General features: G+C 43.4%; 1 protein-coding gene across 1 annotated transcript; it reads right to left on the minus strand.

Annotated features, from left to right (window-relative positions):
* Positions 1–12890: 12890 nt before the first annotated feature.
* Positions 12891–58620, minus strand: LOC137376707 (chitin synthase chs-2-like). The gene is made up of 12 exons (XM_068045682.1): positions 57641–58620; positions 55805–55894; positions 47773–47946; positions 44121–44301; positions 36972–37073; positions 35879–36020; positions 33125–33325; positions 32276–32560; positions 30089–30268; positions 16142–16493; positions 14154–14197; positions 12891–12931 (listed from the first exon to the last, which is right to left on the minus strand). The coding sequence occupies exons 1-12, from the start codon at positions 58618–58620 to the stop codon at positions 12891–12893; spliced, it is 2772 nt and encodes a 923-aa protein (XP_067901783.1).
* Between the last annotated feature and the right edge of the window lie 13469 nt (positions 58621–72089).

Raw genomic sequence — 72089 nt, forward strand, 5'->3', positions numbered from 1 at the left:
AGCAGAGCAGGCTTGAGGGGTTGAGTGACCTACTCCTGCTCCTAATTTGTATGTTTGTATGTTTGCATGTTAATAGGGAACATTTTATCATCATGACAGGATTCTGTGCTTTTGTTCAGATGAGGAAATCTATAAACTGGAGAGAACAAGAAGCGTTTGGTGCTTTAAAATTCTGCACAGAAAGTTTGATATATTGGAGTTCTATGTTTGAATCCGAAATGTGTGTACATCAGGAATGCTGGTCTGCCGAGCCGACTGCATCTTATAATGTGAAAAGTGCACAGAAAAATCATTCCAAACAATTGTAGTTTAACTGCAAATAAGTAACAGGTCACATTTGATAGATGATGCATTCAATAACTAACTTCATTGTGTCATAAATTAACATTTTTGTTTGCATTAAATCTTTTGCATCTACGAGATTATTGTAAACAGAGACTGGAACAACTGATCATTTTATGCAAAGGTATGGAGATACATGAATTCATGATCAGTTGTAAAGTATCATAATTTCACACTAATAATTCCTTATGTTTGGCAAGAGGCATATTCACAGTGTATGTGTCTGTGTGCCCATGTATTTGAATAAAAAATTGTCTTTATCTTCTTTCGCACATATACATTTTAGCTGTATCAGTTGATAGCTATTGCACAAACAGAGAAGTATCATAATCCCTTTATATATCCACTGATAATGATTAGCTCTTGGCTATAGGCAAATTCTGTTCACGTTTAAGATTTGGATAAAGCTGATTGGCATAACAGAAAAATATGTTCTAATGCAAGGGTCGACTCCTGCCCCCACCACACATATCCAGCATGGAATCAGTAGGCCGGGTGTTAACAAAGAGAAACAGCACAGAAGGAATGAAGACTTACTGCTGCAACTCTGCATGCCTCCTTGAAAAAGGGTTTCCTTGGTAGCCAATATACGTATCAAAATTGTAAATGTTTTATAAATAATATAGTTACAGTTTTGCAACACATACCACATTTGGAAAATTTTCCCCCGCTTCTCCAATTTAGTGAGTGACATAAGCAGAATATGAGGCTGATCAAAACCTCCCTGAGTTATTTGGTCTGCCTAATTTGTGGAGTTTATCTTATTAAAATTATTTGCCACCTATTAAGACAAGCTGAGATGTAGGGAGCATTAATCAGATCTGACAATATAGGTTCAACAATATTTCAGAAAGGTTTATTCACTTGAAATATATGTTTATAATAATTATATAGCCCAATAATTGGGTGGCTTCTGAAACGAGGTTTAAGCACACATTGCTCATGCCAAATGAGACTGGTGGCAGAACAACACAAAATTGACCTCATTTACTTAGGTCATCTGCAAAGCCAGCCGATCGCCATTCTTCCCCGAACCAGTGAGTTGTGGACACCAGCCGCAGCCTCAGAGACAGTTTGATTGTCCCAGGAAAAATGAGGAACAGCTGGATTAAATGCCAACCTAAGTGGTGAGCAGACTCCAGAATGAGGGGAGAGGCATGGTGAGTGGGGCAGGAATGGAATGTGCTTGCAACACTACCAGCGACTTAGATGCCCATTTACACTTGTGAAATGGGTGCAATGCAAATTAATTTCTAGTCCCATTTGCATTAGGTGACTGTTGGGCTAATGTTGATATATTGAAAAATAACTATCTCATTCAATACATTTCTGATTTGCAATATGAGCAACACATCTTAGCTGTAAAATCCCTGAGTAGTTGTCAGTTGTGTTTCAAACAGATAGTAATAATAGCACTAATGCGAAGCTAGCGAGATGCAATTTGATTCTTCTAGAGCTATGGTGATTTTCCTTCTGTACAATGTCAAACTTCATGACCTTCATACTAAAAAGGGAGAAAATTAAATAATATTCAATTTCCATTCTGGATTTTGTGCCTGAAAACCAAAATTGCTTTCACTTACATTAGAAATAAAAGTCAAATTACACTGAGGCAAAATTTGCTGCAGGGGTGAATCTAACTGTGACTGCTTTGGTTAAACTTGCAAATGGCCATTTAATTTTTACGATATCTTGTGCTGCAAGTTGCTGGAAGTGTGAGACTATAATTTTCAGCGAGGGAAACTGAGCATTTGGGACCCAAGTGAACAGTGAATACGAGGGGGGTGGGGAGCGGTGTTGGAATAGAACGATGGAATGAAAGAGATAGAAAAAAAAGCAACAGAAAAGTTAAAATAAATTTAAAATTTGCATTTTTAATTTGTCCAATAAAAATGAAAATCTGAAGGAATGAGACTCCATCTTCGTAATAGTTAATTTTCAGTGCCAGAAACTTGACAATAATTAATAACTAGAATATCATTAAAGAATCTTTGACAGCTAAATAAATTTGCATGGACTGAAAATGGCTGTAAAACAGGCTCCTTGCATCACTTCAGACCAGCTCTAACTTTCATTGTTTCCATGGTGCAAGTACAGGAACTTCATATCTCTCAATGTATTTTAGTGGTGAGGCAGAGAGAGGCAGGCAAAAAGGCACATCTCAGACAGCAACTTTTGATTTCCATGTTTAACTGCACAACTGCCCTCACTTGAAGTTGTTGTGGCATTTTCATATAAATAACAGTGAGTGCTATTCACCTCACCATTAATTTGGCAAAAAATTATGGAATAATAATTCTTCCTACATCAGTGAACTTGCTGAATAGAATCTCCTGTTACATGTAGTGACTAATCATTTACTTATAGCCACTGCTTCATCCTCAGTCCTACAATGCTTTAAATATTAAAACCTTTTTCAATTCTTTAGGTATAATGGGAGATTTTCCTTTGTCCTGCACCTGGGTTTTCCATCTATTAAAAGTAATGATCAAGGAATCAGACCAAAAATGATGTAAATAAAATGCATGTCGTGGCCAGCCACAGCATGTGTTAACCAAATCCACTGATCTTCCCATAATTATTTATGAATGAATACATATTCCATGTGCTATTCATGGTGAATTTGAGGATATAAAACTTTATAACAGCCCAGATTTTGCTGGAACAGGGCATCTCGGGGCTACCCTGTTCATTAGGCATTTTCCCTCATTCTTTAGCTTGAAAAATTCATGTGCAGTAAATTGCTAAATGTACGAGCTGAGAATAGAGCATCTGGAACCTTGGTGAAGGATGGGACCAATAGTCTATCTCCTTAACCAATGGCACTTTAAAGATTAAGCGGGCTGATGGCGGGGTGGGGGTGGGGGGCAGAAAATTGAGTGGGAAGCCCCCGCAGCCAAGTTTACGCAGGACGGCAGCGAGAAATAACCCGCCCGCCCCAGGCCAATCAAGGCCATTAAGTGATCAATTAACTGGCACTTGAGGGCCTCCGCCCACTGCCACAGGTATTTTACAATTGGCTGGCAGGCGGCTGAGGCCTCAAAAAGCCCGATTGATGAAACCAGGTGGCCTTCTTGTGGGCTGGGGGGTGGGGTATCTCCTGATCGGGCAGCCTGTGCCCCACAGAGTGCAGCCTCGAAGCCCCAACCACCCCCAATGCACATCACTCCACCCACACCCCCCTAGCCTCACCGGAACCCAACTAATTGTCCCCGCAAGGCTGCTGTATAAAATAAGGATGCATGGCGTTAGGGGTAAAGTATTAGCATGGATAGAGGATTGGTTGACTGACAGGAAGCAGAGAGTGGGGATAAATGAGTGCTATTCTGGTTGGCAATCAGTCACTAGTGGTGTGCCTCAGGGATCGGTGTTGGGTCCGCAATTATTTACAATTTATATAGATGATTTGGAGTTGGGGACCACTTGTAGGGTGTCAAAGTTTGCAGATGACACTAAAATGAGTGGCAGAGCAAAGTGTGCAGATGACTGTGAAACTTTGCAGAGGAACATAGATACATTGAGTGAGTGGGCAAAGGACTGGCAGATGGAATACAATGTTAATAAATGTGAAGTCATTCATTTCGGTAGGAGTAACAGTAAAAAGGATTATTACTTGAATGGTAAAAAGTTGCAGCATGCTGCTATGCAGAGGGACCTGGGTGTCCTTGTGCATGAATCGCAGAAGGTTGGTCTGCAGGTACAACAAGTAATTAGGAAGGCAAATGGAATTTTGTCCTTCATTGTTAAAGGGATTGAGTTTAAAAGCAGAGAGGTTATGTTGCAGCTGTATAAGGTACTTGGTGAGGCCGCACCTGGAGTACTGTGTGCAGTCTTGGTCTCCTTACTTGAGAAAGGATATACTGGCACTGGAGAGGGTGCAGAGGAGGTTCACTAGGTTGATTCCGGAGTTGAGGGGGTTGGCTTATGAGGAGAGACTGAGTAGATTGGGATTATATTCACTGGAATTCAGAAGAATGAGGGGGGATCTTATAGAAACATATAAAATCATGAAGGGAATAGATAAGATACAAGTGGAGAGTATGTTTCCACTGGCAGGTGAAGCTAGGACAAGAGGGCATAGCCTCAAGATTAGAGGGAGCAGATTTAGGACTGAATTAAGAAGGAACTTCTTCACCCAGAGGGTTGTTAATCTATGGAATTCCTTGCCCAGTGAAGTAGTTGACGCTTCTTCAGTAAACGTTTTTAAAGCTAAGGTAGATATCTTTTTGAATAATAAAGGAATTAAGGTTTACAGTGAGAACGCGGGTAAGTGGATCTGAGTCCACGAAAAGATCAGCCATGATCTTATTGAATGGTGGAGCAGGCTCGAGGGGCCAAACGGCCTACTCCTGCTCCTATTTCTTATGATCTTAAAACCTACCTTTTTTCCTGGGCCATCCTTCATCTTCTTCCGATGGCTGGGTGCAGTCTCAGCAGTAGCCCCTGCTCCCGGTAGCTGGGACTAAGAACTGCCGGCCCACTGATTGGCCAGCAGCTCCATTGGGCAGGACTTCCTGTCTCAAGAAGTTGGAAGTCCTGCCCAAGACCAATTAAGGGCATGGGCAGTGTAAAATCTGGTCTGGCTCCCCAGGCATGGTGGAGGTGGGCTCGCCACCGACTTTTCGGCTGGTGGACAGGAGCCCCCCTTCGCCCAATGAAAAATTCCGGCCAGAGGCACGATGGAAATATGGTGAACTAAAGTCAAATCAGGTGCAGAAAGAGAAATAAAAAGAATGAAAGAAAGATTGGATTAAGAATGAAAGATTAAATAGAAAATAAAAGTAAGGAAAATAAATAAATTTAAAATTTTATGTATTAAAAATCACTAAGAACAATTTACCATTTTAGAAATTAAACTCTGCAATTTAATTGTGCAAATGTAGCAATTTCTTGAAACTCATGGGAATATTGAGGGCGAGTTGCTGTATTTTTAAGGCTGATGGTAGGATATTTCTTTCTTGCCACAAGTTGATGGACAATTTTCACATCGACAAACACACATGCAGTAAACTTGCCACAATTTTGGCTGCTATTTCTAGGAAAACATTTGGGTGTTATGCCATGTGATGCATGATATACCTACTGATTCCTCTAGAAGCTTTCTTTGCTTTTAGTATGTACATACCCTGCATCTTCAATTCTGATTTGTAGCTATTTTACTTTAATTTTATTTTACTTTAAGAAATAATATACACTGGCTAAAGTATGACATGAGGGCAGTGTGACAGGAAGTGGAAATAGGCATTAGACGCAAGACCATTAATATATTATAGATATTTTCATGTTTTTCAATGACATGCATTGTGAAATTTGTCAGACTTACCATTTGGTGATACTTTCCAACACTCTGTTGAGGTTTTATTTCTGTTTCTTTGTACGCTACAAAATGGATGAGTGTGTTAGCCCTGAAAAAAGTAAAGAACATTGTTACCACTTTCATAATATTGTATTAATTGTTTTTAAAATAAAATATTCTTTTATTAATACCTGTGGTACAACATGGCGAGGAACTGAACTCCCAACAGCCCAGCAAACGATACCAGGAACATAAAACCGAGTGGCTCGATGGTTAGACTTTCATTTTTCGTAAAAGTACCATTTGGGAGGATTTTTGGGATATTGATGTGTATCTCAGGACCAATTGCTTGTAGGGAAAATGTTGAAACAATCCACAGAGTATTAATAATGAAGAACAAAAAAGTGGCCTGAAAAGAATGGAAGCGTTTATTCATAATATGTCTTTATAAGGTGCAAAACACCAATGTTCCCATTCAGTTCAACATGAGCGAATACACATTTCCTGGCATATAGTTTTTTGGAGCTCTCTCCATGCAAGAACAAAAGTTAACATAATTAATCAGTGCAGGTGCTCAATGGGTGCTCCAGATTTACTTTAATCACTGAGAAAACAGGAACTGTATGCATTGATTGTGCTAATCTGCACCAACACTGATTCTCCAATTCAAAGTCTTATTGAGCAAGGTTTCATCCTGGGAATGAAACCTCAAAATTTATCCTTTAGTCCATTAGCTTGATGGCACATGCATTTTGCTTTCTTTCAATTAGAAGGCATTTTGCACAATGGTCAAGCATTGACAAGACTGTGTGGAAATAATGGCTGTTCTGTTATATTCAGAGAGCTAAACTGACTATGAGAAAAGTTGGCAATCCATTTCTAATGTTAGACCCTGAAACCTGACAACTTTCTCTGTGCCTTCTATACCCCCTTTGTTTCCTCCTTCCACATAAGCATAAATCAACGCAGTTCCCCTTTTGGGATTGAACAAGGGATCAGATTCAGAACAGACGGTAAGCAGTGTTTACCTTGTTTCTGAGACATTTCAGTTGCTTCGCTGTCTCTGCCTGTCTCTCTTTATCTTCTTCAACTGGTTTAAGATACAAGTTGATGAGGTCATTCCAGAATGGTTCTTCTGCCTGCAGATAAAAAATATAAAATATTGAGGTCAATAAAAATGTTTTATTCCAATTGTCTATCTGAATGGCACTTTTGCTGTGTACTACAGTGAATAACTACATACAACAGAAGAGTTCTTACTACTTAGTGAAATGAATGCACAAAGAAATTAAGAAAAATGTCATAGGCAACAACTTACTTCATCAAGTGTTTCTTCAACAAGCAATATATGGAATGACTGCTCTTGCAAGTTGCTTATCCAATCTACATCATGAAAGTGCAAGAAAGAGATCATTCTTAGCAGCAATGCATTCTAGTTAGTTAAGCAACAAAATATCTTTTATTTTGACCTTGATTCTGCTGAAGACTCAAAACTCTATTTGAATATATAGTAGAAATCAAGCTTATCAGTCTCTGTGGTAGTGTATTTCCAGCAGTTCAAAAAATACATGCATACAACTTTCATTTCTATCTTTCATGATCTCAGGACGTTCTAAAGTGCTGCACAATTGACAAAATTCTTTTTTTGAATGATTGTAATGGAGGGAGAAACAGTTGCCAGTGTACGCACAGCAAAGACTCACAAACAGCAATGAGATAAATAATCAGGTAATCTGTTTTTAGTGAAGGTGGTCAAAGGACAGGACATTGGAGAGAACTCCCCAGTTCTTCTTAAAATAGTGTCATGGGATCTTTTATATCAATCTGAGAGGGCAGATGGAGCCAAAGTTTAACATCCCATCCGAATGATGCCACCTCAGACAATGCAACACTCCCTCAGTACTGCATTGGAGTGTCAGCTGAGATTGTGTGCTCGAGTGTTTAGATTGGGACTTGAAACCACAATGTTTTGACTCAGTGCTGCCACTGAGCCATGGGTAACATCCAGGTTTTAAAGCTACTCCAGGTAATAAGTCTCTTTTGCACCCACACCCTCCACCATCACTATTGCACATTACAAACCCCAATATAACCCAATCATTAAACGGATAAAGCAACAAGTTGTGTAGACTTTTCAGTCTGCACTCTTTGCAAGTTCATTTGCCCTTTTATGTCTTTACATTGTGTCACTTCTGATCTTTTTTATTATCTAACTGCTGTCTTTTAAAAAAAAAGTTTGCATTTCAATTAACCTACCCACCACCCCCACACAATCTGTTGGTTCTATCCCCTCTCCTTTTATTCTGTTCATTTTTTCCAACCTTACTGAAATGTCCATCTACCTTTCCGTCTTCAGTTCTGATCAAGGATACACATGAAACATCAATAATCTTTCTTTTCTGTTGAAAGATGATGAATGATCTAATGTGTATTTCCAGTATTTCTGTTGTTTATGCTAAAATGTACAGATGGTGCCTCTTGTTCTGAATTACTGGAACTATCCTCCTTCCTTCTAGAAAACAAGGGAGTCCAGAACAAGGGGCATAACTTTAAAATTAGAGCGAGGCCATTCGGGGAGAAGTCAGGAAGCACATCTTCAAATGAAAGGTAGTGGAAATCTGGAACTCTTCCCCCAAAAAGCTGTTGAGGCTAGATCAATTGAAAATGACACAACTGAGATTGATAGATTATTGTTAGATAAGGGGATGAAGAGATATGAAACCAAGGCTGATAAATGGAGTTAGGATACAGATCAGTCATTATCTAATAGCATGGCTGAGTGAGCATGAGGGCCTGAAGGGCATAATTGCTGTTATGTGCCGAACAGGGGTTATGTTAACATTGGTTAAACATAGTATTGAACTCAGCAAGGACATGGTCAGATAGCCTGCTGACGCTGAATGTCTTGGCTGACAGATCAAAAGGGCACTTGGACAAGGTAATGGAAGGTCTGTGCCACAGGTGCAACTGTAAACAACATGAATCAGTGTTTCCAGGAAGGAAGGAGGGAAAGCCTGAAGAAAACAATTCTGGCCTAAAAATATGCTGCAATAGTAACGTCAGCTATGCTTGTCACAGAATCACAGAATTGTTACAGTGCAGAAGGAGGCCATTTGGCCCATTATGTCCGCACTGGCTCTCTGAAAGAGCAATTCTCTCAATTCCATTCCCCTGCCTTCTCCCCATAACCCTGCACATTCTTCCCTTTCATATAACTGTCTAATTCCCTTTTGAATGGTTCAATTGAACCTGCCTCCATCACGTTCTCAGGCTACGCATTCCAGATCTTAACCACTCGCTGCGTGAAAAAGCTTTTCCTCATGTCACTTTTGCTTCTCTTACCAAACACTGTAAATCTGTGCCCTCTCATTCTCGATCCTTTCACAAGTGGGAACAGTTTCTCTCTGTCTCCTCTGTCCAGACCCCTCATGATTTTGAATACCTCTATCAAATCACCTCTCAGCCTTCTCTTCTCCAAGGAAAACAGTCCTAACATCTCCAGTCTATCTTCATAACTGAAATTCCGCATCCCTGAAATCATTCTTGTGAATCTTTTCTGTACTCTCTCCAATGCCCTCAGATCTTTCCTCAAGTGCAGGCCCCAGAACTGGACGCAATACTCCAGCTGAGGCCGAACTAGTATCTTATGCAAGTTGAACATAACTGCCTTGCTCTTGTACTCTATGCCCCTATTAATAAAGTCCAGATACTGAATGTGCTATTAACCACTCTCTCAACCTGTCCTGCCACCTTCAATGTCTTAAGCACATATACACCCAGGTCCCTCTGCTCCTGCACCCTCTTTAGAATTGTACCCTTTATTCTATATTATATCTCCATGTTCTTCCTACCAAAATCAACTACTTCACATTTCTCTGCATTGAACTTCATCTGCCACCTGTCTGTCCATTCCACCAACTTGTCTATATCCTTCTGAAGTTCTACACTATCCTCCTCACAGTTCACAATGCTTCCAAGTTTCATATCATCTGCAAACTTTGAAATTGTGCCCTGTACACCAAGGTCTAGGTCATTAATATATATCAGGAAAAGCAAGGGTCTTAACAATGATCCCTGGGGAACTCCACTATAAACCTTCCTCCAGCCTGAAAAAATCCATTAACCACTACTCTTTGTTTCCTGTCACTCAGCCAATTTCGTATCCATGTTGCTACCATCCCTTTTTTTCCATGAGCTACAAGTTTGCTCACAAGTCTGTTGTGTGGCACTGTATCAAACACCTTTTGAAAGTCCATGTACACGACATCAACAGCATCTCTGTTACCGCCACAAAAAACTCCAGTAAATTAGTTAAACATGATTTTCCCTTAAGAAATCCATGCTGGCTTTCCTAGTTAACTTGCATTTGTCCATGTGACTATTGATTTTGTACCGAATTACTTTTTCTAGAAGTTTTCCCTACCATCAAAGTTAAACTGACTAGCTTGTAGTTGCTGGGCTTATCTTTACACCCTTTTTTGAACAAGGGTATACCGTTTGCAATTCTCCAGTCTTCTAACACCACCCCTGAGTCTCAGGAAGAATGAAAAATTATGGCCTGTGCCTTTGCAATTTCCACCCTCACTTCCCTCAGTATCCTTGGATGCATCTCATCCGGTCTTGGTGTTTTATCCACTTTAAGTACAGACAGTCTATCTAATACTTCCTCTTTATCAATTTTAAACCCCTCTCGTGTCTGACTTACATCAACTTTCAAAATTGCCTGGGTTACATCCTCTTTCTTGGCAAAGACAGATGCAAAGTATTCACTTAATATCTCAGCTATGCCCTCTGCCTCCATGTAAATCCCCTTTCTGGTGTCTAATCGGCCCCAGTCCTTCTTTTACCACTCTTTAACTATGTATATGCCTGTAGAAAACTTCGGGATTTCCTTTAATGCTAGCTGCCAGTCTCTTTTCATGCTCCCTCTTTGCTATATTCAGCCTGGTTCTCAAGAGTATTTTCTACCTGGCATCTGTCACAAGTACACTTTTTCTTCTTTATCTTAATGTCTCCCTCTTTTGTCATGCAGGGAGCTCTGGATTTGTTTGCCCTACTTTTCCCCTTCCAGGGAACATACCTTTACTTTGCCCGAACTATCTCTTTCAATTTATTCGCCCCAGCTCCATTCTTACCCCATTGAAGCTGGCCTGCCCCCAGTTAATTATTCTTACCTTGGATTGCTCTTTGTCCTTTTCCATAGTCAGCCTAAACTTTATGATACAATGATCACTGTCCTCTAAATGCTCTCCTACTGATACTTGATCTACGTGGCCCACGTCATTCCCAAGAATCAGGTCGAGCAGTGCCTCCTTTCTCATTGGACTAGCAACATACTGTTGTAGAAAATTTTCCTGAACACATTCTAGGACCTCTTGCCCCTCATTTACCCTTACACTACTATTATCTCAGTCTATGTTTGGATAATAAAAGTCCCCCATTATAACTACTCTATAATGTTTGCACCTCTCTGTAATTACTTGCAAATTTGTTCCTCTATGTCCTTCTCACCAGCTGGTGGCCTATAGACAATACCGAGCAATGTAATTGCACCTTTTTTGTTCCTTAGCTTTAGCCAAATTGATTCTGCCCTCAACCCCTCTGGGAAATCCTTTTTCTCTAGCACTGCAATGCTCTCCTCAATCAATACCGCACCCCTCCCCCTTTTTCCTTTTCCTATCTTTTCTGAACACCTAGTAGCCAGGAATATTTAATACCCAGTCCTGCCCTTTTTTGAGCCAGGTCTCTGAAAAAGCCACATCATATTTCCACATGGCAATCTGCGCCTATACCTCACCAGTCTTATTAATCACACTCTGTGCATTCACATACGTGCACATTAACCCTGATTCAGACTTTATTACTTTTTCCCTTACTCTGATCACACCTAATAACTTTCTATTCCCTACTCTCGTCCTATCTATCGTCCCCAGTATTCTGTGCAGCTTGGTATTCCTCTCTGATGCCTGCTCCTGGTTCCCACACCCCTGACGAGTTACCAGTTTTGCTTCCCTCCAGTCTGAGCTCCCTCTCAGGTTCCCATCCCCCTGACAAAATAGTTTAAACCCTCCCCAACAGCACTAGCAAATCTCCCTGCGAGGTTATTCATCCCAGTCATTCTAAAATGCAATCTTGTACAGGTCCCACCTGCCCCAGAACCAGTCCCAATGTCTCACAAATCTGATGCCCTCCCTCCTACACCAGTTCTCCAGCCACGTGTTCAATCACTCACTTGCACATGAGATTACTGCTTTTGAGGTCCTGCTTTTTAATCTCCTTCCTCGCTCCATAAAATCTGCTTTTAGGATCTCATCCCCCTTCTTACCTATGCCATTGATACCAACGTGGACCATGACCTCTGGCTGTTCACCCTCCCCCAGAGGAACGTCCTGCAACCGCTCCGTGGCATCCTTAACCCTGGCACTACGGAGGCAACATACCATCCTGCAGTCACGTCTACGGCCGCAGAAATGCCTGTCTGTTGCCCGAATTAATGAATCCCCTATCACTAATGCTCTTCCACTCTTCTTCCTCCTCTCCTGTGCAGCTGAGCCACCTGTGGTGCCACAAACATGGCTTGACTGCACTCTCTGAGGAACGATCACCCTCACCAGTATCCAAAATGGAAAACCGATTAGCGAGTGAGATCATATCAAGGGACTCCTGCTCTACCTGCCAGGTTCTCTTAGACTGCCTGGTGGTCACCCATTCCCTATCTGCCTGCATGTTCCTAACCTGTGGTGTGACCACCTCCCTAAATGTGCTATCCATGTCGTCCTCCACCTTGCAGATGCAGAACAGTGACTTCAGCCGCCGCTCAAGTTCTGAAACCTGGAGCTCAAGTTTCTGCAGCTGGTGACATTCCTGCAGATGTGTTTGTCTAAGACATATGGTGCGTCCATGACTTCCCACATACCACAGGCTGTACATTACACTTGGCAGAACTGCCCTTCCATACCTTAACTTTACAGACTATTTATTATAAGTAGAATAGCTTACCTGTTACTCACCAACCAGCTTGTAAGTGCACCAAAGCAAGAACCAAATACTGGAGGGTTAAAAAAGTAGAAAAAAAAGTACAAAAATGGAGCACCTCCTCCCCCCTTCACCGAACTCGCCACTCACCAAACACGAATTTCCGCACTCAGCTTGCAATCTGCATACCATTTACAGGCTGCACCAGACCTCTGTATCTATACCTTTTGATGCTGAAACTGCAGCAACCAGATTTGACTGGTCAGCTACTTACTAATCAGCTACTCTGCAGTAGAGCCTGTTGATCCCTGCCAAAGACTGTAAGAAACATACTTTACTTTCGTCACGGAACTGTTTTTTTTCTTCTCTGATTGGGGCAGTGCACGTTTAAGACTCTGTTTAAAAACAGTGTGTCTTTAAAAACTAAGAGGCACAGTATGCCACAGCTGCACCTGCTGTCTGGACAACAGCAGGAGAGAGAGGTCACTAGGTGTACTGTAACAATTTAAGTGTGTAAAAAAACAACTAAAACCAGTTTTGAGAGACACCAGTGAAGCGGGCTTGCCTTGAAAGAGGAGAATTTTCTCCGCAGAAATTCTACAATGAGCTACAGGCTATGTTAATTGCCTAAGAAAAGAAAATCCCTTTTGAAGAGAACATTTGTACTGCTGAAGGTAGCAGAAATCCTTTTTCTTCCAATCAAAGGAGACTTTGCTTCAAGATTGACTGATTGTGTTTTATGGAATTTGCAATAAAGCTTCGACTGAAATCTACCAATTTAAAGTCAAACATAGACCTGTCGTTATACCCACGTTGAAAGAACTGTTTGACGCCTGCTGCAGCCGAAGTGCTTTAAAGGCCTTTTAAGAAACAACTGTTTCATCAAATCCACATGGGAACTTCGACTGGCATTTGATTATGTTTACACTGGGATCCCTCACCCATCAGGAACATAATCCACAAAGACTTATAACCCAGTTATGTATTTATTCCAAAGAAACAGCTAATTTTTTAAAACATAATTTTAAAAAAAAGATTAACCGTTGATTTTTGAATGTGAGTGAGAGAATGGGGGAGTTAGGTTAAAATAAGTTATAAGGTCTTTGGACATAGGTTTATTTTAATAGTGTTTAAGATTTAGTTTTAATAAATAGTTAATCTGTTGCTGTCTAAAGATACCTGGTTTGGTCTGTTTTATTCTGGGTGTTTCATTTGGCTGTTTTCTGGTTGGGTGGGAAAACTTTAAATAATATGCTGCAACATGTGGATTGATGGAACTGAATTGACAGTGCATCGCTCCCGCCTCGGTCGTAACACTTTCTTAACCCTATTTTACTTTCTTAATCCTACTTTTTCTGGAAAGTAACTGCAGACCAGACTTTTATAAAGATAACACTTAAAATCCCCATTCACAAAACTCAAATCTCCACACTCAGCTTGCAATCTGCACACCATTTTATATTGGACATTTACTTAGTTATTTATGGACAGCTTGTCAATTAGCAACAAGTCACAATTTTCTAAACCTATTAATACTCACTGTCTTCGACTCTGGGTTCCATTTCTTCGTCATTGTCAATTACACTGAAGACAAAAAAAATCAAAAAAATCTGAATAATTTTTTTAAAAATTGAAGTAGATTAAATATAGGTCATCAAGAAATATAATGAGGCTCTATAAAATATACACAGAGAAAAAACCTCGAGTGAATTACATCTATTTTTAAAATTCAATGCAATGACCTAATAAAAACAAATCAAAGGAAGAAAGTCCCTCCAGGGACAAAATATGCCAAAGATATACCCAGAATTCTCAGCAGCAGAAACCAGAATGGAAAAGTAGGGACAATGGGGTGAGACCATGGGGGCAGTTCTAACTCTGCACAAGGATGGGTTTTGAATGGGTTAAAATCAAGCCCCTTATTTTTGAGTGCAGTGAGAAGACTGCTGTTGGTGATGGGAAGGAGTAGAAAGTTTTAGATGTAAACAAATGCTTTCAAGTATATTTGAACTGAATTGGTACAATGTGAAGAAGAATTTACTCCTGCAAAGCCTGCATCACTTTGATAGTGTGCTTGGATGCCTGTCATCTCACTTAAAGAGAAAACATATGGCTAATCTTTGTCCTGCTTAAAAATGGAAGAAGAGTCAGAATCTCCCTTTGAAAACAAAATTCTCTCCCATTCCCAAACCCAACCAAAAATATATCTGAAGGAGTATAATCCCATGAACAATCAGGATCTCAATCTCAATTGATGAAAACAATCAAAAGGAATCCCATTGGCTCAGGGAGGATAAATACTGTCTCTGAAGGGAGCGAGACTCCAGCATCAATTAGCAATCTCCAGAGCCAGGGCAACACCTAACATATCAAGCCAATGTAAAGCTTGGTCTCCAACCAGCCATCCACATCCTCACGCACCTCCCCGCCCACCCATACCAAATACAGAGAATCACAGGTCAAAGAGAATGTGAGAAACTTTACAAAGAGGCGTGATAAAGTCTGAGCTCTCTCAGGGAGCAGGAAGATCTCGAGACTCTGGGCTGGATCTTGTTCTCCCCCAGGCGTCAGGTTCTATGGTGGGGGTCCTGAAGATGACTCTAGATGAGGGCCGCCACAGACCTTGATGTTACGAGGACCCAGCCCAATCCCTCCGCAGCGGCGAGGCTCCATGAAAGCTCCCCTGCACTGGGCGAGGGGACCACAATTGAAATATTCAAATCAATAAAATGAATTAATTAACATACACTTGCGATCTTTGAAGGCCTGTCGTGATCTTCAGCGCGGCAGCTGGCACACCTGCGCCTTCAAATCCCTGTCTGGGGAAAGGCGGTGCCACACTGGTGGGGCGGGGGTGGGGGGGGGGGGTGCGAAGGAGGTAACATTTTCAGTGCAGTGGGGGAAGGGGGGCAGAACAGGATCAAATAAGCGTAATGAGTGTTGGGGATGGTGGGAAGGGTTGAGCTGTGAACCTTGTGCAGTTTTGGGGGTAAAGGTCAGATGTTAAAGGTAAGTGTTCTGGGGGGGGAAGGGCTGGTAGTTAAAGTAATTGTTATGGGGGGGTGGGTTAGAAATTTATTTATTTAATTTTGGGGAGTCTATCATTAAAAATTTAAATTAGGTGGCAGGGCTGGCTGCCCTTTAAAAATGCCGCCAGCACCTACGCATAGGCAATTTCCGCCATTGCTGAGGACGGACAGCCCTCCCCCTCCATGAGATGTGAGTGGGCCACCCCGTCTAAATAACTGCGCCACCGCGCGGAAGATCGTGGTGGCAATTTGCCATGCGGTTCGCACATGCAGGACATCATCCATTGTGGTGAGCTTGTCAGGGGCAATGTGAGGAGAAAATTTAAACCAAACAAAATGTATCAATCAGATAACAATAACTAAACCTGTTTCAGAACAAAAGAATCACAAACACAGAGAACTGGGAGATGGTACTATTACCTCCGATTAGATTTTATACGGACACTGCACCAAGAGATACTGCCGTTTAATATTACAGATCGTTTTCAAAGTAAGTTACCTGTCTGCAAGTTGAATTAATTCATTTTTATCCTCTTTTACTGCAAATTCAATATCCCAACAGATGCATTTGCATTTCTTTTCATATTTCAAAACCTGCCGAGGCTTCTTTTTGTGCAGTGTCTTTGGAGTGACTGTTTCACGTGTGCCCCATGAAACATTATTCATGTTTACCATGGAGTAAATTGGCAACAGCAAATATCCACTGGGGATACAAATAATGTACAGCAGTCCGTAAAAAACGAGGGGGAATTCCTGGGGATGCAGCATTGCTGTTGTGATGTAGAGGATCATCATGGAGATGAAGAACAAGCCAGTTGGAGTAATAAATGTGTTTTCTTTGACCATTTCACCTAAAAAAACACATAACATAATGTTAGCATTTTTACTGCAAACAAGAGTAAAAAAGAGATTATGATTGATCTTTTCTGCCAACACAGTACAAGTGGATGTGAATGTATGGGAACGAGTTTATGTTCACATGACGCCACTTTTCTAGTTATTTAACGATCTCTGGTTGGGCCATGCTCCACCTATTTGTACCAAAATTTTCCAATTGGGGTCCTACAAACAACGTTGGAGTGTACAGTGTGCCTAACATAATAGGAGCTAAGATCTGGTTGTGTTGACACTACCAAACAATTCTCTGCTCATTTTCTAACGTTTTGACTTCCAAGCTTTTTAAAATATATTACTGACTCACAAAAATTGATATTGAGTGATAAAGGTAATTGCACATGTGAGAATAAGAAATACTGAAATGTTGTTTCTACAGCTTGTGGAAAATTACCAAGAAGTCATTTTTACACAACATAATGAAATCACTGAAAAAGAGAACTGATAAGGGTATGTAAGTAAAGACCTTGAGACAGTACAGCAGTTAAAAATTGTGCTTAGGCAGAGAAAAGAGAAACAGCAAGAGTTAGAACAAAGGATGTAATGAATAAGAAACTGCCCCACTAAGATAAAGGCTGACAGCTGCAAGTTAAAACACACAATGGAGAGCCAAATAAGGTAAAACAACAACAAGAGTTAGGGGCTAGAAAGTTAGAGTAGGGGGAGAAGTAAACAGAGGAGGAGACTGTAGCAACTATAGGATAGGTTAGTGTCATAATATGTTATAACCAATAATGTAAACTAAAGGCGTGGAAAAATGGATTTGTATTGTATAAACATGAACTGAATATGTTGATGGGTGTGCCTGCTTGTAGGACACCCGATCTTGCAAGAACGTTAAATAAACTTACTTCTTCAGAGTTTGACTTGGTGTAAATTATTATTAAGTGGGCTACGTTTCTCACAATTGGGGGCTCGTCCGGGATCTCTTCATCATTGCCGGGACCGCGGCCGACGACAGACGAGAAGACGCATCCCGTTAATTTAAAAACGGTCTCGTTTCTCTCGTTGTTAGCGGTCCCGAGTAATCGACTGAAAACGATCCTAGGGAAGTCACTCTGAATGAGTATTTAGTGCGGCAGGTACACACGTGAAGTCAGGCAACTCCGTGCACGGACCAAGGTAAGAAAAAAGACTTTTAAGTATTATCTTGGTGACTTATGGTTAACTGTAGGATAAGACCTTCTAAGTACTAAAAGTCCTTGAGGAGTGAATTTTACAGTCCTGCAGTATAAGACCCTTCAGCTAGGAGGTGAGTACTGTATGGTATAAGACCCTTCAGTTAGGAGGTGAATACCGTAAGGTATTAGGACCCTTCAGCTAGGAGGTGAATACCGTAGGGTACAAGACCCTTCAGTTAGGAGGTGAATACTGTCGGGTACAAGACCCTTCAGCTAGGAGGTGAGTACTGTATGGTATAAGACCCTTCAGTTAGGAGGTGAATACCGTAAGGTATTAGGACCCTTCAGCTAGGAGGTGAATACCGTAGGGTACAAGACCCTTCAGTTAGGAGGTGAATACTGTCGGGTACAAGACCCTTCAGCTAGGAGGTGAATACCGTAAGGTATAAGACCCTTCAGCTAGGAGGTGAATACCGTAGGGTACAAGACCCTTCAGTTTACCATGGGAAATAAATCGTCTAAAAAGGAAGACGATGGGAGACAAGGAAAGTCTGCCGGCAACATCCCTCCAGAAAGTCCATTGGGACGGATGTTGGAGTATTGGGATTTAGAGTCAAAAACCAAGGAGAAAAAGACCCAAATATGATCTAAGGACAGCAAGAAGGACCACCCCTAAACCCGACGATAACGACGACGATAGAGACAGAGAGTCTCCTATGACAATGATGCCCTTGAGAAAGGTACCAATAGGAAATAATGAAATTGGATTTGTTAGTGCACCATTAACGTCAGGAGAGGTAAGAGTGTTTAAAAAGGAAATGAAAGTCCTCGTAGAAGACCCCTGAAAACCCTCCCGGGGTAGGGGGAAACGAACCAGCCGAACAAAAATACCCTAATCAAGACCCGCAGTGGCAGAACAATAACGTCGGCCATAGGGGCCAGATGAAAGACCTTAGAAATCTGATAGTAAAAGGCATTAGGGAATCTGTCCCGAAATCACAAAATTTGAATAAGGCCTTCGAAGTAAGACAGGAAAAGGATGAGACTCCCTCAAATTTCTTACAGAGATTACGGGACACAATGAGGAAATATTCAGGTTTAGATCCAGAAGACCCGGTTGCCCAAGGACTCCTTCGAGTTCATTTTGTAACAAAATCATGGCCAGACATCCAAAAGAAAATTCAAAAGATAGATGGATGGAGTGAAAAACAATTGGACGAACTGCTCAGAGAAGCGCAGAAAGTTTTCGTTAATAGAGATGAAGCCAGAGAAAAACAGTGAAGCTTAAATGAGATGGTAATTGTACAAGTGTTCCACCCTTTTATGTTGTAAACAAGTAGTTGAAGCCCCTGCAAAACTTATGCCTTTACAGAGTTACCGCAGGCCCCTCTTATGGCACAAGCAGGCGGCGTATTGAGTGCGACCCCTCTGGGTGTTGAAGGCTGTTTCTAGACAAATAGAGACCATTAAAGGCACCTAGGTGGGATCAAAGGATTGATTTTTTAAAAAATGTTTTGAAGAATCAAAGGGGGGACTGTGAGAACAGAATTTAGATTTTAGAATTTTTAAGAACAGAATTACATGGGAACATTTAAGATGAAACAATTAATCAGTCATGTATTGCTAACAAGCTAGCTGACTTCATAACTTCAGGGCTGCAGAGGCAACTTGGCCTTGCAGCTGGTACAGCGAGAGAGAGAGAGAGAGAGACATTGTACTTCAACAGCACTCTTCTTATCACCCAGAACTGACAATCCTAGGGGAAAGTTAGAATGAAAAACATACCGACCAGGCTAATACACGCCCCCTTGTTAGAGGGTGGCTAAGCCTACCCTTCTGATTCAGCAGTTGCTGAGTTTTTTATATTTGCTTTTATATTATACTGTTTAAATGTTATTTGAGTAAATAGATCCACATAATCCTAGTGAATATATATAATCATATATAAGTTGATCAGTAGAGAGAAGGTTATCATAGAATGATAAAAGGGGGGAATGTGGAAGTGAGCAGAAAGGCATGGCACTGGTACTTGAAACAAGGTTACCCTGGACCAAATGTTTACCTATAGCGATACTCAGAATTCAGACAGCCCCTAGAAAAGATGTGGGACTGTCCCCCTATGAAATGCTATTCGGATTACCCTATATGGGAACCAGGGGCGAGATGCCAACCTTAGAAACTAAAGATTCGTTTCTAAAGAACTATATACTGGCGTTGTCTTCCTCATTGTCATTCCTCAGGAAGCAAGGCCTGTTAGCACAGACCCCACCTCTCGAATTTGCAGTGCACAAGATCCAACCAGGAGATTGGGTTCTGGTGAAATCGTGGAAAGAGACTAAACTACAACCGAACTGGGAAGGACCATACCAGACTCTCCTAACCACTGAAACAACCATAAGAACGGCAGAAAGAGGTTGGACCCACTACACAAGAATCAAGGGGCCGGTACAACCCCCCCGGCCGAGGAAGGAACTTGGACAACCGAATTAACAGAAGAACCATTGAAAATAAAGCTAAAAAGACTTTGAGTAACGAACTTTTTTTTATATAGCGGCGCGAGCGCGGAAATACTGTCTGTAATATTGTGTGCCTTTTCTCTCTCGCTTTCTTTTCAAAAGTAGCCAGGAAATAAAATGGGTTGAATGTTTTCGTATGCAGCATTAGTCATCCCAGTAATGGGAAAAATAACAATGTGGGACGGAACTGACGGGGACAACGGTACACGAATTGAAATCCCCAAGAGCCAGGACCCTCAGGTGGTAGAAGTAGGCTCATGTTTCCTAATCCCATGTGGGGGCATACATAACCAAAGAAATTATCATGTGAAGTCCCTCCATTATTATGGGGATGGACTACTAACAGGAGACCCACTCCCACCGATTATATCCATTCACCAGAGCCCCATAAAACCAGGCCCAGATTGTCCAGATAAGGAATGCAACCCTATATATATTTGACAATAAAAAGAACCGAGTGGACAGAAACGCCTGGTGGAATATCCATCCAATGCCATCGGAATGGCTCAATAACAGAAGAACGACAAATCAAAAATACCCACTTCCAATTAGACAACAAGGTGTTTGGAGTAACAGTTAGAGAAGGGAAAAAGAAAGGTGAATTAAAATGTTGTTTTCAGGTAACAATCGAAAAGACTGGTAAACCATCTAACAAACTAAAAGGGACCTCTCATAACGATCCTAACATAGTAAAAATAATAGAGGTAAAAGACTTGAGAAAGACAATTGAGATCGAAACCGGTTACGGGGACACAAATGCCTGGGTAGAATGGATAAAATATACTGTAAAAAGTTTGAACAAAAACAATTGCTATGCTTGTGCATCTGGTAGACCGATAGCTCAAGTAGTACCTTTCCCGCTGGGGTGGGAGCGTGACCGAAAGGGCATGGAATGCATGTTAGCCCTATATCAGGATAAGACGGCTTGGGGTATTCAAACTTGCATATCCTTGTCATTAATGTTCCCTCCCCTAGAGAAAAAGATTCAAGGACTCCCCCTTCATTTTTAGCCACCAGTGTGAATCACACATCATGCGTAAGTCGACACGGTGCGGAGCTAACCAGAAATGTGGGAGAGTTGAAGTCATGCATAGAGACTGAGGACGTAACTGGAAGAGTCAGGGGAGGGAACTACTCATCATTGAATGCCCCCAGAGCGGATTTATGGTGGTATTGCGGAGTAAAAATCCTGAGACAGACCCTACCCTCCCAGTGGAAGGGGACGTGCGCAATTGTTCAATTGGCAATACCATTCACCTTGGCATTTGAGAAACAAAAGATAATAACGAGGGAAAGGGGTAAAAGTGAAGCGATAGCGAACTCTAACCGCCGGTTTCGAGTCTTTGTTTTGGTGGGTCACGATTAACAAAAATGTAGATTGGATAAATTATATTTATTACAACCAACAAAGATTTATAAATTATACTAGAGATGCGGTAAAAGGTATAGCTGAACAATTAGATGCCACTAGTAGAATGGCTTGGGTAAATCGACTGGCTCTAGATATGATCTTAGCAGAAAAAGGAGGCGCATGTATAATGTTAGGAGGGAAATGTTGCACATTTATCCCAAATAACACAGCACCCGATGGTTCAATCACCCGAGCACTGCAAGGGTTAACAACTTTAGCAGAAGAGATGGCCGAAAATTCAGGAGCAGACACTTCCCTGACGGGGTGGCTTGAATCCTGGTTGGGAAAATGGAAAGGCATGATAATCTCGGTTTTTACCTCCCTGATCACGGTTGTCGGAATACTAATAGCCATCGGGTGTTGTATTATTCCTTGTGTAAGAGGGCTGACACAGCGATTGATTGAGACAGCTTTGACGAAGCAGATGTCAATACAAAGAGGCCAGGAAGAGAGTATGTACCTGTTAGGTAATGACAAAGTGGATAGTATCAACGGAAATACAGACATTGAAAAGGCGGCTGAAATAATGCTCAGAGGATTTGAGAGGACGTATGAGAACCCTCCGCAGTATGTAGAAAACAACAAGGATTAAGTAAAAGAAAAGGGGGAATTGTGAGAATAAGAAATACTGAAATGTTGTTTCTACAGCTTGTGGAAAATTACCAAGAAGTCATTTTTACACAACATAATGAAATCACTGAAAAAGAGAACTGATAAGGGTATGTAAGTAAAGACCTTGAGACAGTACAGCAGTTAAAAATTGTGCTTAGGCAGAGAAAAGAGAAACAGCAAGAGTTAGAACAAAGGATGTAGTGAATAAGAAACTGCCCCACTAAGATAAAGGCTGACAGCTGCAAGTTAAAACACACAATGGAGAGCCAAATAAGGTAAAACAACAACAAGAGTTAGGGGCTAGAAAGTTAGAGTAGGGGGAGAAGTAAACAGGAGGAGACTGTAGCAACTATAGGATAGGTTAGTGTCATAATATGTTATAACCAATAATGTAAACTAAAGGCGTGGAAAAATGGATTTGTATTGTATAAACATGAACTGAATATGTTGATGGGTGTGCCTGCTTGTAGGACACCCGATCTTGCAAGAACGTTAAATAAACTTACTTCTTCAGAGTTTGACTTGGTGTAAATTATTATTAAGTGGGCTACGTTTCTCACACACATATCACAAAACATAATATTGCAAGAAATAAGATTTGTAAACATAATAACAGTGAGCAAGTGCACAGACGCCCTCTTTGTTCATGTGCATGTGTGTCTGTGTATAAATATATATCAATATAGCTACTAAACATCAGAAGTTACCAGATCTGACAACATTTGATTAAATTCAGTAGTCAAGCTCCCATGGAATTCCACATAGAGGGACCGGAATGGAGGCGGGGCCCATAATTTAGTGTGGGAAGGCAAGGGATGCCTGTCGCCTTCCCAAAGCCTTCGAATTTAGTTCAAGATGGGGGAAGGCCAAGGACAGCCTTCCCACCCAGAGGCCAATTAAGGCCCTTATTTTACACGCAGCAGGTGGTGCCTCCACCATGTGAGGAGGCCACACAGTATCACAAGGCAGCCTCCCTGCGAGCTTGGGGGGGGTCCCCCCTCCGTGGGCAATCTGTGGTCTATGGAGTGCCCCCAACAGCAAAGGCCATCCCTGTGGCATCACCCAACCTCTGCCCTTGTAGCCCACCACCCCCGTCGTCGGGTCCTGTCTGAGTGGCCCTGGCGTGTCCGTGACCTTCAGTTCAGTCTCCATGGCTGCTCTTCTTCCAATGACTGCCCTCGGTGACAATGTTGGGATGGATGAGCTGCTGGCCCTTTAATTGGCTGGCAGCTCTTGGAGGCGGGATCCCTATTCAGAAATGGACAGGGATTCTGACGCTGGGCAGTTAATTGCCGGGGGTCCACCAAAGGGCCGAGGCAGAATTTCCTCGCCTTTTGGGCCTGTTGTCGGGACCCCTGCGGCTGCAAAAATACAGCCGAGGGAGTTAAGACTAAAGTGTAGTCTTCCTGTGAATCAAGGTTTGAGTGAGGGCAAGGGCAAAGTGGAGCAGACCACACAGGTGTAATTCAATCCCCAGTTTAAAGTCATTATGCTGTAGTGCTTTCACTGGCAGGATGCCATTACATCCTCACAACTCTACATGGGTAGTTTCCATTCTAACTTTGGAAATTGGAACTAATAATGAATAAAATACCAGGAAGAGCTGGATTTTATCCAGCCAGCAAGAGCAGGAGCAGCGGCACAGGGCCAAAAAACTAGGGCGGACACGTTCGCTCAGAAACCCAACCTCATGACATGGGTTGCGGATTTTTTCAGTGGTGGGAAATTTTAAACGTGGCGCTGTTGCCCCAATGGGGCAGGACTGCAATTTAAATTGGTGAACAGCTAGTTAGAATGCATTTGCACTGAAGTGAATACAATTTTATGGAGGGCTTTAAATTTAGTTAACAGCGCATTGGACCATGTGCCTTCATCTCTGCCGGTTTAAAGGTGGTGGCACCAAGGCAAGGCCTTTTAACATCACGGGAAGGCAGCCATGGGGAGCAGTGGATAAGGGAAGATGGGGAGCGAAGGCCATTGTAGTCCTGTGGTACTAGACACATTGCAAGGGTGGCTTCGGTGTCGGGTTCAAGGGTCGGGTGGGCTCACTGTCAGGTACTGGGCTCTCTGGAAGGGTGGGCATGGAGAGGCAGCAGCGCATATTAAGAGGGGACTAGCAATGGGAATGTGCCAAGGCAAGTTCATCTTCGCAAGGATAGTGCTTGTGTGGGGTAAACATCAGCTGGCATGGGTCTTACACACGCAGTCTTTGTGGACTCCCATATCGCACAGCAGCAGCTCAGAGGGAGAGAGGGCACGGAACCAGCTGGGCCCAACCGTAAATCCCCAATAGGAGATTGGCAGCAGCAGGCCACACAAGAAGGGCTTACATGCGCCAGAGAGTGTACCGGACTCAGCTCAGCTAACTCCCAATGTCCGAGCAGCAGTGTCAGCGAAAACTGTGGCTCTCCAGGGAGGCCTTCACTGTCTTATGCGCCATGCTGCAGGACAAGATGTGACCTATGGGCTTCAGTGGACACCCAATGCCCATGAGTCTGAAGATCACCAGGGCAGGTCAGCTTGTACACATCTGGCTTTTTCCAGGGATTCACTAGGGACATGTGTGGGCTCTTTCAGGCAGCAGCCCACTGCTGCATCAAGGAGATGACCAATGCCACGTTCAAGAAAACCGGTGACTATGTGTGGTAGGGGACCAACCCCGACAGTCAACCTGATGAAGCTACAACACAGGACAGCTTGCGTGCCAAACAGCATAAGCAGCATGCGAAAGACAGAGCTAAGCGATCCCGCAACCAACGGATCAGATCTAAGCTCGACAGTCCTGCAATATCCAGTTGTGAATGGTGGTGGACAATTTAAAAACTAACTGGAGGAGGTGGCTCCACAAATATCCCCATCCTCAATGATGGGGGAGCCCAGCACATCAGTGCAAAAGATAAGCTGAAGCATTAGCAACAATCTTCAGCCAGAAGTGCCGATCCATCTCGGCCTCCTCCTGAAGCCCCAGCATCACAGATGCCAGTCTTCAGCCAATTCGATTCACTCCACATGATATCAAGAAATGACAGAAGACACTGGATACTGCAAAGGCTATGGGCCCTGACAACATTCCGGCAATAGTACTTAAGACCTGTCCTCCAGGACTTGCTGCACCCCGAGCCAAGCTGTTCCAGTACAGCTACAACACTGGCATCTACCCAGCAATGTGGAAAACTGCTCAGGTATGTCCTTTACACAAAAAGCAGGACAAGTCCAACTCGGCCAATTACTACCCCATCAGTCTACTCTCAATCATCAGTAAAGCGATGGAAGGTGTCGTCGATGGTGCCATCAAGCGGCACTTGCTTAACAATAACCTGCTCACTGACACTCAGCTTGGGTTCTGCCAGAGCCACTCAACTCCTGACCTCATCACAGCCTTGGTTCAAACATGGATAAAAGAGCTGAACTCAAGAGGTGAGGTGAGAGTAACTGCCCTTGACATTAAGGCAGCATTTGACCAAATATGGCATCAAGGAGCCCTAGCAAAACTGGAGTCAATGGGAATCAGGGGAAAACTCTTTGCTAGTTGGAGTCATACCTAGCGCAAAGGAAGATGGTTGTGGTTGTTGGAGGTCAATCATCTGAGCTCCAGGACATCACTGCAGGAGTTCCTCAGGGTAGTGTCCTCGGCCCAACCATCTTCAGCTGCTTCATCAATGACCCTCCTTCAATCATGAGGTCAGAAGTGGGGATGTTCGTTGATGATTGCTCAATGTTCAGCTCCATGTCTTTGCAAGGACTTCGCAGATATTGAAGCAGTCAGTAGAAATGCAGCAAGATCTGGACAAAATCCAGGCTTGGTCTAATAAGTGGCAAGTAACATTCACGCCACACATGTACCAGGCAATGACCATCTCCAACAAGAGAGAATCTAACCATCTCCCCTTGACATTCAATGGCATTACCATTGCTGAATCCCCCACTATCAACATCCTAGGGGCTACCATTGACCAGAAACTGAACTGGAGTAGCCATATAAATACCGTGGCTCCAAGAGCAGGTCAGAGGCTAGGAATCCTGCGGTAAGTAACTCACTACTGACTCCCCAAAGCCTGTCCACCATCTACAAGGCTGAAGTCAGGAGTGTGATGGAATACTCTCCACTTGCTTGGATGGGTACAGCTCTTACAACACTCAAGAAGCTCGACATCATACAGAACAAAGCAGCTCACTTGACTGGCACCTCATCCACTATCATTCACTCCCTCTACCACCGACACAGTAACAGCAGTGTGTACCATCTACAAGATGCGCTGCAGCAACTCACCAAGGCTCCTGCAACCTCTACCACCTTGAAGGACAAGGTCAGCAAATGCATGGAGCACCACCACCTGCAAGTTCCCCTCCAAGCCACACACCATCCGGACTTGGAACTATATCGCCGTTCCTTCAGTCACTCCCTTCCTAACAACGCTGTAGATGTACCTACCCTACATGGACTACAGTGATTCAAGAAGGCAGCTCACCACCACCTTCTCAAGGCAATTAGGGATAGGCAATAAATGCTGGCCTAGCCCACGACACCCACATCCCAGGAACGAATAAAAAAAGTCAGGCAGAGAGGGCCATCGACTTCAGCACCATCACTGGATTCCTCCAGGTGCAAGGTGGCATCAAGTTACGCTCGGAGCAGCCAGCGGCCTTCATCAACAGGAAGAGCTTCCATTCCATCAAATGTCCAACTGGTTTGTGGCCATCGAAAGTGTTTCCTGCAGGTGTATGCCTACTTCCCGGGAAGCAGCCATGACGCCGACATACTTGGACAGTCCCAGGTGCCACAGCTTTTCAGTCCCCCCACTTGTTGTCAGGGATGGATTCTCAGAGACAGGGGTTACCCATTGAAGACATGACTACTCACAGCTGTGAGAAGCCTTCATACTGCAGCAGAAGAGAGGTATAATACCTGCCACAGCTCCAACCAAGCAACCATCGAGCAGGCCATTGGGATACTGAAGATGAGATTCCTGTGTCTCGATCAATCCGGCAGAGTGCTCTAGTTTGTCCCGGCAAGCATCTCGCGTATTGTGGTGGTCTGCTGTGCTCTGCATAATCTAGCACTGTAGAAGGGGGAGACCTTACATGACGAGGACATGACTGATCGCCACTCCTCATCTGATGAAGTGGATGTGGAGGAGGCTAATGAGCAGGCGCCATTGAATCTTGCTTCCCTTGCACCAGAGGCGAGGGCCATTGAGAGGCACGCAAGAATCTCACACATACCTGCTTGCTGCCACACAATGGCCTCTCAAAGCGAACTCAATAAAGTTTCACCTCACTGCCTGTCACCTCTTCCCTATTGCACTTCGGTGTCTAGCAACCACACACTTTGGCACATCTGAGATGCTGACCAAACGTGGCCTGTATCTACACTGGCAGCCCATTGAGGGAGCAAAGGTAAGGTTGCATCTCACAATTCAGCTTTGAAAGCATGAGCTTTTTACAGCAATGCATCTGAAATCTATTTATTACAACAATTGCAGAAACGATTGCAAAGGCTGCAGTTAATGCACCTGTGAAGCGCCAAGTGTGTCTCGATGCTCTTTTTACGTTTTTGTGTGCTTCTATACAGTGCAACCCCTGTGTTGGCAGCTGAGGCGGAGGAAGGCTGCTAATTGGGCTATTACTTGGCCTGAAATGACTTTGGCGGGTGTCCCTGGCTGGCTGAGGATTGCTGTACAAGTGCAGGAGCATCCTCAGTCATTGCGGCTACTGAAGCTGGGGTCACCTGCAGAGGGGCTGAGGAGCTGCTGTCCACACTCGGAGTGCCCTGAGGGGAGACATCAGATGTGCAGGTCAGCCTTTCAAGGCTCATTTGAACCTCCCAGATGACCGAGAAGGACAAGGACCTGCAGAAGACCCCAGGCATCTCGTCCTTCTCTCACCTCACCACTGCTGATTTGAGCTCATGGCCAAGGCAATGGTATGCAGGTCTATGCACATCTGTGGGATCTGGCTCTCCATGAGGCTCACCAAACCTTCAATGGAGGAAGCCATGCGCTCACATGCCTGAGATATGGCAGCACTCATGGCATGGATGGACTCCTGCCTCGTTCACTGATGGCCACATGACCTTTGGCAGCTCTGCCAGATGTTGCCCTCTCTCTGTAATTCCAGAGTCTTCTATTTTGCCAACACCAGAGGTTCGTCATCAGCCTGGGCCTCAGCATAGGCCTAGCCACCCACAATCCTCTGACTGTCAGTGGGCTCAGCCTCCATCAACATCCTCGGCAGTGTGTGTGGTGCCCTGAGCAGCCTGTGACTCTGAATCTAAGCCTGAACACATACCCACTTACGTGAAAGTATCTGTGATGGTGGAGGGTGCAGGGGAATGATGTGATGGTGCATCCTCTGACTGCTCCTCCTCCTCAGAGGTCGGTGACAGGCCACCTGGCCCAACGGCTGCACTTGTCTCTGAAGTGCCATGACCTGCATGACAGAACACAGACATTTGTGGGTTATGTTGTTCAGATCTCCTCATGCCAACCATGCGTGATGTAGATCTTCAGAAGTGTGGTGGAGGACACATTAACACAGAATCCCCTCACTCTCATGTGGACACTCCAGTATCACCATCTGCAATTGCACGGCCACCTGGGCTCCACGAGCTCCAGAGCCTCCTCCTCTACCAACGTCAGAGGATACACACCACCAGTCCTTGATGTCTCCCTGGTGTTATGGGTCTGTTTCTCCTGCAAGAGGGAAGAGGGACATAGCTTGACTTCACACGAAGAACAGAACACTGATACTAGTGGCAGCCCCTCATTCCCTGATGGGATCTCCGACATGGCTCCTCCCCACATCCACTCTCAGGGAAGGAAATGGGTTGAGCTCTGGAAGAAGGCGGCCTTGTTGAGATGCAGTCATGCATCTGACAGGATGTGGTGATACCTCACCACTTGCTCCTGCCTTTGTGGTCGCTCCCTCCCCTAGTAGTGCTCCCTTCCATGTAGCCGCAAACAGGAGATGGGTATGGAGGACTCACCTTGACGAAGTGAAAGTGGTTACACATCCTGTTGCAGCACTGGAGCCAGTTCCTGGGATGACTCCATGGCTGCTGACCCCCTCTGCGATCACCGTCCAGGCTTGGTGATCAGGCACAAGGATCTCTTCATGTCATCCCTTGGAAAGAGGACCTCTCGCCTTTTCCTTGCAGCCTGCAGGAGAATTGCTTGCGATATCTCGTTAGACCGTGGGCCATCTGGTGGTTTGCCTCTGACATGGACCTAGCTCAATCCCGCAGTGTCTGGACAGTCTGTAGTCCTAGTGCAGGATAGCAGGGAGGTGCAACAGCAGCAGCAGTGGTAGAGGGGGGTCCAGGAATTACAGCAGCAGCAGCAGAAGCCAGGACACGCAGCAGACTGACAAAATTCAACCCAAAATGTGCAAAAAGTAAGTTTTTTAATATAGTACTGACTTATGAAGGCCCAAAAATAACTTAATTGCTCAAAACAGGGAAAAGGGATATTTGGAGCACTATTAAATGAGCACAATAGTTTGGAACCAAGACTAGTAGATGGGAGTTAAGAAACAGATCAGCCATGATGTAATTGAATGCCAGGACAGGCTCGAGGGGCTGAATGGCCTACTCCTGTTCCTATGTTCTTCAGTACTATGCATCACATTTTTATGTTATTTTCCACTTTTTCTTCTGACAACTTCAGATGTCAAAAGAATGCTTTGATGTTCACTATGTATCTTCAATATGGATACTAATGGTGATTAATAATGACATGCAGTATTAACTAAGAAATGAATATCAACATTGAAAAGTAATCAATATTACAAAGTTCTGAAATGATCAATTTCAAAGGTTTGGGTTGATAAAGAGAGCTCCTGTAAAATATAAATGTTATTTCTAAATCTAGAAGTGTAGTTAATGAAACACTCACCGACGATGGACATTATTGTTGCAATCATTAGAAAGGCATAAAAGATGCTCAAAACTGCAGCAATATTGATCTGGGTATCTGATTTGACTTTGTAACAGATCAGTATGTAGATGGCAGGAGGAATGATGCCAAGGGCCAGAGCAACATTTCCATTCCATTTAAACACAAAGGTAAATGCTCCTGTAAAAGTTAATGTTTCGTAAAAAATTATCTGCATTATATTAAAAACATATTATTAAGACGGGATAAAACAAAGAACAAATTTATCCAATAAGCATTCTTATACCAGTCTTATGACTTTAGTATTAATCAATATTTGAAATATCATATTTGGAGACTTTCCTACTTTTCATTCACCAATGCCAAGCATAGTCTTTTCGAGATGTGTTAGACCAGTTAGGAATATCCTCAAAGTTACTCACCCTGGGACACCTTAACTTCACCGGAAACAAATTTTTCATTGCACCTCTGGCAAAATTAAGATGGCAAAGTGGGAGCAACTTGAAGGCAGTTTCTGGCCCATGATTCGATCACCACCCTTGCCTTTTCCACTTTTGCTGCTTGGTGTCCATTTCCCACCACTGCCAACACCACCCCCCCCCCCCCCCCCCCCACCTCTCTGTGACACTCTGTGGGGTGTTTTTCTATATTAAAGCTATTGTATAGTGAAATTTGTTACTGTTGTCGACTTGGTTCACTTTGCTGCAGTAATGTGTATCGGCTCTGACCTTCAGAGGGCACCCTCTCCCAGCAAACAACATTGATGGTTTGACATGATACATGGTTTTGGTGTGAGTGAAATTCTTTACCAAGTGCTCGGTGGCCATTGACTGACTGCATGAAAATGTGTTTGGTAAACTTGTTGGGCTGAATTCTGGTGGGCCGCACGCCAAAGAGACACTGCGATTCCAGGCCATTTTTAAAGGGCAGTCAGCCCTACCAGGACATTTAAATATTGAAAGTGAAACTGATCTAAATTTAATAGACACATCTCATTTGACCCTCTCCCCCCACCATATAACAATTAAATTATTTATTTTCCCTTTCCCCACCATAACACTGACCTTTATTATCTGACCTTCCCCCCCAACAACTGCACAAATGTTAAACTATCACCCTTCCCACCATCCCCTACATCCATGACATTAATTTGGCCCTGACCCCCACCTCCCACACTGAGGAACTGACCTCGTCCCCCCTCCCCACCAATGTTGCACCTCATTTCCCCAGACGGGGATCCGAAGACACAGCACTGCTGGCTGGCGGGATGAAGATCACAGCGGGACGTCATGAGGAGATGGGAGATTCATTAATGCAAGTATTTTAATTTATTTACATATTTAGATTGCCTTCCCTTTGCAGAAAGGCTGGGGGCCGCCACAAGGCCTCGCCCCACCAGCAATATCGGGCCGGGCCCTGCCGGTGTCGAGGTTTGTGGCAGGTCTCATCCGGGGCCATCTTCAGCACCGCCCCCAGCCATGGATCCCGACACTGAGTGCTCTATACCATCCAGCCCATTGTGTTTGTCTGGCAGTAATGAAAATCCATGATGATGACAGGTGCAAATGACACCATTATGTGTTTCAGTCTGATGTATGACAATACACCACATAGTAAACTGGCAATCCTACATTCCCAGTTGGGAACCTTGCTTGACCGGAATGGAGGGCTGAGGAGTTGGTGCTGCAGGTTGGTAGGCAATTTACACTCCAATCAAGCAATATTTCTTGTTGGGAGCACAGGATTGCTGAATTTACCCTCATGTGTTTGTAAGCAAATCAGACAAGGTTTGCCAAATCATTTTTTTTTAAATGAAAACTGTGACCTTTGGTGTGATTCTGAATGTTGGACAGTTTGGGGTGTGTATCCCCATGAGGCTGTATAGAAATAGCAGAAATCTCTAATGGTATCATTCATTTCTGCGACTGAACCCGAAGGCCGTCTGGCATCTAAGATACTATATTATTATTTTGACAGTTCCTGATGCAGCACATCAGTGGATGACTATGTATCGGCACAGCCTTCACTGATGCAGAAACTTGCACACTCACTATTTGGGGCAAAGAAAGCTTGTGTTGCTTCATTTGTGTGCAGCTAAATACGATCACTGATACATTTGTGGCACTGATACTATTTTAAGATAACATTGCAGAAATTTCACAATATGATACAGAAAAGCACAGTAACCTGCTATCATCAAAACCACAGTGGCAGGGCCCAGAATTGATGCTGCTGTTCCAATAATCTGGAACAGAATGTAGAGTTTTGAAATTGAGGGGTTCTTCCTGGACGTTTGTGCTCCACTGTTTAGAAGGTCGATTGTATTTGCCAAAGTCGATGCTCCCCAGCGGCGTCGTTGATTGTAGAATTCGTTGAACTCCTGTGGTGCGTTTGTGTAGGCATCTGAAGCTGCGTTGTATTCTACACGCCAGCCCTGCTGTAGTAATAATGTACACAGCCAACGGTCTTCTCCTGTTGGAATTGATTGGTGCATATTTCTGTAAAAGGTGCGTACTAGCCCATCATACTAAGACCAATCGTTTAAATCATTCAAAAATGTGAGATTCTCTTGATACAAAGAACATCCCTGCCTTCAGTAAAATATGCATCCTAGGTGATTCATATACTAAACAATTAGTGCATGGTTAAACTAATTGTACAATCACACATATGGTATAATTGGTCCTTTTTGACTGATTGTTCCTGACTGTAGCTCATTATTACAAGGTGACAGTGAATGATGGCTATGGAAACTTGATGTCGTCGCCTCAGTAGTTCACTGATTATTTTTTCCAAATAAAGCTTTCCCTGTCCTACCGAGACATGTCCTCATACACATGAGGTAGAATTACCACATGGGCTTGCCCAATCTCCCACCATACATTTGATGGAAGAACGGCAAAACCTTCTTCAAAATAACAAACAGCCATTTACACTATTCCCTCCAATCGCCTGCCAGGGTTGTGGCGGGAGATCTGTGGAAATTCTAGCCCACTGTAGAAGTGAAAGTCAGCAGATTTCATACTTTAGTTTTACCTTGATCATATTGGACAAAATGTTGAGCTTCAGTTGCTTTGGTGGTGTATTTTTTCACAACATTATCATCCAATAGAGCTGCTGCCCTGAACAAACTGAAGCATCCTGGACTACACAGTACGCATCCCAACACATGTTCAGCTGTCTTCTGCAGCCAGTGACCAATGGCGTATTCAAACTTCTGGTACCAGACCACAGGACCTTTGAGAGGAAGGAGGTTACAAAATGTACACTTTACAGTTCAGCCATATTTATAAAATTTGATGACTTGCCATAAGAAAATATGGAACAAAGACAGACATTTTGTTGATCAAGCCTGCGTGTTCCAAAATCAACCTTACCATGGGACTGTACCCTGTCTGAGGAGAAACTCTGGGCCGGATTTTAAGCGTGGTAGCGGGCAAAAAAAATGGTGGCCTGCACGCCCGGGCTGCGTGTCAGTGATATCTTCTGTGCGGAAGCACATTTAAATATTCCAGTCGGTCCGCCCACCCCCCCCACCCCCCCCCCCAATCACATGGAGGGGGTGGGAACGCTGACGCCAGCAAAGGCATCAGCTGCCTGTGTGCAGGCACTGGTGCCATTTATAAAAAGCAGCCAGCCCTGTTGGCTAATTTAAATTTTTAAAGAGATACCCCCAACCACCGCCCGCCCCCCAACCCCCGCCACAATGTACCGAGTAAAATTTTAATGCCCCTTTCCCACCCCCCAATAATAAAATTCAAGTATCTGCCTTCACCGCCCCCAAACACTTACCTTACAAATGAGACCTCCCTGCACCCTCCCCTGAATGTGCAAAGTTCACCCCTTCCTACCATCCCCTACACTGATGACGATAATTTGACCCTGTCCCCACCCCCCACATTAAAAATCTTACGTTCTCCCCTTCCCCACTAGTATCGCGCCCGCTTTCCCCTGACGGGGAAGTGAAGGCATGGGAGTGCTGGCCACCACTCTGAAGATCGTGGCAGGCCTGTAAGATGGCAGGTAATTATATTTTAATGTATTAATTTTATTCATTAACATATTTATATGCAAGTGTCGTCGCCCAGTGATGGTGGGGCTGCCATGGAGCCCTGCCACTGCCAGGATAATCGGTCCTGACCCTCCTGGAGTCAGGCTCCATGGCAGGTCACTGTCGGAACAATCTTCCGGCCCCCCACCCCCTGTCACGGTGCCCAACTTCGGGGGCCCTGTAAAATCCAGCCCTCTCTGTCACTCTCTGATCCCTAAAGTTAGTCATGCATCATTGCATATCATCTATGGGTTTTGAATGACAGTCTCAGTGAGTATTCTTCAATCTGATTGGTTGAAGAGACTCACTTGCCCTGCTCACATATGCTGCAGATATCCTGTAGAGGTTGCCAGGCTGAAAATGCTCTCTAAATACTGTAAATTGCTGCTCAAAAGCCCACAGAAAGCTGGACGGCTGTAAATATAATAAATGGCGATTGCCATTCCTTCATCACTGCCTGAGAAATTCGGACCATTGGCATTTTTAAAACATTCACAATAACAAAAACCTTTCTTTTATTTGGATCAAATGCTTGCCCAATTATCGTAATCAAAATGTTAAAATAAAAAGGAAAACCATCTTCAGCTGCTTCATCAATGACCTTCCTTCAATCATAAAGTCAGAAGTGGGGATTGTTTGCTGATGATTGCACAATGTTCAGCACCATTCGTCACTCCTCAGATACTGAAGCAGTCTGTGTAGAAATGCAGCAAGACCTGGACAATATCCAGGCTTGGGCTGATAAGTGGCAAGTAACATTCATGCCACACAAGTGCCAGGCTATGACCATCTCCAACAAGAGAGAATCTAACCATCTCACCATGACATTCAATGCATTACCATCACTGAATCCCCCACTATCAACATCCTAGGGGTTACCATTGACCAGAAACTGAACTGGGATAGCCATATAAATACCGTGGCTACAAGAGCAGGTCAGAGGCTAGGAATCCTGCTGCAAGTAACTCACCTCCTGACTCTCCAAAGCCTGTCCACCACCTACAATGCACCAGTCAGGAGTGTGATGGAATACTCTCCACTTGCCTGGATGGGTGCAGCTCCAACAATACTCAAGAAGCTCAACACCAGCCAGGACAAAGCAGCCTGCTTGATTGGGTCCCCCTCCACAAACATTCACTCCCTCCACCACTGCCCCCAAACCCCCTCCGGTTAAATCTGAAATCAGCATGTTCATGGTAGGTGAGGTTAGGTTTCCCATTTAAATCTCACCCCAGCCACTCTCTAGGCCATCCTGACAGGTTAATTTCCCTGCCTACGTACTCATCTGCCTCCAAGTTTGCAGTAGCTGAATTTATTGTGCAATTAATTATATACAAGTAAAAAAAAATGACAGGATTTAAATGCTCTGATTTTAAACAATTTCCAGTCTTTCTCCAAAAATATTTTTTTTAAATGAATAAACACAAAAAGTAGATACTCGAAAAATAATAACCTGTAATGGAACTTAGAATTACAGAATCTTTTAGCTGATGTTTTTATTCATTTACTGCCCTATGTTGTATAGATGGAGATAACTGGTGAGTTGTTTTAATTCACAGTTTTAATATTTTACTTAAACTGCAAATGACAGTGGCAGCACCAGTTTCTTCATCTCACGAACACATTGATATTAATGGTATGTAGCAATTTAAGATCCTGTCTTGTTTTTTTTGTGCTATGTATACTGCGAAATGAAGATACGTAAATAAATAGCTAGAGAGCTAAAGATAACTTCATACCAGTTCCAGTTGGATGTATTCTACCACATGCAGCCCCGACATGTGGATATCTTCTAAGCCTGTCAACTAACAAGATCACAGCTGAGGGTTGGAAGTCAGTGTCCCCATCCAAAGCCAGAATGTAAGTGTTTTCCTTCTCAGTCTTTCAAACAAAATAAAAACATAAAAAGTGAGATCTATAATGCTCTTGAATAGAAAAGTCAGAAACTTACTGTGCATGATGGAAGCATGTATAACATTCCTATTTACTAGAGACATAAAGGCCCTGATATTGACAGGAACGGGTTTGGCATGCAGGGGACAGGAGGCAGAGTTTTGGACAGGATTCACGGAAACCTGTTTTTCTTTGACAGGATCCCCTCCCAGAAGTCAGCCTGAACAAAAGACTTGACTTCCAGGTGGGTGGCAAGCAAGCATGAGGAGGTAAGAAGAAGCATGCAGCTGCTACTAGGAGTGTTTTGGGAGGGAGCTGGGAGCAGTCTGATCCCCACTCCGGGCGAGAGATGGAACCCATGGGAGCGTTCAATCCTTCAGGTGGGGAGTGTCTGATTCCTGATCCCAGGTGGATTTGATCCCCTACCTTGGATGTCTTTGTATGAGGGGGAGGGGACTGATGGTGGGGGTGCTGATCCAAGGAAAGAAAGTAAGCGTGGGGCAGGGGGAAGCATTCGTGCTCCTCCTGGCCTCAAGCAGTACTGCAAAACTTCTCTCCAAAGATGCCCTCACCTAACCATGAACTGTCTGAGTTTCCCAGACCTTGGGGAAACCTTTCAGCCAGGCTTTAATGGCTACCAGCCTCATTAAAATATTTAAATTACTCACCCACTCCCTGAGAGAAGGTTGGCAGCCCACTCCTTGTCCCATCTCCGTTAATCCCAAAATGTGGGGGTTGGAGTCAGGTTTGAAATTTTTAATGTTTCAACAGCTTACTTGACTCAACCCCACCTGTTTTGGGGGGTTAAATTTCACCCCTAACACAAAGATATTAATACCTCAGTTAAAATACCAGACAGAGAGAAACACACTGCGTATCTATACACTGCTATCACACATCATCATTTTGAGGCACTAGAGAGCAGAAGTGATTCTTTACTTTTAAGGCATTTGCAGTTGGCGTTTCATCTTCAAATTTGCCTAATAAGGTAATGTGCTTTCTCTTTAACTTCCATCCCAGCAGATAATACATGTACATGGTCTGAAAAGAAATATACAATATATCAATAAAGAATGCTAGCATACACAGGGCAGGCCAATTCATAGAATATTCCCCTACTGCTGCTGTAGTCATGCTATTCAACTCATGAAATGTTATATAACTGAGTCAGAGTGCACAAAGATGAATCTCATGCCTCGGATCCAGTTGATCATGGGCTCAGATCTCAAAATACGTCTCAAGCTCCTCTTTTGCTTTGAAGCTGAGTTTTTCCAGTTTCCAACCAAGTTACTAACAGAGTCCAGGAGCCAGAAATATCTGAATAGGCTTCAAATTTAGATCTCCAATACTTTTTGTGCACCAGACCTTGAGATTTCAAAAGAGACTTACTACTAATATGAACATTGAGAACCAAAGGCAGCTTTGATCTCAAGTGTCAATAGGGAACCATTTGCAGACTACTAAATCTATTGTTGCCGCTCACCACTTGACTATTTTAAATTGGGCACAGATTATCTCTTCTGCATGCAGCTGCCCTGAACACCTTGAGCATCCCAAATTCCCAACAGCATGCCCAATCAACCTCCTGGAAATCAGAGCCACAGCTAAAGCACTCGGAGGGTGGAATTCCGGAGCGGTAAGTATAAAAAAAACTTACCTCGGAGATTCTTGGAGTAGACTTGGAGGGCGGAGTTCCAGAGCGGTAAGTTACCTCGGGTGGGGAAAATAAAACTGAAAAAGTGACGTCACAGGAAAGCTGTGACCTGATTGGCTGGTAGGGAATCTGTACCAAATTTGAAAATAAAACTGATAAAAAATGATTAAAACACTAATTAACTAATTAATAAGTAGAGTAGCTAAACCAGAGGGAGGAGATTACTGTATTTAGATAGCATTTAGTATTGTAGAAATCTAGCACTAGGGACCACATAGTTAAGTGTATCATAATTTAGTAAGGATTTAATAAGTACATAATTATTTTATATTAATTAACTAATTAGTGCTAGAAATGACAGTTAGAGGGGTGAAGTGCTTCACCTGTGAGATGTGGGAGGTCCGTGACGCTTCCAGCGTTCCGGGCGACTCCATCTGCAGGAAGTGTACCCAATTGCAGCTCCTCACAGACCACATGGATCGGTTGGAGCGGCAACTGAATGCACTTAGGAGCATGCAGGTGGCAGAAAGCGTCATAGACAGGAGTTTTAGAGAAGTGGTTACACCCAAGGTGCAGGCAGATAGATGGGTGACCACTAGAAGGGGCAGGCAGTCAGTGCAGGAATCCCCTGTGGCTATCCCCCTCTCTAACAAGTATACCGTTTTGGATACTGTTGGGGGGGATGGCCTATCAGGGGAAAACAACAGCAACAGCCAGAGCAGTGGCACCACGGCTGGCACTGTTGTTCAGCAGGGAGGGACAAAACGCAGAAGAGAAATAGTTATAAGGGACTCTATAGTCAGGGGCACAGATAGGTGCTTCTGTGGACGTGAAAGAGACTCCAGGATGGTATGTTGCCTCCCTGGTGCCAGGGTCAAGGATGTCTCTGAACGGACAGGGGCATTCTGAAGGGGAAGGGTGAACAGCCAGAGGTTGTGGTACACATCGGTACCAATGACATAGTCAGGAAGAGTGATGAGGTCCAGCAGGGGGAGTTTAGGGAGTTAGGTAGTAAGTTAAAAAACAGGACCTCTAGGGTTATACTCTCTGGATTACTCCCTGTGCCACGTGCCAGTGAGGCTAGAAATAGGAAGATAGTGCAGTTAAACACGTGGCTGAGCAGCTGGTGTAGAAGGGAGGGTTTCAGATATCTGGACCATTGGGCTCTCTTCAGGAACAGATGGGACCTGTACAAGAAGGACGGGTTGCATCTAAACTGGAAGGGCACTAATATCCTGGCTGCAAGGTTTGCTAGCGTCACTCGGGAGGGTTTAAACTAGTGTGGCAGGGGGGTGGGAACCAGAGCAGTAGGACAGCTAGTGAAATAAATGAGGAGGACATAGTAAATAAGGCCAGTAGGACTAAGAGGAAGAGCAGGCAGGGAGATGTTGCTGAGCACAGCGGGACTGGTGGTCTGAAGTGCATTTGTTTCAATGCAAGAAGTATAACAGGTAAGGCAGATGAACTTAGAGCTTGGATTAGTACTTGGAAATATGATGTTGTTGCCATTACAGAGACTTGGTTGAGGGAAGGGCAGGATTGGCAGCTAAATGTTCCAGGCTTTAGAAGCTTCAGGCGGTATAGAGGGGGATGTAAAAGGGGTGGGGGAGTTGCATTACTGGTTAAGGAGAATATCACAGCTGTACTGCGGGAGGACACCTCGGAGGGGTCATGCAGCGAGGCAATATGGGTGGAGCTCAGGAATAGGAAGGGTGCAGTCACGATGTTGGGGGTTTACTACAGGCCTCCCAACAGCCAGCGGGAGGGAGAGGAACAGATATGTAGACAGATTTTGGAAAGATGTAAAGGTAACAGGGTTGTGGTGGTGGATGATTTTAATTTCCCCAATATTGACTGGGACTCACTTAGTGCTAGGGGCTTGGATGGGGCAGAATTTGTGAGGAGCATCCAGGAGGGCTTCTTGAAACAGTATGTAGATAGTCCAACTAGGGATGGGGCCATTCTGGACCTGTTATTGGGGAATGAGCCTGGCCAGGTGGTCGAAGTTTCAGTGGGGGAACATTTCGGGAGCGGTGACCATAATTCCATAAGTTTTAAGGTACTTGTGGATAAGGATAAGAGTAGTCCTCGGGTGACGGTGCTAAATCGGGGGAAGGCTAATTATAACAATATTAGGCAGGAACTGAAGAATTTAGATTGGGGGTGGCTGTTTGAGGGTAAATCAACATCTGACATGTGGGAGTCTTTCAAACGTCAGTTGATTAGAATCCAGGACCAGCATGTTCCTGTGAGGAAGAAAGACAAGTTTGGCAAGTTTCGGGAAGCTTGGATAACGCGGGATATTGTGAGCCCAGTCAAAAAGAAAAAGGAAGCATTTGTAAGGGCTGGAAGGCTAGGAACAGATGAAGCACTTGAGGAATATAAAGACAGTAGGAAGGAACTTAAGCAAGGAGTTAGGAGGGCTAAAAGGGGTCATGAAAAGTCATTGGCAAGCAGGATTAAGGAAAATCCCAAGGCTTTTTATACATATATAAAGAGCAAGAGGGTAACCAGGGAAAGGGTTGGCCCACTCAAGGACAGAGATGGGAATCTATGTGTGGAGCCAGAGGAAATGGGCGAGGTGCTAAATGAGTACTTTGCATCAGTATTCACCAAAGAGAAGGACTTGGTGGATGATGAGCCTAGGGAAGGGAGTGCAGATAGTCTCAGTCATCTCATTATCAAAATGGAGGTGGTGTTGGGTGTCTTGCAAAGCATTAAGGGAGATAAGTCCCCAGGGCCTGATGGGATCTACCCTAGAATAGTGAGGGAGGCAAGGGACGAAATTGCTGGGGCCTTGACAGAAATCTTTGCATCCTCATTGGCTACAGGTGAGGTCCCAGAGGACTGGAGAATAGCCAATTTTGTGCCTTTGTTTAAGAAGGGTGGCAAGGATAATCCAGGAAATTATAGGCCGGTGAGCCTTACATCAGTGGTAGGGAAACTATTAGAGAGGATTATTTGGGACAGGATTTACTCCCGTTTGGAAACAAACGAACTTATTAGCGAGAGACAGCATGGTTTTGTGAAGGGGAGGTCGTGTCTTACTAATTTGATTGAGTTTTTTGAGGAAGTGATGAAGATGATTGATGAAGGAAGGGCAGTGGATGTTATCTATATGGACTTTAGTAAAGCCTTTGACAAGGTCCCGCATGGCAGACTGGTACAAAAGGTGAAGTCACACGGGATCAGAGGTGAGCTGGCAAGATGGATACAGAACTGGCTCGGTCATCGAAGACAGAGGGTATCAGTGGATGGGTGTTTTTCTGAATGGAGGGATGTGACTAGTGGTGTTCTGCAGGGATCAGTGCTGGGACCTTTGCTGTTTGTAGTTTATATAAATGATTTGGGGGAAAATGTAGCTGGTCTGATTAATAAGTTTGCGGACGACACAAAGGTTGGTGGAGTTGCGGATAATGATGAGGATTGTCAGAGGATACAGCAGGATATAGATCGGTTGGAGACTTGGGCAGAGAAATGGCAGATGGAGTTTAATCCGGACAAATGTGAGGTAATGCATTTTGGAAGGTCTAATGCAGGTGGGAGGTATACAGTAAATGGCAGAACCCTTAGGAATATTGACAGGCAGAGAGATCTGGGCATACAGGTCCACAGGTCACTGAAAGTGGCAACGCAGGTGGATAAGGTAGTCAAGAAGGCATACAGCATGCTTGCCTTCAATCAGTCGGGGCATAGAGTATAAAAATTGGCAAGTCATGTTGCAGCTGTACAGAACCTTAGTTAGGCCACACTTAGAATATTGCGTGCAATTCTGGTCGCCACACTACCAGAAGGACGTGGAGGCTTTGGAGAGAGTAAAGAGGAGGTTTACCAGGATGTTGCCTTGTCTGGAGGGAATTAGCTATGAGGAGAGGTTGGAAAAACTCAGATTGTTTTCACTGGAATGACGGAGATGGAGGGGCGACATGATAGAGGTTTACAAAGTTATGAGCGGCATGGACAGAGTGGATAGTCAGAAGCTTTTTACTCGGTTGGAAGAGTCAGTTACTAGGGGACATAGGTTTAAGGTGCGAGGGGCAAAGTTTAGAGGGGATGTGCGAGGCAAGTTTTTTACACAGAGGGTGGTGAGTGCCTGGAGCTTGCTGCCAGGGGAGGTGGTGGAAGCAGATACGATAGCGACATTTGAGAGACATCTTGACAAATATATGAATAGGATGGGAATAGAGGGATATGGGCCCCGGATGTGCAGAAGGTGTTAGTTTAGGCAGGCATCAAGATCGGCGCAGGCTTGGAGGGCCGAATGGCCTGTTCCTGTGCTGTACTGTTCTTTGTTAATTGGACACAGTTCTAAAAAAAATGACCAGAATAATAAAAGGATAATTGAGAAAAGAGCCAGAGGAGCGATAGGGTGAATATTTTTTTATGCAGCATGTTGTTGTGTATGCATGGCCTGAACGGTTGATGGAAGCAGATTCAATAATAACTTTCAAAATGGAATTGCATGCTTGGAAAGGAAAATTTGCAAGGCTATGGGGAAAGAGCAAACAAGTGGAACGAATTCGATAGCTCTTTCAGATAGCTAACACAAGCACCATAGGCTAAATGGCCTCCTTCTGCGCTGTATGATTCCATGATTTTACATAAAGTCAGCTTTTATTGTAATAGCTCTGCAGCCTGCTTGAAGGCATTTACCATGATTTATCATGATATTGAAAATGGCAGTGTCCTCAGACAAATGGCCATTGAGAATGTATGGTGCAAATAAAGTTAGCATACCAAGTCAAACCTCATGCTTTTCAAGTTGGCAAAATTGGCTATTATTATTGAATCTTCAATGTTACAGTTGGAATCACTTGAGGATACCTAAACCTATCCAGATCTTACACTCTTTTATTGTTTACTCTTCAGTGGGCTATTATCCTGTAAATACAGTAGCTGAACAGCTACAAACTTAAACTGAACTGAATAAAAACACCGTCAACAATGTTATTTACCAGAAGGCTTATTGCCAGATGATATCTTCTTACAGGTAGCAGCACACACCTAAATGAAAAGCTTACTATGCATTTTATTTACTTACAAAGTGACAGAAATTCAAAACTCCCATGAAACTCACTACAAACTGTCATGGTATTGTACTAAGACTGTATAAAAGAGGAAGTGGTTTGTCAATATAATTATTAACAATGAGAATTACAGCTACTGCCCATTGTGGAAAAATATATTTTAGATTTGTTATGTTTATTTTTATGTCAGCCATATTTCAGTGAAGAACTTTCTTTGATGTCTCTGTTATCTTAGAAAATGGGTATCATAAGTTCTGTAAGTTATTAAACTGCTTCAGGCTATATTTCCTGCACAAAGAAAAGTTTATCTTTTCCTACAGTAAAAAGATTCAGTAATGTAAATAGGAGGGGAGTGCAACACTTAAGAGGAATTGCTGAAAATAGAGACATGTTGTCAAAGCTTTTCGTCTTGCACTCTTCAGGGCAATGCGCAAGAATAACCAATGTAAATGTAATGTAATGTAATTTCCACTAACAGGATGCTGCCCTCAAGCCAAAAAGACGTCCTGCCTATCACACAAATGAGTCATGTGATAGATGAATTTCAACGCTGGTGTGATGCTAGGTATATAGGTCATAGGTCCCAAAGACTGGTGGATCGTATCAAACAATATGGCCCCTCCACTGTTCGCAATGGACAAGGTACAGGCCGTACCCAACCAGCCCGTGCTTGCAAAACTCAAAACAGTGTCCAACATTAGATGTGATTCCGTGATTGGACAATATTTGCTAAATAATCCGCAATGTGCTAAGAATTACGCTTACAACCAATTTAAGATTGTCAGTAGGGCTCACCGTGTGGTACATTTGCGCGTATTAGAAGTTACATATATTAATACACAGGGCCCTGTTCTTTGCAGACAGAAAGAGCATGTACCTACATTACGCCTGTTTCAGCTGAACAAAATAAGTGACGGCCATTTGCTGGCTCATTCCGCAGGGCAATGCCTTGACCAATCAGAGTCAAGCTGCCTGGTTTAAATTTCAAACAAAGCTTGGCAGTTAACTGTCAGTCACCATAAACTGATGTATTCGCCATGACAACGTCTCTACCAATCAGAGTTCACTTGCCAACCAATCAGCATTCTCTTCTCAAGCAGTATAATTTGTTGTTTTCCCTTACATTGGTTATTCTTGCATATTGTCCTGATGAGTGCAAGACAAAAAGCTTCGACAACATGTCTCTATTTTCAGCAATTCTCAAGTTCTGTACTACCAAACAACTACATGAGAGGAACCTAGTACATAGTCTCAGAGCACCACGAAAAAGTCTGTTTTAAAGCACCAGACGATCATATATTTGACATTGTGCCGTATCAGTCTGCACACTTAGGAATGATTTCTGCTTCACATTTCTATTTGTATGGCCTACATTAATTTTATGCCGTGTTCATTATTTAAACGTACTTGAGACCATCTCTTCTTGTGTCGAATTTTCTGCTTGTCTTTCAAATGAACATACAGTGTGTTTCCATACGGAAGGGTGTAGCTAATTCTTCCACCATAAGGCGTCTCCATTATGGTTTGCTTTACCATGTCATCATCTTCCTGTTCATCCTCGGAAGTCTGTTTTTCACGTGAAAATATCCTGAATGATAAAAGGTTTAATTCCAAACATTTAACTGCAGGTCCCTTCTGGAAATTGGAATCCATCTTATTTTATTCCTCAGCAGTGTGACAGATACATGTTACATACTCTCATGGAACTGCAGCATACTTGTCGTTGCAACTGCATGTTCACACAACTCCTAAAACTATTTCAATACTATTTCTTTTCCATTTCTGATTTCCTTTTTTACTTCCCTTCTGAACTTTCTATATTTAGTTGTATCACCAGTCTGACATCTGTCGGCATTGGGGCGGCACAGTGCGCAGTGGTTAGCACCGCAGCCTCACAGCTCCAAGGACCCAGGTTCGATTCTGGGTACTGCCTGTGCGGAGTTTGCAAAGTTCTCCCTGTAACCGTGTGGGTTTTCGCCGGGTGCTCCAGTTTCCTCCCACAGCCAAAGACTTGCAGGTTGATAGGTAAATTGGTCATTGTAAATTGCCCCGAGTGTAGGTAGGTGGTAGGGAATATGGGATTACTGTAGGGTTAGTATAAATGGGTGGTTGTTGGTCAGCACAGACTTGGTGGGCCAAAGGGCCTGTTTCAGTGCTGTATCTCTAAATAAATAAATAACAACCTCTTTTCTGCTTCATCTTATTCTCTACTCGCTACCTCTCTTGTTATCCAGGGAGCTCTGGCTTTAGTTGTCCTACTTTTCACCCTCCTTGAAATCTACTTTGTACGCAAACCATGTCCTCGTTAAAGACAGCCCACCGTTCTGTTACAGTTTTAGGAACATAGGAGCAGGAGTAGGCCATTCAGGCCCTCGAGCCTGCGCCACCATTCAATTAGATCATGGCTGATCATCTACTTCAATGCCATTTTCCTGTGCTGTCCCCCTATCCCTTGATGTCATTAGTATCCAGATATCTATTGATTTCTGTCTCGAACATGCTCAATGATTGAGCTTCCACAGCCTTCTGGGGTAGAGAATTCCAAAGATTCACATCCGCTGTGCAAAGAAATTCCTCCTCATTTCAGCCTTAAATGGCCTGTCCCTCATTCTGAGACTAAATCCCGTAGTTCTAGATTCAGAGCCAGGGGGAAACTTCCTATCTACATCCACCTTGTCGCACCCTGTAAGAAGTTTGTTAAGTTTCAATGAGATCACCTCTCATTCTTCAAAACTCTAGAGAATACAGGCCCAGTTTCCTTAATCTCTCTTCATAAGACAATCCCACCATCCCAGGGATTAGTCTGGTGAACCTCTGTTACACTCCCTCTAAGGCAGGTACATCCTTCCTTAGATGAGGAAGCCAAAACTGTACACAATACTCCAGCCGCAGTCTCACCAAGGCTCTATACAATTGCAGCAAGACCTCTTTACTCCTGTACCCTTGCGATGAAGGCCAACATACCATTTGACTTCCTCATTGCTTGCTGCACCTGCATCCTAGCTTTTAGTGACTCATGAATAAGGATACCCAGGTTCCTTTGGACATCAGCACTTCCCAACCTCTCACCATTGAAGAAATACTCTGTCTTTCTGTTTTTTCTACCAAACTTGTTAATTTCACACTTAGCTGCCAATCATTGATTCCAATTTACCTGGAACAGATCTGTTCACACTCCACTGAAATTGGCCCTCCTCCAATTTAATATTTTAACTCTAGATTGCTCCTTGTCCTTTTCTATAGCTAATTTAAACCTTATGATACTATGATCTAATGATACTACCATTCAGGTGCAACCTGTCCAGCCTACGTAGGTTCCATCTCTCCCTGAACCAATCCCAATGTTCCAGGAGTCTAAGTCCTGCCTTCCTGCACTGTCTCTCCATCCACGCATTCATCTGCTCTATGCTCCGATTACTATACTCAGTAGCACGTGGCACCAGGAGAAATTGGAGATTACTACCTTTGTGGTCCTACTTGCTAGTCCCTTTGAACACCTTCTGGAATGTTCCCCCTCCCACCAATAATACCACCTACTTAAACAAAAACAAAACTTCAAAATGAAATTGGCATCAGTCGTCACAAACAAACCAAAGAATAATATTTCTGTTTCATTAATCCTATTCTTTTAAAGTATTTAGTTTTTAAAAGCTGTAATGATAATGATGCTATCTTAAGTGGTTACTTCTGTAAGGGTAGGCAAGGCTCGTGGTTTGAATTTTATCATGCCATATTTAGCTGATTCAATATTTAGTTGAAATGTTACTACAGTTAACAGCCATTATTATAAAATACTATCAGAAAGCAGAGAATAATGAAATTACAGGCAAACAATTTTTATGTGTTCTAGTATTTGAACAATTATTAATTTAAATGCTATATAAATTAAATGTATCCATTTTGTAATTTTGAACTATATTAGATGATAAAATTTGTAATTATAAGTTATGTTTTATGAATTTCTGCACACTTAGATAATAAACATCTTGCTTTGGTTCAGCCATTTCAGTACTTGAATGAAATCTCAGAAGCTAGTGCATAGTTTTAGGATTTTTGGTAATTTTTTTCAAACTGAAAGGATTCAAGTTATGTTTAAGTGTGTTTTAGAACAAAGTCAATTTTCACAGATTTAAAAACGGCTTGGGCCACAAGATTTGAAGGTGTGCATCAAAGCCAAAGGAGCCTATTTATGGAATGTCATAGCTCACTTTCTATTTGAAACTGACATAATGAGGGTCTATTGTCTCAGCCTTGGCCCATTAACCAGGATGGTCTCTTCCAATTTTGAGAATAGCAGAAGATATTTTCTTTAAACTTATAACCCAAGGGGAGGAGGGAGAAGTAGCCGATGATATTGAGAGGCTTACTGGTGAATTATTAAATGGAAAGGAACTTAGAGTAACTGGCCAGGACTAGAGGAAAAAGACAATTGGGACAGTTACACTGCAAATGGCAATTTTTAGATTGAAGTTGGAAGCTAAAATTCAGGTCAGCTTTTCCAGTTAGAAGTTGTTCAGAAAGAAAGGGATTCTAAAGACTGGTAAATCAACCCACAAACATGATGGGGCTTTTTTCCCATTTTTCAAGGAAAGAATTGAGATTGATTGAAGTAAATGGAATTTGTTTTGACTGTTATCTTGTGTGTTCACTGTCTGTCTATAAAATTAAGCAGATTAATGATTCAGTAAACGTTTCAATCCACCTTCAGAAAGAGCAGTGAACTGTACATGCCCACTTGTGAAAGACACATTACCAGGTCAGAATGCTTGGAGGTCCAATTGCTACAACCTGGGGTAACTCTCCCATATTATTAGCTATTAAGCAATATGAGCACAAACCTGAACAAAGAACCCTCACCACATACTTAGGGTCACAAGTATCATTATACCCAAGAGAATATCTAAGGCAGTCCTGAAACTTGTAACAAGAATTTATATCTATTTTCTAAGCTCATTTTCTAACGTTAAGTGCAGATGGTAGTCAGTAGTTTGTTGATATTATGATGAGTTTTATATACAGGGACCATGAATTCATAATGAAGGCAAGATAGATTCAGTACCTGTAAATTTTGTCTATCGTGCAAACAAGGCTCTTCACATATTCATTCACAACTCTTTCGTGCACATTGTTAACTGGACTGGTGAGATGAAAAGCATCATCAAAATAAACGTGTACTTCAAAGTCAAAATTGTCTTTATGCGATTTTGAAGAGTTTGGTTTGTATTTGTCCAATCTGCAAAAAAAAAGGTAACATTGACTAAATGAACTTTAGAAATACCAAAGCTTTTACTTGTAGGTCTCGGCACAATTTCCCTCAGGCTTGCTCTCTCTGACTCCCCACTTTTACATGTTGGTTTCCAGCACTATTTCCCTTCAGGCTCACTGGGCTTAATTTTCATCCTGAGATGGAGGCTGGACTGGAAGCGGGCGTGCTGGCAATTTCTCGCTACCAGGCAGCGTGCCAGTCTGCTGGCATATTCCCACCTCTGGCCTATTTCCAGAAGGCAGTTTCTAAGCGCCAGGGCAGAGGGAGTGTGGGGGTTGATGGCTACCTGATCAGCAGACCAAGTCCAGTCTTCACACTGAGGATACCCCCAATCATGTTGTGCGGCACTTACCACTGTGCTAAATGCGATAGATTCAGAACAGATCTAGTCGCTCAAAACTGGGCATCCATGAGGTGCTGTGGGTCATCAGCAGCAACAGAATAGTAGTAATGGTAATGGTGATCTGCCCAAGGGCAGGTCCTCTGCTCATTTTTCCAAGCCTCATGATCCTTCACTTTCCTCTTCAGTTGCTCCTCAGAGCCTCCCATTGTTTCACTTCCATGAGAAATGAGAAATATGACTTGGGAAAATGTACATGAGGTGGTTTCCCATTGCCTTTCTCATGTGTACTTTAAAGGAAACACAAATGCTTTTCCCGAAGGATCCTCCACCTGTAAGCAGCCATTGTCCCTCGAGGATCTAGCTCTTCCACTATCACCACCTACAATTCTCTGGTTCTGCCATTGGCCGTGACTCATGACCCTGAACATGGGAATTGTATTCAACCAGAATTTGTATTCTCATGGCCTGACATATTCCTCACTCTACCACTACCATCAAGCCAGGGGATCAACCGTGGTTCAAGTAGGAGTGCAGGAGAGCATGCCAGGAACAGCATCAGCATCAAAATATGAGGTGGTAACTTGGTGAAGCTACAGCACAGGACTACATGCATGCTAAACAGCAGAAGCAGCATATGATACACAAAGGAATGCAATCCCACAACTAATGGATCAGATCAAAGCTCTGCAGTCCTGCAACATCCAGTCGTAAATGGTAGTAGACATTACAACCACTAACCAGAGGAGGAGGCTCCACAAACATCCCCATACTCAACAACTTTGGAAAGTGTGAAAATAGATAAGTCCCCTGGGCCAGATGGGATTTATCCTAGGATTCTCTGGGAAGCCAGGGAGGAGATTGCAGAGCCTTTGACCTTGATCTTTATGTCGTCATTGTCGACAGGAATAGTGCCGGAAGACTGGAGGATAGCAAATGTTGTCCCCTTGTTCAAGAAGGGGAGTAGAGACAGCCCTGGTAATTATAGACCTGTGCGCCTTACTTCGGTTGTGGGTAAAATGTTGGAAAAGGTTATAAGAGATAGGATTTATAATCATCTTGAAAAGAATAAGTTCATTAGAGATAGTCAGCACGGTTTTGTGAAGTGTAGGTCGTGCCTCACAAACCTTATTGAGTTTTTTGAGAAGGTGACCAAACAGGTGGATGAGGGTAAAGCCATGGATGTGGTGTATATGGATTTCAGTAAGGCGTTTGATAAGGTTCCCCACGGTAGGCTATTGCAGAAAATACGGAAGTATGGGATTGAAGGTGATTTAGTGCTTTGGACCAGAAATTGGCTAGCTGAAAGAAGACAGAGGGTGATGGTTGATGGCAAATGTTCATCCTGGAGTTTAGTTACTAGTGGTGTACCGCAAGGATCTGTTTTGGGGCCACTGCTGTTTGTCATTTTTATAAATGACCTGGATGAGGGTGTAGAAGGGTGGGTTAGTAAATTTGCGGATGACACGAAGGTCGGTGGAGTTGTGGATAGTGCCGAAGGATGTTGTAGGTTACAGAGGGACATAGATAGGCTGCAGAGCTGGACTGAGAGATGGCAAATGGAGTTTAATGCGGAAAAGTGTGAGGTGATTCACTTTGGAAGGAGTAACAGGAATGCAGAGTACTGGGCTAATGGGAAGATTCTTGGTAGTGTAGATGAGCAGAGAGATCTTGGTGTCCAGGTACATAAATCCCTGAAAGTTGCCACCCAGGTTAATAGGGCTGTTAAGAAGGCATATGGTGTGTTAGCTTTTATTAGTAGGGGGATCGAGTTTTGGAGCCACGAGGTCATGCTGCAGCTGTACAAAACTCTGGTGCGGCTGCACCTGGAGTATTGCATGCAGTTCTGGTCACCGCATTATCGGAAGGATGTGGAAGCTTTGGAAAGGGGGCAGAGGAGATTTACTAGGACGTTGCCTGGTATGGAGGGAAGGTCTTACGAGGAAAGGCTGAGGGACTTGAGGTTGTTTTCGTTGGAGAGAAGGAGGAGGAGAGGTGACTTAATAGAGACATATAAGATAATCAGAGGGTTAGATAGGGTGGATAGTGAGAGTCTTTTTCCTCGGATGGTGATGGCAAACACGAGGGGACATAGCTTTAAGTTGAGGGGTGATAGATATAGGACAGATGTCAGAGGTAGTTTCTTTACTCAGAGAGTAGTAGGGGCGTGGAACGCCCTGCCTGCAACAGTAGTAGACTCGCCAACTTTAAGGGCATTTAAGTGGTCATTGGATAGACATATGGATGAAAATGGAATAGTGTATGTAGGTCAGATGGTTTCACAGGTCGGCGCAACATCGAGGGCCGAAGGGCCTGTACTGCGCTGTAATGTTCTATGTTCTAATGGAGAAACCCAGCACCGTCAGTGCAAAAGACAAGGCTGAAGAATTTTCAACCATCTTCAGCCAGAATTGCCAAATGGATGATCCTTCTTGGGATACCTGCTAAGATTCCTGGAATCACAGATGCCAGTCTTCAGCTAATTTGATTTACTTTGCATGATATCAAGAAATGGCTGAAGGCACTGAATACAGCCAAGGCTTTGGGCCCTGACAACATCAGAGTTGAAGTGTTGAATGTGTGCTCCAGAATTAGTCGTGTGCCTAGCCAAGCCATCCCAGTACAGCTACAGCACCCCACAATGTGGAAAATTGCCCGTGTACATCCAATCTACAAAAAGCAAGACAAATCCAATCCGGCCAATTAGCGCTTTATCAGTCTACTTTCAATCGTCAGCAAAGTGATGGAAGGTGTCATGGACAGTGCTATCAAGCAGCACCTACTCAGCAATAACCTGATAACCGATGCTCAGTTCAGGTTCCGCCAGGGCCATTCATAGTCGTTTGGTAGTGGAGAACTTGAGTGTTCCTGAAAATAGAAACATATTGTTAAATCTTTTCATCTTGCACTCATCAGGACAATCCGCAAGAATATCAATGTAAGGGAAAGCAATACCTGTGTTGGGATTCTTACAGTTCCACGTGCTATAAGATTGGCCTTATCGGCAACCTTGTAAATCGAGCCTCAGCCATTTGATCACCATGTAAGCATGATGCTGAAATAAGGTGAATCAAAAGGTATCCTGCATGACAATGGTTACCCTGATGACATCATCATTTCTCGCTGTATATCACGCAAACTTATGAACGGGCCTAAGGCCAACATTTTCGGCCCTGTAAAGTGTCCAGTCTACCTCAAATTACCCTGGAAGGGAAAGGTATCCCAAAAATTTGAACAACAGATAAAGCTAGCTGTTTCACGCTGCTACTATACAGTAGCAACACGTGTGGCGTTCGCCACTAACAGGATGCTGCCCTCAAGCCAAAAAGACGTCCTGCCTATCATACAAATAAGTAACATGATATGTGAATTTCAATGCCAGTGTGATGCTATGTAGATAGGCCGTATGTCCCAAAAACTGGCAGATCGTAACAAAAAACATGTCCCTTCTGCTATTCACAACTGTCAAGGTACAGACCGTACCCAACCAGCCCATGCATGCAAAACTCAAAACACAGTGTCCAACATTTGATGTGATTCCGCGATTGGACAACATTTGCTAAATAATCCACAGTGTGCTAAAAATTACGCTGACAACCAATTTAAGATTGTTGGTAGGGCTTGCAGTGTGGTGCAATTACACAGACTGGAAGCTACAAATATTAATACACAGGGCCTTGTTCTTTGCAGACAGAAGAATATGTACAAACTTTGTGCCTGTTTCAGCTGAACAAAATAAGTGACAGCCATTCGCTGGTTCATTCCTCAGGGCAATGCCTTAACTAATCAGAGTCAAGCTGCCCGGTTTAAATTTCAAACATAGTTTGACAGTTAACTGTCAGTCACCATGAACTGGTGCGTTTTCCTTGGTAACGCCTCTACCAGAGTTCACTTGTCAACCGTCAGCACTCTCTTCTCATACAGTATAAAGTCATTGCTTTCCCTTACATTGGTATTCTTGCATATTGTCCTCATGAGTGCAAGACGAAAAGCTTCAACAACATGTCTCTATTTTCAGCAATACTCAGGGCCGCTCAGCTCCAGACCTTATTACAGCTGTGGTCCAAATATGGATATAACAGTTGAATTCCAGAGATGAGGGAGAGTGACTGCCCTTGATATCAATGCAGCATTTGACCAAATGTGGCATCAAGGAGCTCTATCAAAATTGAAGGCCATGGGAATCTGGGGAAAACTCTGCACTAGTTGTAGTCGTACCTAGCACAAAAGGAAAATGGTGGACCAATCATCTCAGCCAAGGACATTGCTGCAGGAGTTCTTCAGGGCCCTAGGCCCAACTATATTTAACTGCTTTATCAATGAGCTTCTCGTCGTCATAAGGGCAGAAGTGGGGATGTTCGCTGATGATTGCACAATGTTCAGTACCATTCGTGAGTCCTCAGATACTGAAGCAGTCCATGCCCCCATACAGCAAGACCTAGAGAACATTCAGGGTTGGGCTGCTAAGTGGCAAGTAACATTTGTGCCAGGCAATTACCATCTCCAACAAGAGAAAATCTAATCCTCTCCCCTAGACGTACAATGGCAATACCATCACTGAATCCCCCATCATCAATTTCCTGGGAGTTACTGTTGACTACAGACTTAACTGGACCAGCCATATAGATACTGTGGTTGCAAGAGCAGGCCAGAAGCTGGGAATTCTGCAGCAAGTAACTCACCTCCTCATTATCCAAAGTCTGTCCACCATCTACAAGGCACAAGACAGGAGGGTGATGGAATACTCTCCACTTGCCTGGATGAATGCAGCTCCAACAACGCTCAAGAAACTCGACACCATCCAAGACAAAGCAACCCACCCACCACCTTCAACATCACCCCCTCCACCACTGGTGCACAGTGGTAGCAGTGTGTACCATCTACAGGTTGCACTGCATCAACTCATCAAGGTTTCTTCGACAGCACCTTCCAAATCCATGACCTCTACTACCTAGAAGGACAAGGGCAGCAGACGCATGGGAACACCATAGCTGCAAGTTCCCCTCCAAGACACACACCATCCTGACTTGGAACTATATTACTGTTCCTTCACTGTCACTGGGTCAAAAAACTGCAACTACTTCCTAACAGCATTGTGAGGGTACCTACACCACATGGACTGCTCAAGAAGATGCTCACCACCATGTTCCCAAGGGTAATTAGGGATGGACAACAAATGCTGGCCTTGCCAGCGATGCTCACATCCCATGAACGAATGAAAAAAAAAAAGACCTGCCTTGTGCGTGATCCCCACAGCTCTACATTTCCCCCCAACTGAGCATAGCTCATGTTTCTGGTAGATGATGCATTTGACTGCCGTGACAGTGCTGCTTCAAATGCCTCTTTCTCCTCTGACGTTGTTGCTGAGGCTCCCCCGTACAACTGGCCCTCTGGGAAACATAAGACTTTGGTTAGGAAAGCTCTACTCTGTTCGTAGTTGCTTTGCAGAGCTGCAGCTGCCCATTACAGATTATGCAGTGGAATGGATTCATCAAAGAAGGACTGAGCTCCATTCCCATCACATGGAAATGGCAAAATCCTTTCACCCTGTCTTGGACGGACACCCATCCCGTGCCCGACAATTTCCTGCCGACCTGCCAATTTCAAAGGCCTCCCCCTCCATGGCCATTAGTATAGCGATTTGCGCCACTTCACTGATCTCTTTCTCGTGTATTGTGTGCACTTTTTACCTCCAAAGTCAAGAGTGAGACAGTTAAGATCATGGTGCTTCCGTCACCCCATCTGGTGGCTCACTCACATGTGATGTCCATGGCTCCAGTGTCGCCTCCTCCACAAGTGTTTGTGGACTGAGCATTGCCCACAGCTCAGCAGTGCACCTGGGCACACGTATCCTCACTGTTCCAGAGCACTATACAACCTTAGCATGCTAAGCTCATTGGCTTGCTGATGACTCCAGAACTGGAGGCTTGTCATCTGGGTGTAGCTTTGCACTCACATCGCCAGACCTCAGAAGGTTGTTGAAGTGCTTCCTACACTGCACCAAGGTCCTGCTGACCACATTGTAGTTGCTCACCTCCTGAGCGACCTCCATTCGAGCCTGCTTTGTCTGACTGGCTGGCTTCCTCCTGCCGCTCCCCAGAAACAGGACGCTCCTCCGAGCTGCCACCACCTCTAAAAGCACCTTGAGGGAGGCATGTGCCTTTCCAACCATGCATGCCATGCTGTTGCTCCACTGCATTCAGGCCTCTGCCATCGCCCAGGATGTTGGCATTCACAGTTATAGCAGCCAGTTGCCCTTTAAATTGGGCCTGCCATGATGAAGCCATGATGACACGCTGACTCTTCCACCCCTAATTTGGACAGTGAACGTGCCATCGGGGCACTAATTGGCTGCCTCCTTCAAAATACCATTGGACTTCCAGCACCGACAGGGAACAGGGTCAGGTCCCAGAAATGGTCCTGATGTCAGAGTCCCAACTCTGGAATGAAAATGCAGCCCACTCCCTCTGACTCCCAGCTTTCACCTGTTGGTCTCCAGCACTGTTTCCCCTCTGACTCACTCTCTCTGTCTCACAGAATCACATTACAAAATTGATGGGGAACCTGGTGACATGGCTCCCTCCTCAAAGAAGGAGGATAATGAACAACCCACAACTGAAACGTGCTAAATAACTGATAACCAATGAATATTCGCCCAGTAATGCTCAAAGTCACAGAATGAAAGATAGGTTTGAGAGATAAGTGGAATGGAGAAAAATATCAAAGGAGTCACATCTGGGCAGACCTTTAGTTGGACTGGTACAGAGGCACTGGAGGCAAACTTTGAGCTGGCAATTCATCTGACCGGAAGACAGCACAGCAATTAGAGTCAGGCACAATGGAGATGGGAATAACTTCCCAGAGAGAAAAAAATAGCTTAACCACTTGATCAATATTCTAACTTTAATTTGCTCCCCCACCATAATAAGCAATAATTTGGGGCAGTCCACCTCCTCGCAGACAATCCTCCCTATTAATGAAGCTGCCATATCTGTAAAAACTGTTCAAGGGCCTGGATGCCGATGCTCCCTCCTTTTTTGCAGGATGTATTCCTCAGCAACACAACCAAAATTGGAGGGAAAGTATCACTGAACCCACATCCTGCTGTTAAAAGGCATTGTAACACCAACACACTCCAGATCTTTCAAAGAAGCAGAAACAAAATCAAAGATCAGGGATTTACACTTGCAGACAGGGTTGTCACTGCACTTCTGTCAAAGTTACAGCAGCAGGGTGAAATCAGGTGCAAGGAAATTGTTCGAAATCCTCACAATGTGGTGAGATGTTGTGCAAACGGACACCATACCAGACGAAAGCATTCACCTACATAAACAACCTTCAGCAATGACATTTAATTGTTACTATTGCTTTGTATAGAGAATACACAATGTTTGAACAGTAGCTGTTTGGTTAAAAACCTTGAAGGGAAACTTCCATATTGGTTTAGATGTTAGTGATAACATAAACTGGTTCCACAGGATTTACCTGAATATTGAAGTAAGGATCTTTCCCATTTCGTCCACTGTTTCATGCCACATTGTTGCACACAGATATATCATGACGTGGTCCGATTTCCTATTCAATAAATTGTTTTCATATTTTATTGTTACCAAATCTGTTCTAAATACTATACAATGCTAGGAATTCTTAGAAACTGTGATTATATAATTATATTTAGGTCAGTTAACCTTTCAGGAAATTACTTTTAAATTCCAATTATTTGGGAGACATTTTATGGGGATAAATTTCCTAAGCTTTGCCCCCAGGGAATGCCTACTCCGCAGGTACAAAGGAAAAAGATGGAAGATCTCTAATACACCAGGTCCTCCCTAACCCTCTCTCCCACTTTACATTAACCCCAGATTTGGAGCTTCCCATTAGCTGGGCGTGCATCTGCTGTAGACACAGACCCTGCATTCAGATGTTAAAGCTGGCTTTGGTATTGAAGTCAGGATGTCCCTCATATCAGATGGTCAGAAAGTCCTGGCGGAAAGCCAAAGATTATTCCCAAAATTAGGAGCCATTTGTTAAAGCATCTGCCACATCTTTGAGTATTAGGATTGTCAGCTCTCGTTGGACGTAACCTGGAGAGTTCATCACCTGACCTCCCATCTCCAAGCACCTTGACCCCTCACTCCCTCTATTGGTTGGCTGGCCTGTCCATCTTCATGTCATCCCACCTTCCCATACCAATTGAATGCAAAGGATGAACCTTGGTCTTTTTACCATCTCTGATTTTTTCAATCTGTTCAACAAAGATTATTTCAGTGTCCTTATGCTTTTTCTCTTAGGTTACTTGGAGAAGTGTCCTGGGAATTAACCTTTAATTCTTGGAAACTCCAAGACATCCTTGGAAAACTGGAAACCCTCTTTGGTATTGGGGTCTTTCGGCTGTTACTGTTTAACAGCAGCCAGAAGGCCCCCAGCCTGCCAACTAGACCCACAACTACAAGTCCCTGCACCTCTTTTTCCTGACCAGTACAAGGACCAATACCTGTCCTGCACAGAAGGCAGGCCTGTATCATGGGTATGACTGGACAGGCACAATGCTCTTCAAGCACACTGCACCTGTCCAGCACGCGAGCAGAAAGTGGCACCAGGAAATCAGGCTCTGTTTATATGAACTGGAACATTGTAATATGTTCAATCTTCTAACTCCCACTAGAAATGATGAGAATGCAAGATTTGTTCTATTTAGCATCAACAAGTACATTTATTGGCGTTAATGCACTACATTTGTCATTTATAGTTGTCTGCTGCAATTAGATTAAATACAATTAGTTATAGCTGAATTACAGGATAGTCTACAGCTTCACACAATATCAATATTTTATCGAGGAAGAGTGAAATTGTTTGCATCCGACCAGCTCCATACTTCATAAATTACTCACTATCGATTCTGATGGTGCTTTTAGAGAAATGTACACAAGGAGATGTGTTACAATCCCTAAAGCAGGCCATGTCACCGCAGCAGGCCTGGTGGGGAACAGAAAGACGTAATTTCAAAAAAACGAAGAGGCTGGTCATCCAGCACTGCACTGTGAGTACTGTGTTGCACAGAAGATCTTTGCAGACTTAGCTGTGAATTGTTCAAAACAATTTCCCTCGGGGTAAGGGATAAGAGAGCCAGAGAATGAGATTTGTTTTTTCTTGGCACCTATTTTTGTCTCTCAATAAGGCATCAAGCTCTTAAATCCATCTCCACAATAGAATCGTAACAGTGTAGTCAAGGGTATTGCATGCAGGCTCTCTTGTTCTAAAATAACTTTGGAGAAAGATATCTTTAAGAGATCAGTGAGAAAGTATAACAGACGACTGTACCTTTTAATTTTCTCATCTTTCTTTTTCTGGACCCGTGTGTTGAGCAGCATTGACTGTTCCATGAAGGCTGCTTCGTACAGCCGTCGAACAAACAGCTGGGATGTCCTTTCAATCCTTTGAATGTGTTGGCCCCACACATAGAATGTTGAGAAAAACAGCCCTAGCCAAAAGCATATTGCCAAGGAGCCAAGCAGTGCCAAGCCAACTCTGTTGGAATCTACTATTACCTGCGCTCTGCAAAGGCTGCGAGGGATTTCTAAAAGCAGGATTTGTAGAGCGTCGCTATCATTGGAGGTTTTTAAAGTGTGGCAGAGGGCAGTCAGGTTAAAAGCAGCCGCTTCGCCATATTTAGTGGAACTGTCGTACATCACAATCAAAAAAGCAAAAAGCACTATTGGAGTGGCTAATATGGAAGGCATGATGAAGCTGCGTCTGACTGCATGCATTTTACACACCAGAACCCCAAACCAGTGGCAAAGAGCAGAAGAAATCACTTGTACACCAAAGAGGCTCAAGATAATGTTTACATCAAATTGCGAGACTGTTTTTACATCTTCCCAGTTATACTCCTTTATTGGAATCCATGCTGCCACTACAGCACCTGTAACTAGAATTCTAATTGTACTGGTACAAACATACATGATGTTTCTGGTGTGTCGCAAACTTTCCCTTATATTTTCCATCACACCAATTTTACAGTACAATGTAAAGTTTTCCCACCAATTGAAAGATACTAGTACTAAAGAAACTATTGCAAGGGCCACGTATGGTTGAATGTATTTAACCTCCTCTGTATGCTGTTGAGGGTTGTGAGCTAAAATAAAAAGCAAGAGGCCCAGGAAGACAAAGCCAAAGCCTACCAGTGGGAGTAACATAGAAGGTTTGAGGGGTTTCAGCTGAAATGCTACTTGTAGAAGTGAGGGAAGGAGGCAAACGCCATTCAAAATGTGCAGATTGGTTATAATGTCAAAGTGAGGCATGCAGACCAGCACCAGGACTGAAGTGCCAAAAGCAACAACTGCTTCAATCAAGCAAACCTGGCAAGAAAAGGGGCGGGGGGAACAAAAAAGTCAGAAAAGTTAAATTATAATGTTGCAATGCACTTAAAAATCAAACTTTGGAGTAAAGTGTTGATGAATAAGATACTTCGGTCATGTTCAGTTAGTTCCATCTGTTTTGATGGATAATTTCTGAATTTTATAGTACAGGAAAACTCCTCTCACACTGGGCTGGCTGCTTCGGTACATTTTCAGCTCATTGTCGTCAATGGAATTAAATATCAGGTGCTGTGTAGAAGGGGCAGCCAATCAGATTCTACCTGAGCTGAAGTTCTACCCCAAGGAGTTTATGAACCTCCATCTAGTGGTAGAAATGTGCAGCTGCAGGCAGGACTTTGCACCACAGAATGGTGAGATCCAAATAAGGAGTGTGAGGTGTACTTGTCATATTTAATATATCATAGATTAGATATTTAACTGACCTTTTTTCTTTCTGCCTCTTTACCAGCATTTATTGCCCATCCCTAATTGACCTTGAGAAGGTGGTGGTGAGCTGCCTTCTTGAACCGCTGCAGTCCATTTGGGGAAGCTATACCCACAGTGCTGTTAGGAAGGGTGTTCCAGGATTTTGACCCAGCGACAGTGAAGGAACGGTGATATAGTTCCAAGTCAGGATGGTGTGTGACTTGGAGGGGAACTTGCAGGCGGTGGTATTCCCATGCATTTGCTGCCCTTGTCCTTCTAGTTGGTAAAGTTTGTGGGTTTGGAAGGTGCTGTCTAAGGAGCCTTGGTGCATTGCTGCAGTGCATCTTGTAGATGGTACACACTGCTGCCACTGTGTGTCGGTGGTGAAGGGAGTGAATGTTTGTAGACGGGGTGCTAATCAAGCGGGCTGCTTTGTCCTGGATGGTGTAGAGCTTCTGGAGTGTTGTTGGAGCTGCACCCATCCAGGTAAGTGAAGAGTATTCCATCACACTCCTGACTTGTGCCTTGTAGATGGTGGACAGGCTTTGGGGAGTCAGGAGGTGAGTTACGCACTTCAGGATTCCTAGCCTCTGACCTGCTCTTGTAGCCACGGTATTTATATGGCTACTCCAGTTCAGTTTCTGGTCAATGGTAGCCCCTAGGATGTTGATAGTGGGAGACTCAGCAATGGTAATGCCATTGAATGTCAAGGGGAGATGGTTAGATTCTTTCTTGTTGGAGATGGTCATTGCCTGACACTTGTGTAGTGCGAATGTTACTTGTCACTTATCAGCCCAAGCCTGGATATTGTCCAGGTCTTGCTGTATTTCTACACGGACTACTTCAGTATCTGAGGAGTCACGAATGGTGCTGAACATTGTGTAATCATCAGCGAACATCCCCACTTCCGACCTTATGACTGAAGGTAGGTCATTGATGAAGCAGCTGAAGATGGTTGGGCCTAGGACACTACCCTGAGGAACTCCTGCAGTGATGTCCTGGAGTTCAGATGATTGACCTCCAACAACCACAACCACAGATGCTGCCAGACCTGCTGAGTATTTCCAGCATTTCTTCTTTTTATCACTGAAGATTAAAGTTGTCCCTTTGTTCGGGTTTGCTGATTTCCACTCAGATAAAGCAGATTCGTGAGTAGTTACTATTTCCTCAAGCCTCCTGCTTTGTGTCGACTCCTTGTCAATACATCAGATCGAAAAGTATAAAAATATTTGTATAACTTAAAGAAACATTTAAATTAGACAATTTTTTTCTTTAAAATAAAGAAACACTTAGAGTGGCTAAAAGAGTCATTAATCCCTTTAAAATGAATAAATTAAACATCTGTAATTCTCATTTATTACTTTATAATTTCAGGTTCTAAAAACAGAACTATGCGAAGTGATTGATGAATAAGCTTTATCCCCAAAATTTTACATAGAAAAATAGCATTGGTTTCTCTCCAAGAGTTTTTTTTTTAAAGAAAACCTGAAAATGACTGGAATTTTTTGTTAAAAATAATGAAAACTAAGGAACAGGAGGTTCAGCTTACCATTCCTAGAATACTCAGGGGGGGAGTATTGGATGATCCAAATGATGTTTTCCATAAGGCCTTGACAAATGCCAGAACATTAGGCACCAGTAATGCACAAGCTAAGACAAGGTGAGTGAAAGGCTTATTTGCAAAAGGTGATTGAGTGTTTGAAGTGCTGATCAGTAAGAGAAGGCTGGTCTGCAAAACATAAAAGTATGTTTCTCAGTACTGACATCACTCACTTCAACATGGCAAAAAAGTACAAAATGGTGACTCTAATTTCATAAGATACTACCACAGTAGGTACAGCATCAAAAGTGATGAGCTCCCTTTATAAGGGGGCTAATCAGTGAAAGATAATGGAACAATTTCCGGCATCTTCCATGCTAGGACTGCAAGGCTGGAGATGACAAAGGCCTCAACTTGTCCTCTTAGCTGACCTTTATCTCAAGTTCATCGCAGCATCAGGTTGCTGGGTAGAAGGGACACTAGTGCTGAGGAAATTCCTAGTCTGGAAATCTCTCCACTCAGCCCTGCATGATTCACTGTCATAAGCCAGGTTTGGATTGGATGCCAATTGCTGGACCAGACTGAGACCTGACAAATTTGAGTTCTGTTCAAATTCCCTGGGTTTGCTCTGTCCTGCGGGACAACTTACATCAGGAGTGCACTGTTGACACCAAGGAATGTTGGAGCCTTTATGTCTTCGTAGCTTATTTAATTGGAGAGGGTATTGTCATGACCAGGTGAGGAAGGGGTCTCAGGCTCCCCTTTCGTCCCTTGTCTAGTTTGACTGCAACAGGGTTTATCCTTTTTTTTTAACATAGTGATTGAACTTGCCACCTCAGTGAGCGCTTACCCCTGTTCCTCTAATATAATTGCAAATGAACCAATCAGACAGGTTTCCTTGAGTTTAAAAAAGAAAGGTGTAAGTTTATTATCCTCAACACTCTAAACCGGTTAAAACTACTAAAATATAGTACGGATTCACACCCACATGAGAGACACACACACAACAAGTAGATTACAGAAAGAAAACAGAGTTGGGTGGTTGGTGTAGAGTCTGAAATAAATGAAATTTAAATACTGTTCATCCGTCCCAGAGTCCTTAGTTGAAATTGTAGTCCTGTAGCTGGGCCACGAGCACAGTTTGGCCTTGCTTCTCAGGCTCCGAAAGGCAGAAGAGGGGTTCTGGTCCTTGTCCCCCAGTTGTTGGTTGTGGTGGTCTGTAGACTTGGCTTTACCAGCTGCAGCTGGGTCTTTTCTGGGTCTTTACTAGAGACAGAGAGAGTGCTGCTCTCTTGATGGCTGACTGTTACTGCCCTGCTTTCTGACTCGCAAAAGCTCTGACTCCCCAGAGTTGCACAGCCATCACACGACACTCCCAAATGTCTTTGTGTCTTAATGAGGCCTTCTGGAGCCAATGTAGCTCAGCAAGCACAGGGGTGATGGGGAATGGGACTTACTATGAGTTAAGACATGGGAGCAGGGTTTTTGATGAGCTCAAATTTACAGAGAATGGAATATGGGAGACCAATCAGGCCCACACTGGAATACTCAAGTTTAGAGGTAACAAAGGCATGAATGAGGATTTCAGCAGCAGATGAGCTGAGACAGGGACAAAGTTGGCAATGTTACAGAGGCAGAAATAGGCAATCTTAGAGACGGCGCGAATATCAGGTCGGAAGCTTATCCCAGGGTCAAATGTGACACCAAGGTTGCGAAGAGATTGGCATAATCTTAGACTGCTGCCAGGGAGAGGGGACGGAGCTTGGAGCGGCAAATTTCTGCTCATCCAGTACTGAATGTCAGATAAGCAGTCTGATAATTTAGCAACAGTGGAGGAGGCAAGAGAAGTGGTGATGAGGTAGAGCTGAGTGTCATCAGCATATATGTGAAAACTGACTGTGCTTTCAGATGATGGGCTGAAATTTCTTTTCCCACTGTTGAGAGTGGTGGCCCACACACATGGGCCAGGCACCATCACTCTGCCATGATCTAGCATGCAGCAGCTCATTTAAATATGCAGGGTGGGCCACCACCCCCCCCCCAATCACAGGGTGAGGGCAACCTCACTGATGCCATGAACGGGTCTGTGGTTGCCATCTCACCTCTGAGTCGGCAGGTTGTGAGTCCAAGCCCCACTCCAGAGGACTGTGCACCAAATCTAGGCTGGCATTCCAGTGTGGTACTGAGGGAGTTGAGGGAGTGCTGCATAGTCACTGGTACACATCTTTGGGATGTAACATTAAACCGAAGCCCCTGCCTGTACTCTCAGGTGGGTGTAAAATATCCCATGGCACTATTTGAAGAGGAGTTATCGCAGATCCTGGCTAATATTTATCTCTCAACCAACACTCAAAAACAAATCATCTAACCATTTATTTCATTGCTGTTTGTGTACATCAAAAACCACTTCATTGGTTATAAAGTGCTTTGGGATGCCTTAAGGTCCTAAAAAGTGCTATAGAAATACAAGCTATTTTTCATATTATCATCCACAGATCTGCAGCAAAAAAATCACCATAGTACTGTTGTTTAACAAACTTATTCAACGGTTTACAACATAACACAAGATGCTAAGCAATTCAAAGGTTACTTTTATTTCCAGTACTGTTTTTTCAAGCATTTACTGACCTTGCTGAGAAAGATAAATCCCAGCACACAAACTCCAAAGATAAAGCAGACTGTATACTGCAGGAATCGCACAAATTTCCCAGTGACTTCTTCTTCATCATTTACTGTTTTAAACATAAACGGATCCCATGTTTTCCTGAAACTAAATTTTTTAAAAATATATAATATTGCACCTGCTGTACATTGGTCTTTGAAGATTAATCACTGTAAATGTAATGTTTGGTAATTTTTGTTTTCGGTAAAATTGCCTAATTTTTTACATGACATTTCAACTACAACACAATAATGATGACTATTAATAGCTGAAGCACAGGAGATATTAAGATGAACAGTGCAAATCAGAATTTCTTTACAGTAGAGCATCTATTACACATTCTTGAAAACAACAATATTCAACTTAAAATTCATTGCAATTAATTTGATTTAAAAAGAAAACCAATTATCACATAACCAAATATTAGGGTTTTATTTACTTTGCTATCGTAAAGGGATTTCTTTTATATTGTTTGGCAGTTTTTCTATGCCTTAGAGTATTTTTATGTAAAGGCCTTTCCCCTTCACACAATGCATCCAAAACTTGCAACTTTACCTGGTAGCAGAATGTGTTGTTTCAAATAGACATGGTGCTCTAAAACGTACAATTACTTTTTTAATTTACCAAACCAGCTATAAAACCTGATATTTACTGTCAAATAGTTAGGGGCCAAATGCCAAATCACATTTCAAATATTTTACAGAATTATTTATATGTCTATCTGTGTATCATTTTTGGAAATAATAAATTAATATCACATTAGTGAAATGAAAAACGATTTACCTGTTTCCGTACAATCTTTTTACCTCATTGATATCCTGATTTTTACTCTCCATTTTTGTTTCAATAGTTAGCAGAGAAATCTTATCTATATGGGTATTCAGCTCGAGTAAGCCAAACACACTGAATGACCATACATACTTTCAATTTTTCCTTATAGGTGTGGTGTTCACTTTACATATTCAGCCACACCTATCTTCTCAGCTATGCCAAAGATAGTTTTTTTGAAGTGAACCAATTTACATAACCAGCTACAGCTACAGAGAAAAGATTTCTTACCATTTCCTTAATTATTAGAATGTTTTACTTATTCGAATATTTAATGGTTGTATGCAATAATTATAAATACACACTCAATGCCAGTGGGGGGCACTAAGTAACCTGACTAAGATTAGAAGTATATCTTCACTGAAATTGCACAGATTTCTTTGGTTACAGTTTCAACAAGTAGTCACCCAGTTCACCATTTGATGTCTATCATTAATCTGAAATCCAGAGCTTGAGTTTTCGGAATGTTTGTTTGTTGAATTCACTTGCCTTGGCTGAGTGGGTTTCGTGAAGCTTTAGCCAGGTTGCTACACAATGTCTTTTTACTAGTTTCTTTGTATAAATTAAGTAGCTGATGTGTGACACCATTTTTCACAGTTGTTGGCCCAGCCACTATAACAAATTCATAGCACTGACCTGTTTGTTAACCTCTAGATCCAAACAGTGGACAAAATAAATAAAGGGCAACTGAAGAATTGATTCTACAAGTCAGAAAGATCAGATATCTCACTCATAACAATGTTACCAAAATCTCTTTCATGATTAAAATGAATACTGTTTTCACAGTTCTCCATTGCATACTGCACTGAGACCACAAGTTACAATGAAAAATAATGGACTGGATTTTACAGGGCTCCCGACATCGGGCTCCGTGGCGGGGCTGGGGGCTGGAAGATCATTCCGGCAGCGGCCCACCGTGGAGCCTGACGCCGGAAGGGCCAGGCCCGATCTTCCCAGACGCGGCGAGATACCGTGGCGGCCCTCCACCACCCCCCCCACCCAATGGGCGACGGGACCTGGATTAACACATGGTAATTAATTAAATGCATACATTTAAGTACACTTACCTGTGATCTAACGGTTGGGCCACTATCTTCAGAGCGGTGGCCAGCTCACCCACGCCTGCATTTTTCCGTCTGGGGAAAGAAAACGCTGTAGTGGTAGGGAAGGGGAGAAAGTGAGATTTTTAGTGGCAGTGGGGTGGAGAATGGGGAATGGGTCAAACTTTATGATTAGTGTAGGGGATGGAGGGAAGGGGTGAACTTTGTTCAGTTTGGCAGTAGGAAGGTCAGATTTGAAAGGAAAGTGTGTGGGGGAGGAAAGGATAGATACTTAATTTTATTGTGGGGTGGGAAAGGGGCGATAAAATTTTGATTTGTACAGTGGGGTGGAATTTAAGAATTTAAATTCACTAGCAGGGCTGGCCGCCCCTTAGAAATGGCGCCAGTGCTTGCACACAGGCAGCTAATGCCATTGCCAGCGTCGGAGGGCTTGCCCCTCCATGTGATTTGGGGAAGGGGTGCGGGCCAACCGGGTATTTAAATCAGCCACCACAAGGGAGATCGCGGTGGCATGACGGCGAGCAGCTCGCGCATGCGGGCTGCCAATTTTCTCATCCGCTGCCGTTCTCGGCGGCAGGCGCTTAAAATCCATCCCAATGTTTGCATTTTGTTTTAACCCCACTTGGCAAGTTCAAAGGGAGCTGTGAGAGCATGTCAAGGATGTCAAAGCAGCTCACACTCTTTATATGACTTTTATCTGTCTTTGCTTTGATTACCTTGCTAAAAATCATTTAAGCATAGGTCTAGGTTACACAACATGAGCTGTTACACCCAACTAGCGAGAGGAAATATCTCATTCTGCAATTAAATAGTGCTTATACAGTGGGCTGGAATTTATGTTGCCACTGACGTGATCAGTGACGGCCGTAAACTATGGTGGTCTGCCTGTGCGGACTGCTCTTCGTGGAACCGCCGTGATATTAAACGTGGCAGCTCATTTAAATGGCCGGGGCGGACCGCGCCCGGCAATGACAGGGAGGGGGCGGGCAGTCCATCCCCGGCAATGGTGTCAGGCGCCATTGCGCAGGCACCGACACCATTTTTAAAAGGCTTCGAGCCCTTCAACTTAGTTTAAAAAGTTAGAGTTATAGGAATTGTAAATTGATTAAAAGAATTAAATTAATGTTTCTAGCCCCTCTCCCACCCCACCCCCAATATCCATTCAGTTCATTCCTTGCCCTCACCCCTCCCCCCACCAAAATACTCACCTCGTGTCCCTGACCTCCCTCGCCCGCCAAAGTTTATGAACTTTTAACCGCAACCCCTTCCCGCCATCTCCTACACCAATCAGATTAGTTTGAACCCACTCCCCACCTCCTGCACTGAAATACTTACCTGGTTCCCCCCTCCCCACCAGTGTCCTGCATCGGAACTCCGCACAGGCAGTACCCAGAATTGAACTCGGATCCCTGGAGCTGTGAGGCTGCGGTGCTAACCACTGCGCTGCCCCATTTTAACTACATGATAATTTTAACACATACAATATGACAATCAGTTGTGCAATTACTAGTACATGTGAAGCAATTCGAATCCAGGACGAGCTTTCAATATTAAATCCAATATCCCACCAAGGTGGGATACTAATTCCCCTGATCTCATCTCTTGTGTCCCTGTTTTTCCTCTTCGAGAGTATATTAATGCTTTTGGGAGAGTTCCACTTCCTTTACCAGTTTTGCCAAATGCTCGGGTAACGATGGGATATCATACCCAAAATGGACTATGTATTCGTGAAGGTTTGATAAAACATCGCTCACTGTTAGATTTACTGAGGCATGGAAGGACTGAGATAGGGATAATCCTTTCCTGTGAAATTGTACCTCTCTCTGGGGTTTTAAACAAAAGGTTGTGTCGTAAACTGAGCACCATGTGTCATTGTGTATCCTATACTGGTAGTGGCACAGTAGGTTGCATTACCCTCATGTGCAACCTGCGGAGGGACATGGTTCTGAGCTATCACCTCCATAGTACAGTTAATGGGCTGTGTACTTTCAGACTCAAACCCACATACTGGTTGGTTGAACTCATTTAGGTGATATGGACTGAGCACTTCATGTGTGCCCCTTCCCCGACACCCCTTCAGATCAGTGCCAATCATAGAGTTCCCCCACTTAGCCACATTAACCCCTTGATCCTCCTTCCACCACTTGTTCCAACACAATTTCACACCCTCCTTTATCCCTGTAGTCCATCTGTATGTGTTCCCAATCCCCGAATTCATCACCCTTCGCCTCATCTGTTTTATGTAACCACCACCACCAACCCACGGGGATGCTTCCCTGACATTCTAGACCACCTGCTTTCCCTCTGTCACCTGTACCTTGTTGGTTGTGATATATAATTTTGAGCAGAGCACTGATGCTTCAACGAATGTGTACCAGTATGATTGGAATACTTGGTTGAATTTGACCCCAACCAACCCTTCCCTCATGGAAGTATGTAGCTATCCCGTCAGTGCCCTGTGTCTTACCCCACTGTGGGCCTGGTTCCTCCCATACACCCGTAAGTGAAAGACATCTCGATGCCCCCTCGATCCGTCTGTCCTGCTCCAACAGGATTATCATCACACTCAGCCACAGGGTACATCCCGTCTTGTGTTCCTGGCTCGACTTTGCTTCTGCAGAAAAGGAAAAGGAAAGAAAATAGCACTGCTCTGTGAGGGGTCTTCCCTCTACAGGTCAGACTTAGGTTATGTACAAATTTACACTACCTGAGAGATCTTCTCTCCACAGGTCAGACTTCCTTTTATGTTACTTTACACTGTGTGCCGCAATCACCGTGTCCCCTTTTTGTTTTTCCCAGGTTGGGACTTTTTGCGGTTCGGGATCGGTGTGCAAGGAGGCGTCCAGGGCACCCTGGATCGGGGTGTCCAACTACTCCCTCTTACCACCCTGCTCACTGGGTCTTGCTTTTAAACAAAGGAAACTCCCTTCTCAAAAATTAAAACTCTTTTATTTAAAAAAACATTTTCCCAAATTTAAAATTTTATTTTATCTGTTATTTACCTTTTTTAAGTGTTAGTTCTTTTTACAGATCTACCTTAACTCTGGTGTCCTAAGCTAGCTATTAGCACATTGTCCCTTACATGAAGCACCTACCAACCAATCAACGTACTAGTTTCCTGTGATGTCACAGTTGTTTTCTCACTCAGTTTCTCCAGCAGCTGAAAAGGCTCTGGGCTGTATTTATATAGGTAAGGCCACGCTCGAACCCTGGGCTGTATTTATATAGGTAAGGCCGCGCTCAATCCCTGGGCTGTATTTATATAGGTAAGGCTGCGCTCGATCCCCAGGCTGTATTTATGGCACACCCGGCTCCCGACTGCCTTTGCTCTGCTTTGCTCCAAGTTATGGTTATTGGAGGCCAATTTTCTCAGCCCCAGGACATCAATGTAGGATTTCCTCAGGGTAGTATCCTAGGGCCAACCATCTTCAGCTGCTTCATCAATGACCTTCCCTCCAACATAAGGCCAGAAGTGGAATTGTTCACTGATGATTCCACAGTGTTCAGTGGCATCAAGTACTGAAGAGCAGTATGCACACCATGCAACAAGACCTGGGCAGCATTCAGGCTTGGGCTGATAAATGGCGAGTAACATTCACGCCACACAAGTAGCAGGCGGTGCCCATCTCCAAAAAAAGAGAATATAACCATCGCCCCTTGACATTCAATAGCATTACTATCACTGAATTTCTCACCATCAATATCTTGGGGGTTACCATTGACAGGAAATTTAACTGGGCCAGCAATATAAATACTGTGGGTACAAGAACAGGTCAGATGCTGGGAATATTGAGGCAACTAACTCATCTCCAGACTCCCCAAAGCCTGTCCACCATCTGTAAGGGGCAAATGAGGAGTGTGATGGAATATTCTCCACTTGTCTGGATAAGTGCAGCTCCAACATCATTGAAGTAACCCGACACCATCCAGGACAAAACAGGCTGCTTGATCACCACCCATCCACCTCTTTAAACAATCACTCCCTCCACCATTGGCATACAGAGGCTTCCATGTGTACCATCTACAAGATCCCCTGTAGCAACTCACCAAGGCTTCCTCAAGAGCACCTTCCAAACCCACGACCTCTACCAACTAGAAGAACAAGGGCAGCAGACACATGGGAACACCACCACCTGAAAGTTCCCCTCCAAGTCACACATCATGTAACTTGGAATTAGATCACCATTCCTTCAATATTGCTGGATCAAAATCCTGGAACTCCCTCCCTAAATGCACTGTGGGTGTACCTACACCACATGACAGTTCAAGAAGGCAGCTCACTACCACCTTCTCAAGGGCAATTAGGAATGGGCCAGTCTTACCAATGATGTTCAAATCCCATGGATGAATAAAAAAAATGATTAACAGTACATTGTTAAATGTGTGTACACAACCAATGTATCAGATGGAAAATGTGCAAAACCACATGTGAAGTGCAACTTTTAATAAATTCAGCAGTAAGAGCCAGAATTACCTAGGCACGTAGGGTGCTGCATGAAATAATTTTCCTCAGAAAATCTGGATAATGGATTTTGAAGTAATGCCCTTGTTTTCTTGATGCTATGCAAGCTTTAATTGTACTTTGTTGTTGCTGTGCGAAATGGTTTGGCGCATCTTATGTCGAAGAGAACATTTAGCAAACGTGTGAATTTTTTAGCATTGTCTGAAATCTATGAATTTTATGTAAGCGATTGTTTTAAATTATATATTTTTGTTAAATCTGGGATCAGTTTGTTGCTTCTGCAGTTAACACTGAAGAAGAAACCGCCTCAGAATGTATGACCATAATCCAGTTCTCCTGCTGCACAGTGCTTGGCATCTTAGGGCTTGGTCTGGCCCACTTAAGCAAGGTGAGTTGGTTCCATCATGTAATCTATTGTTTTATTAATAACTAAGAACATTTGCCTACATTTTTGACCCAGAGTTTGTGAGGTAGGCCCAATCATGCAGATGGCACATTTTCGGTTGTTTATTTATTGTATCATATTTCAGAAATACTGTTATGCAGTATCCCACCCAAAAAGGTTAACCTACCTTTTTCTTGAAGATGCTAACTCACTTGCTGTATATTTCCAATATTTTCTTTTTTTAATTCTAGATTCCTAGCATTCGTTGTTCATCTTTTTTATCTCTACTGTCTCACTTGAAGCTCACCAATTTTAAAAACACTACCTTCTGTTCTTCTGCTTTCTCCATTTGTCTATGCCTGTCAGTGTTTTTAAAACTTCATCCTCAGTCATGTCCCTTCTCAGTCTTCTTTTCTTCTGTTAAAGATTTGTAAATCTCTTTTTAGAACTTTTCCTACATTACAACGACGACAACAATTCAAAAGTATTTCAGTAGCTGTGAAGCACTTTGGGACATCCTGAGGTCATGAAAGGTGTTTTATTAAATGCAAGTCTTTCTTTCTCCATTTGTCAAGCCAATTAAAAGTAAAAGCAAATACAGGTGAAAACTGAAGCTAATACATGCTGAACAATGGTAGCAAGACATGAGCATTAAGGTTAATTTTAGAATCAGCGTAATGCATATGACCTCTTTTTGAGGGGCGGGAATGAGTTGTGTGGAATTTAGCATAGCATCATAGAGTGCCCCAATGCATTATACAGTAGAACAGTGTTAAAATGGCCAGAATGTTACATATTAGTTCACTGACAACATTATCCCGGTGAGGTAAATGTTCACCTCCTGCCCCTTACCTTAAATCTATGCCCCCTGGTTACTGACATCTCTGCTAAGGGAAAATGTTTCTTCCTATCTACCCTATCTATGCAGTCATAATTTTGTATACCTCAATCAGATACCCTCTCGGCCTTCTCTGCTCTAAGGAAAACAACCCTAGCCTATCCAATCTCTCTTCATAGTTGAAATGCTCCAGCCCAGGCAATATCCTGCTAAATCTTCTCTGCACCCTCTCCGGTGCAATCACATCCTTCCGAGAGTGTGGCAACCAGAACTGTACACAGTACTCGAGCTGTGTCCTAACTAGCGTTTTATACAGCTCCATTATAACATAAGAACATAAGAACTAGGAGCAGGAGTAGGCAATTCAACCCCTCGAGCTTGCTCCGCCATTCAATACTGGCTGCTGTCATCTCGGCCTCAACTCCACTTTCCTGCCCGTTCTCCATAACCTTTCAACCCATTACTAATTAAAAATCTGTCTATCTCCTCCTTAAATTTATTCAATGTCCTAGCATCCACCACACACTGGGGTAGTGAATTCCATAGACTCATGACCCTTTGAGAGAAGTAATTTCTCCTCATCTCTGTTTTAAATCTGCTACCCCTTATCCTAAAACTATGACCTCTTGTTCTAGATTGCCCCACCAGAGGAAACATCCTCTCTACATCTACTTTGTCAATCCCCTTAAGCATCTTATATACCTCAATTAGATCTCCTCTTATTCTTCTAAACTCTAGAGAGTAACGGCTTAAACTGCTCAATCTCTCTTCATAAGACAAAGCCCCTCATCTCTGGAATCAATCCAGTGAACCTCCTCTGAACTGCCTCCAATGCAACTACATCCCTCCTCAGGTAAGGGGACTAAAACTGTATGCAATACTCCAGCTGTGGTCTCACGAATGCCTTGGACAGTTGCAGCAACACCTCCCTACTTTTATACTCTATTCCTTTAGCAATAAATGTCAAAATTCCATTTGCCTTCCTTATTACCTGCTGCACCTGTATACTAGTTTTCTGCAATTCATGCATGAGGACACCCAGATCCCTCTGCACTGAAGCACTCTGAAGTTTCTCTCCATTTAGTTAGTAATGTGCCTTTCTATTCTTCCGACCAAAATGGATAACCTCACATTTATCCACATTAAACTCCATCTGCCAAATTTTGGCCCATTCACCTAACCGATCCATATCCATTTGTAAATTTCTTAT

Source organism: Heterodontus francisci, chromosome 13 (assembly GCF_036365525.1).
Source record: "Heterodontus francisci isolate sHetFra1 chromosome 13, sHetFra1.hap1, whole genome shotgun sequence".
NCBI lineage: Eukaryota > Metazoa > Chordata > Chondrichthyes > Heterodontiformes > Heterodontidae > Heterodontus > Heterodontus francisci.

Excerpts from the sequence above, each read along its gene's own strand:
- LOC137376707 (XM_068045682.1), bottom strand. The coding sequence starts at position 58,620 with ATGCCTCACTTTGACATTATAACCAATCTGCACATTTTGAATGGCGTT. Across the intron at positions 44,302-47,772 it reads ACGATAGACAAAATTTACAG|GATATTTTCACGTGAAAAAC; the intron begins GTACTGAATCTA and ends TTTATCATTCAG. Across the intron at positions 30,269-32,275 it reads TGTGGTTTTGATGATAGCAG|GAGCATTTACCTTTGTGTTT; the intron begins GTTACTGTGCTT and ends TAACTTTTACAG.